Below are 72,012 nucleotides of genomic sequence, written 5' to 3' on the forward strand. Positions count from 1 at the left end.
AAATAATTATACATGCAGAAAATATGTATTTAGATACTAAAAATTGTATATATGTATATATATATATATATAGACAGCAGACATATATATATATATACAGATATCTATATATTTGATAACAATCATCATTAGTTTGGGATAGTTCTCTGATTTATGCATTGAAAGTTTTTAGCCACCTAGGTGTACATATGATTATCATGGCATTCAGTTACATACAGAATATATCTATCGTCATCGTCAGGCAGTTCTGTGCTAATCATACCTTCTTTTTCGGTTAGTTTCTCTGTCAAATATTGCTAAATATTATTGCTTTATACGAGTGTGTATATATATATAATATAGTGAGAAATTAATTAATAATAAAATTAATATAGTGATGCAACTATGTCCATTCTAACTGTACATGACAAATTGCTGGATTCTTTCACATTTCAACTGTTTAATATTTATATATACAATACTAGTGCAATATATATATATATATATGTGTGTGTGTGTGTGCATGTGTATGTGTGTATATGTATCTCATATCACATTATTCATATGAATGCAACTACATATGTTTTTACTCATGTTTTTTTTGTTTTTCATTTCTATCTTTGTGTTCGCATTCGTCACGATAAACTAAATCTATTGTTATCTTACATTCCAAAACGTGGTGTGTCTTCGTCATGGATGAACTACTTACTGCATCTCTTTTGTTAAATAATACTAATTTTCTTATATGTCCTATGCGCTCATTGAATTGTATTATATATTATTATTTTAAAAATTAAATACCATATATCTATATTAGTAGTTTTCTCCAAAAACCACCATAGCAGGAGCTGGGTCCTGTGTCTGGGCTATTCAAACAAAAGAAGAGAGGCTGGGGTTTAATGGATAGTTGGGCTTAATTAAAACAAATTGGATTAAATGGGTTAGACTAGAGGAAAAATTGGATTCGGTTTTCATTCTAATTTTGGGTATAAGATGGGTTAAAACGGGTATTGGCTCTATCTCTTTAATATATATATATATATATATATGTATCTTCCCCCCTTTTTTTTTTTTAACACTCTTTTTTCATTTTCTTAATTTTTCTCCTTTTTCTTTTCTCACATAATACTAATACTAATAATAACAATAATAATAATAGTAATAATAATAATATTAGGGTAACACTGTAACACCTCGGCTTAAGAAAAATAAAATCCAACTCATTTGTTTCTTAGAAACATAAAAAGTCAAAACGACATCATTTTAAAAAACTCCAAAAATGTCGTTTTGATATGAAGAAAAGAAAAGGAGAAGGATGTGAAAATGATGTTGTTTTGAGAACATCAAAAACGACACCGTTTTGATGACAAGAAAAGAAAAAAAAATGGAGGGAATAGAGGCGAACACGCCTCTGCAAGAAGAAGAAGATGAAGATGAAGAGGCTTAAATGCCTCTAAAACTCGGCGGTGAATGAGGAGGCTAGGCATGGAGGAATCTTTTTGTTCCCGCTTATAAAAAGAAGAGAGAGGCAGGAGAGAGAGATGGATTGGGCAGAAAGAGAAAGGTAAAAAAGGAGAGAGAGAGAGAGAGAGAGAGAGAGAGAGAGAGAGAGAGAGAGAGAGAGAAATAAGGAAGAATAAGAAGAAGAATGAGAAGATGTTAGCGGCGACGGCACGCCCACATCGTTCCTGATCTGTGGCAAAGCAAGAATAGGCATAGAAGAAGAGGAGCTGCGCGCAGCGGAGTAATGTCGGAAAAGAATATCGGAGCACGGTGGCCAAAACTTGGATATGGGGGTGCGAAGCATTTCACGATGAGTTCTGGTCGATTCACAGCAATTCGTAGCAGCACGCGGTGGTCCAGCGGCAGCATGTGACAATTTCTAACGACGACATGTGTACGCTCCAGTGACATTGTGTGGAGGTGTGCAACAACGCATCTTTTTGGTGTTATGCAGGATTGTATTATACATTCGGGAAGTCTTATGCGAAGTAGATCTGCGAATGAAAATCAGGTAAGTGCGTAAATGGTTATAAATATAGTTTAATCTTTCTAAGATATTAAAACTACGACGTTTAATAATTGATAATTAGGCGCAAGATTCGGACGAAATTTTACAATTGATTATTGTATTCTTATTTGTGTTTAGTACTGAAATTGCTGATGAATTGTTTTGTTATATTTTGTAACCGAATTCGTATATGTATTGGTTGATATATAATTGAGAGTATATTAAGGATATGTAGAAGAGTCCAAGGTGATGAATAGTTATAGTATGTGTGTTATAGGTATAAAATATATTAAATAATAAAATGAGAAGATTTATTAGTGAGTTGAAATAAATAGATAAACATTAAAAGATTTAGAAAAATCATTTAACTCGTATCACCGATGGGTGGGTGTGTGTGTAGTCTTTTGGCGTGTGACTGTGGTGAACCCTACCCATGGGTATGGCTTTAGCCAGACGTGGTGAAACGATAAGAACTATGAACTGTATACTGTGTACTGTGTACTGTAAACTGTGAACTGAATTATAACGTATTCACGTGGTAAAAATGATTCTTATTGTTCTTGTTTATACCGGCGGAAATAACATCGTGCGTTAATAAGATATAAACTTATAGGAATGAAAATAAAGTCATGAATAGAGTTTACGATACTGAAATACTGAATTAAAATCTACTGAACTGCTTACTGTTTAAATTGTGACATTGAATATTAAATTATACTATTTATTGAACTGTTTATGCCTTGGGTCATAATACTAAAATAAGAAATTTTGAATGTTTAATAAATAAATTGATTTATAAGGTGTGGTTAATGAATTATGGTGTACATACCACGTGTTTTTTGAATTAAAGATAAAAGTGTTTTGAACTCTCTCCTTCGGTAGTTTTATATTTTCTACCAATTTGGACAAATTATCCTATTATTTGTTAGTACTTACATGCTTACTAAGTATATTAAATTCATCTTATTATTATTCATTTCTTCCATATCAGAATCCTCAAAACTCCACTCATGAATAGTGAAAGACTTGTTAGGACATCATTTAATTTTTATTTTAATTTGAACAATACTTAATGTTATTTATTTCATTTTTAGTGGATATTTATTTTGGAGTTTAGACATGTCTCATGGATATTGAGTATTTTGAGCTAAGTATGTAAGGGATATACTTTTTATTATTTTAGAATTTACTGCGTAAAGTAATCCTATAGATTGTTTTATCATGACATTGTGGGAATTCGGTCAAGACTCTGGATGAGAGTTCGAGCTGTTACAATTGGTATCAAAGCCCACGTTCCTCGGAACTATCCCTTATATCATGAGGCTTAGAACTCTTATGAGATTTAGAGTTAAAAAGAATTAGATAATACACACCTTAGGAGATGTTTTAGAACTTCTTCCAAAACATCTGCCAATATAAAGAAGTAGGATCATAGTTCTAAAGTTCGAAAAAGTAGAAGTTAAGAGGGTTGGAATGTAATAAATCTAGAAATCAAATAATTAGGGCTTCACTCTGATGCCAACTGGAGATGGTGAATAAATAAAACTATACAAAGTTTTAACTTCTACTGACAAGTTGATCCAATAAAAGTAAGAGAACAAAATAAGAATATAGAGTGTCACTTATTTCTAGAATTTACCTGCTGAAATTCATTAATAAGTTAACAAAATGACTTATACTATTAAGAGACTTATACACGAGTTCAATTCAACAGGAAAATTCTTGTTACCCACTTTAGTTTTTGTTTTCCCAAAATTCTGCATGCTTTGTTTAGTTTTCTTGTAATGGTCCATGTGGTTTGTGTATGTTGTTGAATGTAATGGATACATGAAGCTGTAAATATGAATATAGACATCTGTATGTAGATAAATATATATATATATAAGTATGTGGGTAGGTATGAGTATCGGTGACCATATATATGTACACATGAAAAACTTGTATGAGAAATGGTATAATTACATATTTATGAGAGTCTGTATGAGTCTCGATATGTAAATATAAATCTAGAATTAGGTATATTGATATGCGTATAAAGTGTGCTTTTTTAAGAATATAGGTATACTGAGTGCATTGTGTACCACATATATATATTATGTGTATTGGGCATAATATATGTAAGTATATTTGTATATGAGTCGATATATCTATATATATATATATATATGAATAAATGTCAGAGACATTGAATAAAAGTTGGAATGTTACTGAAGGAATTATGTTTAAATAGCAGAAACCAAAAACAATAATAAGAATTAGATTAGTGTTCATATGGATATTGAACATGTATTCTCTAAGTTTTATTTTTATATAAGATCTTCGAGAAATATATTTAAAAAAAATTTATATAAATATTAGTGGAGCCATATCCCATAAGAAAATATGCATGTTTGTATGTACATAAGTATATAGTTAAGGATTTATGTGTATAACTGCATGTATATGTATATAAAATTAAGGCTGTGTGGATATGGTTATATGTGTGTATATATGATTATGTGTGTGAATTGTTTGGTATGAGTTATGTGTAATTGTATTTAAGTATGTGTAAATTAGGTGCATGAATTATATTTATACATATATATGATGTGTATACATGTAGTATATACATGTATATATGACTGTATGTCGATATGTACATATATGTGCGATATAAGTTCATATATGTCACATATATTTAGTATGAATATAGGTATGTGCGATGGTATATGTGTAAACTGAGGGTATATGCATCTACATTCGTGTAAATGCATAATATGTGTATCATTATGAGTATGTATATTTATCAATGATGTTTAAGTATGTTGTATAATATCAAAGTGCATAAGAAAGTCCAAGCATGTGAAAAGATGGTGAAAAGAAATAACACGACTAACATCAAGTTTTATAGAACATTTTTGCTAAAAAATTCTGGTTATTCCTAAATAAATTTCTATAGGTGAAAAAAAAGACCATTATAAACCTCCTAAGTATACAAGTATTAGTGTAGCGCAGCGGAAGCATGGTGAATCATAACTACATACCTAAAAGGTTTCTCCCTCCGAACCAATAAGAATATAGAGTGTCACTAAACCAAGCAGCCCAGGATGGTTCGCTTCAGGAAGACGTTGACAGAATATTTGAGATGCTGGAGAGACTCATTGATGCCCAGCAGGGTCGAAAGGAGAGAAGGGAGCTACCCGACCCTCCTGCATTGCCACAGATTGAGCCACCATTGCAGCGAGAGAATCCCGAGCTACCCTGGTACGAGCCTGCTCCTCCATAGTACCACCCGGTGCCACCACCGCAGTATAATCCGGTGCCCCAGCCGCAGTACTACCCGGCACCGCCACAGTATAATCCGGTGCCCCCACAATGTCAGCAAGTACCACCACAGGGCCCCCCCAGTCTATCCTCAGCCTGACCCAGTCCCTCTTCTACGGGACACAGTTCCTTCCATGATTGACCCAGGTTACGTAGAGAGGTAGAGAAACTGAACCCATCCACCTTTGCAAGGGAATCCTCCTTTGAAGATGCCCAGTATTTGTTGGCGGAGACGGAGAAGCCCTTCAAGACCCTAAGAGTGACTCCCGAGCAGAGGGTCACCCTTGCTACGTACTGGTGGGAGAAACAAACCGTTGGTGGGAACTCAAACAAACCACCTTGTCTGTTCCAGTCACTTAGGAACAGTTCTTAGCAGCCTTCCATACAGAGTACCTCCTGGAGCACATCCGACATCTTAAGGAGATGGAGTTTGTCCAGTTGGTCCAGGGGAACATGACGGTGTCAGAATATGCCCATAAGTTCTTGGAGTTGGGTCGATATTCCCTGAGACGTTGATGGATGAGGGCAGGAAGACTAGGAGGTTTCAGTGGGGCCTCCGCCCAGAGATCAAGCAGCACCTATTTGTATTGGAGCTCAAGACATACTCAGTCGTTCTGGCCAAGGCACAGTTAGTGGAGAGGAGCCTCCACACCCTCCCTCAGTCAGCAGGGAACCACAGACCCTCAGCTCCACTCTGCAGAGCAGCACTTACTGCGTCTGTCCAACAGAACAAGAGGCCCAGACCGGTGATCCATACTCCTCCTCAGGCTCCAGTGGCAGGACGTGGTAAGATTTGTCAGCATTGCGGCAGGGATCACTGGGACCGACTATGTTACTGCCTCAACAACATTTGTCGCATATGTGGTAGTGTCCAACATTATGCGAGAGAGTGCCCAAGGAACCAGAATCAAGGAAGACCTCCTATTCAAGGCAGGGCTTACAACCTCACCCAGCAGGATGCCGACGCCGACCCAAACATAGTACAGGATATGTACACTATCTGTGTAAGGACTAGAAAGAAAAGAAAAAATAATAATAATAATAAATAAATAAATAAATTTCTAATAGGTAGGAAACGACGTCGTTTTAAAGAGGGAAAAAACGACGTTGTTTTCAAAAAAAAAAAACGACATCGTTTTGGGATGAAGAAAAACGACGTTGTTTTGGGTAGGCTGGCAGGGTATAAAGGGAGGTCGGGAAAAGGAGAAGAAAAGGAAAAAGAAAAAGGAAAAAGAGAGAAAAGAGAGAAAAGGAGGGAAAGAGGGGAGCGGAGAAGAAGAGGGAAGGAAAGTTCCAGAAGGAGAGAGGAGAGAGTCGGGGCGGAAGGAGCGAGAAGGGAGAGGGAAGGAGGCCGTGGACGGACGACGCGACCGGCAGGAAGAAGGAAGATGGAAACGGGATGTACGGTGAAAATTTGAGTTGTTTGGTGTGGTGTGTGTGTGGTGAGTTTCGTTTGCAGGTTGCAGCGTCGGCAATGGCGCGACGGAGTTGAGCGGTGAAGGTAGGTCGTAAAGCGTGGGGTTATTCCGCACGCTCACGGAGGAGACCGAGGGAGGAAATGGAAGTGTGGCGGTGTTGGAGGCATGCGGGGAGCCATGGAGAATGATGGGGGTGGTACGGGTAGAACAGAGTGAGGAAGATGTGAGAGGACAAGCTAGGGAGCGCGGGGGATAGAAAAACCCGAGAGAACGGAAAGAGGTGTGTGTGTGGAGTGTGCGTGGGTGGAGGCGTGGAGGGAGTCTCTAATAGGAGGCGACGTATTTTCCCGAAGCACACGGTGGTGAGGGTCTGTGTGTGGAGTGAGGTGCAAGCTGAGAGGTTAACCGCCCTAGGTAGGCAACAGTGTAGAGGAGACGGGAGGAGGCAGAAGGATAGGGGGGTGGTAAGTAGGGGATGGTAGGAAAGGGAAGGGGGGCTGGAAGGTACGGTAGAGGGGACCAGGAATCAGGATTTGAGGGGGTTCGGATGAGAGAAGAGGAGTAATATGAACAGTGTAGGAGTTAGTAAGTTAGAGAAAAAAGGGGGGGGGGGGGGGGCGAATAGTGTAGAGCACTTGGGATTAGCATGGTGTAAGGGTATATGGGAGCGTGCGGTTTGGGATGGGCGATTTGGAGCCCGTTGGTGGGGGTGGTTTGAGCCGCCGATGTTGGTGACGTGAGGAGGTGATATGTGTGTGTGTGTGGCCTAACAAGGTCGAGAGGGGTAGGAGAGTGTATGAGTCACGGGTGTTGGTGACGGGAGGTGGAAACGCTTGTGTGTGTGCATGGCCCACGAGGTCGAGAGTTGGAGGAGTGAGTATGAGTCACCGATGTTGGTGACGCGAGATGATGGTGTTTGTGTGTGTGTGTGGCCTTTCTAGGTCGAGAGTTGGAGGAGTGAGTATGAGTCGCCGATGTTGGGGACGCAAGATGATGGTGTTTGTGTGTGTGTGTGGCCTATTTAGGTCGAGAGGTGGAGGAGTGGATATGAGTCGCCGATATTGGTGACGTGGAACGAAGGTGCTTATGTGTGTGTGTGGCCTCATGAGGTCGGGAGATGGGGGAGAGAGTATGAGTCGCCGATGTTGGTGACGTGAGTTACTGGATGGTTGTTGGGTGGGTGTGGTTGCCTTGCCGTACCGTTTACTTGGAATAGGACCTTGACGATTAGTGTAGGGGGGGGGGGGGGGGGGGTTATGAGTTGTTTTGGGGTTGGATAGAATAAATGCATATAGACATTTCTGGAAATTCTTGTCACTGCATACTGCACTTACAACTTGGTTTTTATCGTATTGAGTTATGTGAACTCACTTCTCATCATTCACAGGTGGAGTAAGAACGGAGTCGGGATCCGAGCGGCTGGTAACGGAGCCCCGTCGGTAGTGCCATAGGGCACAAGTTTTGTTTGTGATTTAAAGTTGTTTTGAAAGGGTGTTTTAGTTTGGGTATTGAATTTCTAGAAATGTTTAATAATGTGTTACTATGTGTTGTAGAGGTAGATATGTATGTACAATTGATTTGGAGCAATGAATGTGGACAAGTTTCTCTTATGCATGGTTGGAATGATATGGGATTTGTATGTTGAGTCGTATGAGTGCTTTATCTTATACCGTTAGAAAAAAAAAACGGGGTGTTACAATCTGTAACCATCTTGCTCATGTTTTGTTTGACACTGATGCATCGCATTCTTTTATTTCACCTGTTTTTGCATCCAAATATAATGTATTACCTGATAAACTTAATTTAATGTTATTTGTATCTACTATTGGGAGTGCAACATTACTAAGAGAAGTTGTCTACAAGGCTTATGCCTTAGAGATAACAAATAAGAAACTGAGTGTAGACTTGATAGAATTAGACACGGGAGATTTTGATGTAATTTTAGGGATGAATTGGCTAGCGGCGTATCACGCCCCCATAGATTACTTTAACAATAAGGTTGTATTCACTCCTCCTAATGGGGAGCCATTTACAAAAGAATAAAATCATTTAGTACTTATTTCTTGATGGCAAATTTTCTTAATTGTCGAGTGCCTTAACCTGGCTATTTTCTCTAACTAGGCAAACCCAAAAAAAATTATATTCAAGAGATTTCAGTAGTCCGAGACTTTCTAGATGTGTTTCTGGATGAACTACTCGGGCTACCAGTAGACAGGGAAGTCGAGTTCACCATAGATCTATAGCCTAACACCTAACCTATTTCGGCTGCTCCTTACCGTATGAGCCGCGTTGAGATGGAGGAGCTGAGGAAACAGATCACTAAATTGCAAGACAGTGGCTTTATTAGACACAGTGTGTCCCCTTGGGGTGCCAGAGTCACTTTTGCCAGGAAGGGTGATGGAACGTTGAGGCTATATATTGATTACAAAGGATTGAACAGGGTCACCATCAAGAACAAGTATCCCATTCCCAGAATTGATGACCTCTTTGATCAGTTGCAGGGTGCGCAGGTCTACTCCAAAATAGACATGCGATCAGGTTATCATCAGGTGAAAATAAAAACAGAAGACTTCCCCAAGACGCCCTTTTGAACCAGGTATGGACACTATGAGTTCCTGGTCATGCCATTTGGGCTAACCTACGCCCCAGCCATCTTCATGGATATGATGAACAGGGTTTTTAGAGAACCCTAGATTAATTTGTTATCATGTTCATCAATGACATCCTGGTTTACTCAAAAAGCAGAGAAGAACATGTGCACCATCTAGCCAAGGTTTTGCAGGTTCTCAGAAGAAAGAAGTTGTATGCAAAGTTGAGTAAGTGTAGATTCTGACTTGAGTAGACCGTCTTCCTAGGACACATCATATCAAAGGATGGAATATCAGTGAATCCTAAAAAGGTTGAAGCACTGCTCAGCTGGGAGAAATTGACATCAGTTAAAGAAATCCGTAGCTTTCTAGGAATGGCAGGCTATTACTGTAGGTTCGTTAAAGGATTTTCTAGCCTAGCGGCTCCCCTAACCCGACTCACAAAGAAGAATGCCAAGTTTGAGTGAAATGAGGACTGTGAAAGAAGTTTTTCAGAACTAAAGAAGTGGATAACTATTACACCTGTGCTGGCCTTACCGAGTGGATCAGGGGGGATATACGGTTTATAGTGATGCCTCATATTTAGACCTGGGTTGTTGTCTAATACAGCATGGGAAGGTCATAACTTATGGGTCCAGACAGTTAAAGAGCCACAAAAAAAGAATCCCACCCATGACTTAGAGCTTGCCGCAATCATACACGCCTTGAAGACCTGGCGCCATTATTTATACGGAGAGACCTTTCAGATCTATACTGATCACAAGAGTTTGAAACATATATTCACTCATAATGATCTCAACATGCGTCATAGAAGGTGGATAGAACTTCTTAAAGACTATGATTATGATATCTTGTACCACCCGGGTAAGGGTAACGTGGTAGCCGATGTACTCAGCAGGAAAAGTGCAGGTATCTTAGCCCATTTGGTGGTCTCAGAATGCAAGCAAATTGGGGCTACACAACAGGTTCCACTTCAAGACTTGAGGAGAGCCACATGTTTGAGCCATTTGACCGTCCAGCCTAAGCTGATCCAGAGAATAAGGGAAACTCAGTCAGCTGATCCTGCCTTAGTAGCCCTCGAGAACAATGCAGAACAGGGAGTTAGTTCAGAATTTCGAGTCTTTGTCGATGGGTTACTCCAATTTCAGGACAGGGTGTGCGTTCCGAATGACAGTGAGTTAAAGAGAGACATTATGACTGAGGTCCATAGCTCAAAGTTTGCCATGCATCCCAGACGCACCAAAATGTACCAAAGCATGCGACCCCGATTTTAATGGAATGTGATGAAAAGAGACATAGCTGACTTTGTGTCTAAGTGCTTGATATGTCAGCAGGTCAAGGTAGAGTATCAGCGCTCAGGCGGGCTACTTCAACCTTTACCGATTCCGAAATTGAAGTGGGAACATATCGCCATGGACTTCGTGACAGGGTTACCTAAGGCACGTGTAGGACATGACGCCATTTGGGTAATTGTTGACCGACTCACCAAGTCTTCTCACTTCTTAGCCATCAGAATGACCAATCCTTTGGACAAGTTGTCAAGAATGTATATCTGAAAAATAGTCAGATTACATGGAGTTCCAGTGACAGTGGAGTTCGATAGGGACCCTAGGTTAATTTCTCGATTTTGAAGTAACTTTCAGCAAACCATGGGAACGAAGCTGTCCTTCAGTACTGCCTTCCATCCTCAGACTGACGGATAATTAGAAAGGACAATTCGTACACTTAAAGATATGCTTCGAGCTTGTGTCCTTGACTCTAGAGGCCATTGGGATGACCATTTGCCCCTTATAGAATTTGCCTACAACAACAGCTACCAAGAGAGCATTGGCATGGCTCTGTATGAGGTATTATATGGGCGTCCATGTAGATCGTTGATTTGTTTGGAAGAAGTAGGCGATAGAAAATTATTCGTCCCGGAACTAGTAGAGGAGACCACATCTAAGATAGTTAAGATCAGAAGGAACATTCAAATGGCTCAGAGCAGGCAGAAGAGTTACGCGGATACCCAGAGGAGAGATTTAGTGTTTGAAAAAGGCGATCAGGTGTTCCTCAATGTTACTCCTTTCAAGGAAATTAGTAGGTTTGGTAGGAGGAAAAAACTGAACCCCCGATTTGTTGGACCATTCGAAGTCTTAAACAGGATTGGTACTGCTGCCTACAGACTAGTACTACCTCCAGAGCTTTTCAAGATCAACAATGTATTTCATGTGTCCATATTATGCAAGAACAACCCGAACCCCTCTCATGTCGTGGCCCACGAACCCCTCCAACTCTAAGAGAACTTATCCTACGAGGAAGTACCAGTCAGCATTACGGATCGAATGAGTAGATTGCTCCGCAACGGAAAATATCCTTTGTAAAGGTTGTATGGCAGAACCACACACCAATGGAGGCTACATGGGAGCTAGAATCAGACTTTAGAGCCCAGTACCCCCATTTGTTCGATGAAGAGTGAGAGACAAATTTGAGAGACCAAATTTCTTTAACGGGGGGAGAGTTGTAATACTCAACCCTTTTCTTTTCTTTTATTATTATTATTATTTTATTTTAATTTTTTGAAATTATTATATGAAAATAATGATTTATTATGTAATAATACATGGTTTGAATTTAATTTAATTTATTTAAATAGAAATAATAATAAAAATAATAATAATAATGGGTAAAATTATTTAAGAATTTAGTTGAAAATAATTGTGGAAAAAAGGGATGAAAATTTGGGTTCTGGAGGTATTTTTGAAAAGAAAATTGAAAATCGGGGGTCAAAAAATAATTTAAAAAAATTACATCACGTCAGAAGCCTGGTCAGCAGCCCTCGTCAACCAGGACACACCGTGTGGCAGAGACGCTGATCGAAAGGCTACGCAGAAGGGAGCCACGTGGGCGATCCGCGTGCGCGCGATCGAACGGCTGAGATTCATTCCCGCGCGCACGGACAACCCAGATAAAAAACGCACACGGACGGCCCAGAATGCACGCGCACGGACGGTCCAGATTGAATTGCTCACGAACGGCCCAGATTGCATCGCAATGAACGGTCCAAATTTATTTCCTATTTAATCACGATCGGACGGTACAGATTGAATCGTGTTGGACGGCTCAGATTAAAAGTGAATGGTTATAAATAATCTCATCCGCACGCAAACCCTAACCCTAGCCGCAAGAGCCCCTCGCCGGAGATGACAGCCCAACCGTCGGGAAGCTGACCGCCGCCACCCACCGCCGCACCAGAGCAATTTTTGGCTGCTAAACGAAGTAAATATTCTCTCATTGTCTCAGAATTCGATGTTGAAACCACCTATGGCCAAATCAGAGCAAAAATACTGGCCAATTGGCCGAAAAACACCGCCGAAGACCAGCGGCGCCGCCGCGGATTTTCTCAATTTTTACCTCCGATGAGGCCCTTCTCGATTCCCGTTCGATGTAATTTTTCCACCATTGTGACCACCGTTCCCTCCTCTACAGATTTATCATAGTAAAATACCAAATCGCGACTCGAGCCGGAGGAGCCGCCGCATCGGAGAGCCCCGCCGCTGGTATGTTTCAATTTTTAGAATTTTTTCAGTCCACCAAGAGCCCTAGGGGTATTTTCTCACAGGAAATAATGCAAGTTTGGCTGAATTCGGCCGAAAACAACCAACCCGAGGCGAATTGTCGCCGTGTCAGAATTCTGAAATTGGTCGAATAGGCCTTGTGTCTGATTTTTTGAGTTATTTGGGACATGTGTAGGTACCGTAAGTGCGTTTTAGTTCCCAAAAAAAAATTAGGGAATCCTTGGACTGCCCATAGGCGCAGTAAAAATCCAATTTTCGACGTCGAGTTAAATAAGGAAACCTCACTCTATTTTCTATCACGGGATTAAAGTCTAATAAATAATAAAACTGTATTTGTATAAATTAAATAGATATGCATAATTTATTACGATTGCTAATGGATCCCAAACCGGACATATTTCTCTGTCAGTTCCTGTTTGATTTTCTTTACAGTTTAAATGCAGTATGGTTTCTGATTTAATTATTATATAGTTTTTTAAATGCATGAATCATTGCTTACTTCATTTCGGCCTGACTTTGTGAATCTAATTATATGCTTGCCTTGTTGGATGCTCGTTAATTGCTTTACTATTCATGTTTATGTGGGAAACAGAAAACTAAGAAAAAAATAGGAAAGAGGTGTGAATTGATGAATGGATAAGTTGACAGCCTCATTAGATATCCTGAGAGATAGTGGACGGACCGGGTCTATAGGGAACCCTACCGGGAATGTTGTCTCATACCGGACGGGGTATGAAGACTTTAAATGTTTTGGCACTCATACCGGTCAGGGTATGGGGACGGTCCGCTTCACTCTCATACTGGACGGGGTATTGAGATTTATTGTTCGACGCCCATACCAAACAGGGTATGGGGACGACCCTGAAAATTAAGTTTCTTAAGGGAAGGGTTCATGTGTAGTGGGGACCCCTATGGATCCCCATGGATACTAGTAGGCTGATGAAAAGGGACAACTGTTGTTTGATGATTAAAATATAAAAGTATGACATGTGCTATGTTACAGATTATGTATGAATTCATGATATCTATGATGTTGTTGTTTCCATTGGTTGTCTTTATAAATTCCACTGAGGTAAGTGGACGGTAAATGGTTTGATTATTGATAAATGAATCTATTCAAAATTTGTACTACATTGGTTATTTTTTGTTTTCTACCAGCCTTTACTTCTATGACAGTGATATAGTGTGATGTCTTTACTGGGCTAGTGTACCTCATTCCTTACTTAACCATTTCATATCAGGATGACTTAGTTCCCGAGCCCAATCCACAAGAAGACGGTGAGTAGATGCCTAGATGTTTATTAGTTTTATTATAGTCTTTCATTTCTAGTATTTTCTTTAGAGAACCTATTTTTTAATATTGTTAGTACGTTTAAGTTATTGTGTAAGGGATATTAATTAGAACCTTTTATTCCACTTCCGCACTCATATTCTTTATATACATTTCCTTTTAAATTTCTAGGGTCGTTACAAAGCATGTTAAGCTCACCTTTTTTATTATTCATTTCTTCCATATCATGATACTTAGAACTCCTCCCCTGAACAGTGAAATACTTGCTATGAGATTGTTTAATTTTTATTTTACTTCGAACAATACTTAATGTTAATTATTTCGTTTTTAGTGGGTATTTATTTTAGAGTTTAGATATATCTAATGGATATTGGATATTTTGAGCTAAGTATGCAAGATATATATTTTTTATTTTTAAAAAAATTTACTGCACGAAGTATTACTATACATTATTTTATCATGACACTGTGGACATTCAGTCAGGACTCTAGATGAGAGTTCGAGCTGTTACAAATATAAGCCCTTAATTTCTTTATATTTGTTTGTTTCCCCTTCGTGCATTTGATGCATAATTGAAAGTTTATCATATCAAGTGAATCAAGAACTTCATCTGATATATGTCTCTTTATTCTTTATTTAGATATATGACCAAAACACTTACACCCAATATAGTGGCATTATCATGGGCTAATTTGTTGTTTTGTACCAACTGAACTTAAATAAAAGGTTTTTTTAAACAAGATAATTGCATCAAGAAAATACATGTTATTAAAAAAAGATAAAGAACTAGTATTAATAATATTTGAATTTTAAAAAGATTAAATATTTTATTTTTAAATAAATAAGAATAACCAAATTTGTCATAAATAGAAACAAAAAATAATTTTTTTCTTAAGTAACAGTATAACATGTCTTTTATAAGTTCAAATAATGTACATTCTATAACAATCGCCTAAAAGCCCCAATAGCCTCAACTATGGCTATTTTATCATCAACCTTATAGATATACTTTGCAATATTATTTAGTATTAAGGAACTCATGCAATCCTATATTTGACATATTTATGTGAGGAATAGAACCATAATATATACATCAAATATGTATGGGTACAGAAGTTAAATTAATCTTACAATAAACCACAGTAAAAAGTGTACATTTATTTGCATGTCATACGTTTTAGTTAGTACAAACTTTACTCATGTGTTCACCATTTTACAAAAGAAACATGACAATTCATCATCATACTGCTTTTGTTTCCTTTTTTTAAGGTGGTGCACTTATAACTTCCTTATTTATGTACTTTTTCTTATTTTTGTTATCAGAGATTGATGTTAGGTGGACACTTTCAATATTTTCTTGTTAAAGTTTTTTTTCTTATTGTACACTATAAGCAATGAGATCATTTACAAGTCATTTATCCATTTGACAATCATAACTAACCTTAAACTAACTTTATTGTACAAGAAGAGATATCAAAACTAATCACACAAGAAAATCCTTAAAATAACTTTAACTTTAGTGCTTTTAATTCTGAAGTAAGATGCGACATCCTCATGTTGTACTCTTTTATATGTTCTCATTTTCTTTATACCTCATTGAGACAACAATAGCAAAAAATATATCTTTTTCTTAGCTTTTTTTGTTTTTGGCAAAATGTTTTTCAATTTTCTTAAGAAATAATTTTCCGTCAGCCTACTTGGATTTAGTGTCCCAAAAGGCTTTTGTAATTGTGCACTTAATGATCATGAGATTGTGCATTTACTTTGTTATATTTGTTTGTTTTTCCTTTATGCATTTATTACAGATTTTAAAGTTTATCAAATCAAATAAATCAAGAATCTCATCTGACATAAGTCTCTTTATTCTTTACTTAGATAAATGACCTAATTACACTTAATGTAGTGACATTATCGACCTTCATTTGAGTTCATTGATATACGTATGAAACATATGCATAATCATCTTAATATTCTAAACAAATTCATTTACATAAGAGATATTACTTTAGCAACATGTTGTTTGAATCAATTTATTCATTCCATAATTATACCAAAAATTTAAGTATAAGTTATTATCAATCAATGTGAGACATGAACTTCTCATGTTCTCTAATAGCATAATATATATTCGTCTTATTCTATCAAGTCAATATTTAGTCTTTGTAAATAAAATTTTTGAAGAACAAACTATAAGTTCCTATTTTTATATATCTTAACCAAAATCTTTCCTATGACAATAAATATAATCAATTAATCAACTTTTTAATATTTTTCAATCAGATGACATATGCATCGAAAGTAAACAAATGTAAGCCATATATTAAGGGCATTTTTCAAAAGCAATAAGCAATATTAGAATGACCAATAACATTTGGAGATAACAAAGAAAATAAATAAATAAAACTAATGCACCTTAAAAAAAATCTAATTATATACTTAAACGGGTACTTTATGAACACACAGATATATTGAACTATTTAACCAATATTTTCTTATCATTAATCGAGCATAAAATAAAAGTCTTAAAATAAGGAGCCTAACAATCAAGTGTTCAAATATGTACTCACCCAGTTCTTGCTCGGTATATTATTACCAAGATAGTATTAAACAAGGAATAATTAAAAAAAAAAGAGAGGGAGATGTAAAGAGTCAAATATTTACCCTTAAACTTCTCATAGTCATTCAACAACTACCTATAATCTTCATATTTTTTTTTTGCAAACTTTAAATCATGGCTTTTTTATAAAATTGACCACGAGCCTCTCTATTTTTTGTTGGTTTCAATTTAGCATTATAGAAATAGAGAAGAAAAAGACCTTACACCTTGAACTAATATGTAAGGTTGAAAGATTAAGAAAGTTCTCTCAATTGCGAGTCTCTTTATTAATTTTTATTTTAAAACTCTCACGTGAAATCTCCTTCTAGTTTCGAAATCCAAAATCCCCCATCCCCATCTTAGAGTATGATGCTCTCTTTTTTCATTTTTAATTTCCTGCCCTTAAAAACTCTTATCCAACCTCATTTTCACTGTAGTTGTTTTGTGTAAATCTTGCCAGTACCATGGAGAAGAAGCTATTGATGCATAAATGTATAGTATAATTTTAGAGAAAAAAGAAAAAAAAAAGAAAAACCCTAATTGGTAGTGTCTATATTTCTTCATTTATTATTTTTTTTTAAAAAAAATAGAGTTAAATTGGCCATGCTTTTTTCATTTAGAAGGAAATAATGTATGCGGAAATATTGTTCTCGAATAGCATTAAAATTAAAAAATTAAATTATAATAAAAATATATTTTTGAGATTAAATTACAATAAGGACAAAATTTATAGATTGAAATAATAAATTACTTATAATATTTTTGTTACATTGTGACATAAAATTAACATATTGGTTTCGTACAACAAAATTAACTTATAAGAATGAAATTTCTTAATCAAGATTAAAATGATTTAACTGGAATAATTTTTGGTAATTCCAGATTTTGATTGTAACAAAAAATTAAATTAAATCATAAAAGTGTAATAATTTTTTAGAATAAAATAGTAATGTGTAAGCGAATTTGAAAAAACTATACAAAATCGAAATAATGAAATTCTTGACCAATGAAAGAGAGCCTGTGGCCTTATGATTTGATATTCCTGAAGAACTACAAGGAGAAGAGCTGACGATTTGATTGGGGCCCGCCCCGGTGTTTGAAGCACGCGCTTTCATCATTCAGTTACCACCACGTGGCAAATCTAGGTCCCGGGAAGCTAAAATACAAATATGACGTGGCGGGAACATACCATTTGACAACTGTCTGAGATAACAGATTGGTGGGTCCAGGCTGGTGATGATGTAAGCAAAACCTGCGACCTGAACCGTCGTGTCCCATAACGATGTGAGGAGAGTGGATAAGGGGACCCACATGCCACGTCTCGACCGTTGAGGCCAGAAAGCGGGACCCACCTCCTGCCTAACTCTCCTGACCTGTGGCCCACGGACTCTTGTCTCAGCAGCCAATTCCTTTTTTGGGAATAAAATTTTAAATTTTCACATGATTTCAATGCAAAATTCATTGGCGTGGGTTTATTAGTAATTTTGCTCTTTTCTCGAAAGCAGTAATTAAAAAATAAAAAGGTAATTTTTTTCTTGATTTAATAAATAATTAAGTGAGTAAAAAATTCAAACCTTACGAGAATGATGTTAGTGGGGAATGGTATGAGTAAGATTAGAAGCTTGTAGGTGTTGGTAGGCTTATTCACGTGTAAAGCTCTAATCACTTGTTTATTATTATTATTATTATTTTTTTTTTAAAATGAGATTAAAAAATAAAGATATGATTTTCACTAATCCTATTTTAACTATTAATTAAGTAAATGTGGAAGGAATTAGTTCCAAGTATTTGTGTCTTATTAGAAAGATTCTACTAATAAGAATAATATACAAACATGACCGCTTTATAATAAAAAAAAAGAGTCAGGATCTCCAAGAAGTTTTTAAATAATTGTAAATTTGTTTTAAATTATTCAAGAAGATTTACTTAACTTTAAGTATATTTATATTCGATGCAAATAAAATATATAATCCTTTAATTAGGGACACATGGCAAAAAAAAAAAAAAAAAAAAAGAGACATGTCTTCCATTTGGGCCTTAAAATTAAAGAAAAGTTTTATTAACAATGAAATTATAATAGCAGCTTGGAAGAGAGAAAATGAGAGAAGAAGAGAGCTTATGATATTTAAATTATTAGAATTTAGGTGATGATTCTTAAGTAATTTGTGTACATTTTATATGGTTAAAAATGTACCTTTGATATTAAAATTTCATAAAACAAACAATATTTAGAATTGAATTTTCATGCTTTTTTTTTATTATTATTTGGATCTAAATTTTACAAAATTAATGCATGCTCAAAATTTAAATTATATTATAGAAATTTAACTACTCAATAATTAAGAAATGAAATTTGGACTACTTTAATACTTTAAGCATTAAAACTGATACTTTAATTGAGTATTTGTCTCACGTGTTTGGAACATCTCATTAGCTAATTATAGGAGAAGAGGCCAAATTTAAAGAATTTTTTTTTTTTTTTGGTAAGAAATTACTAATTAATATTATTACATACCCCAAAAAAAATAATAATTAAAATAAACTAAATCACAAATTTGAATTGAATTGGCACTAAAAGACAAGAAAATAATAAAATATTTGTAGATATGGTAAGAATGGATTACGTGCAAGGATTAGACAATTGGGTAATTTTACTCATAAATGATAATGTCAAGTCCACAGATTACTGGAGTGTTTTTTTTTTTTTTTTAATAAATTTTCAAATTTGTTGACTTGATTCCATCAAGAGGGAATAAGTGCTTTTAGGCTTTGGACAAAGAAGAGAGTTGTTATTAGGTTAGCAGCTGTTATAAAATTCCTTTAACCTATTTATGATGATTTAATATTATATATATACAAGATAAACAGAGTATTGAAAGTTAGGTGTACATTAAATAACCACAGTACTCTGCATCATAGAAAAATGCCCTAATCCACACACACCTCTTCAATTTTGATTATTAAATTTTGTCAATTAATTTTTCCCTTTTTATTGTAGTGAATCAAAATCAGTTTTTACTTGAAAAAACTAATCGTTATTATGGTGTAATCAAGATACACTGACTCTAATGATGTTGTTAATTGCATTAATTCATACAACATAATGTTGACAAATTTATAATTAATTACTCTATTAAATTAACTCAGTTGATTTCAGATCTGAGTTAGGCTACAAAATGATTCTGCCCAAAAAAAAAAAGAGGGGATGTAACTGGACTAAAACAATTTTCTTTCTTTTTTTCCTTCTCCATATATTTTTGGATTAATTTTTAATACAAAGAAATTTGATTACTAATAAATTATTTATAAAAATTAAAGAATTAAAAAATCAATCTGCATCAACATCTTATCAATCAAAAACTTGCCATGTAAAAAAATATCCTGTTTAAGTCAAAACTTTTTGTTAAAATCCAATAATGATATCACGTGTGCCTCCTCCTTACCATCTCCATTGACGACTTCTCTCCCTTGTACTTGTCTCTCCTCTCAATAATTCATTACCCTGCAAATTCTTCTTCAAGAAATTACATCTATGGCGGCCATTGAAACAACTACAATATATATTATGTAAAGCTTTTGAAAAGACAAACTAGATCCATTTTTTTATTAAAAAAAAGAAAATTAATATTTTACTTTTAATTATATGATAATACGATACGTTAATTTTCTTTTTTTTTTTTTTTTTTTTTACACAAAGAAAAACACTCGTAAAACTCTTGGTTGGTGGCCTAACATACGATATTACTCCTCTGCACGCATACAGACAAAAAAAAAAAAAAAAAAAACCCAGATATCACTGCTAATAAATCTACCAGAAAAACCAAGCTGCGGTATTGATTCTCAGAATTTTACAAATAAAGAAAGTTTTAAACAAGTGAATTTTACTATCACCAACTAATCTCTTCGTTGAACTTGTCTAATTTGCATCAATCAAAGTCTTTTTTCTTCTTTAAAACTATAAATTAAAAAGAATGTAGAAATTTGGAACTGACAAGTACAATAAACCCACAAGGCTGGTAGCTTATATTACTTAAAAGGCATAGTCAAAAATGTTTGTATACAAGCAATTTTTGACAATTAATTTTCAATGAGTAAAAACAAAATACAGGAGAAGGAAACTGTAGAAATATTCCACTTAACTTACTTTACATGCTTAACCTTTTCACCTTTTTTTTTTTTTCTCTCTCTCTCTCTATATTATTCGGATTTAACTTACACAATCTATTCACACACCATAATTTTGTATACCAAACAATAAATCCACATCTTTGAAATTCAATAGTTCCAGAGGCAATATAAATCTACTGGTCCTGCTGGAGTGGAAGGATCTTCAAGGGAGCTCTGAATGAGTTCATGGCTAGACACCATGGAATCTTGAGACAACTCTGATTTGGGATTTCTCCTGCTGTTTACTCCTTGATTTTCAATTAACATTTTCAAAATGGACTGCTCCTGGTTCATGACCGAATCTGGGTAGTGGGTTTGAAGAATCTGATTGCAGTAAAATGAGTTTGGGTGTAAAGTTTTGGAGATGAGGAGTGAAGCAGGGAGTGTAGCAGAGTTGGGATTTGAGGAAGATGAAGAAGGTAAGAAAGAAGTATTGAAAGTATCAATCGTGTCTTCTTGAACTTTCCTCTGAGTTTCCATGCCGTCGGAGAAGCAGGTCACGTGAGATGACTCACCAACAGTTGTTGTTCTTGTATCGCTGTTGTATGGAGAAGAATCCATTAATGGAGGAAGTAGGGAAGGGCTGAAGTTGTTTTCATAAGAACTCAATCGCACCATCCCCGACACATGTGTTTTCTTGTTTCCACAACTCTTTTGGAAGACTCTGCAAATGACCCATTCGTTCTGCAAAAACAAAACAAGAAAAAGAAGCAAAGAAATCTCAAAATAATATTCAAAACTAAAAAGGTGTTTGGAAACAAAGAAAGAGATAGAAATAAATTTTACTTTCGCTCTCTGTGGAAAATTATACATAGAATATTTGCCTTCTAATCGAAATTCATGCATCACCCAATTGGTTTTTTCTCCTTTGGGAGCTCTGCCTTTGTAGAAAACCAACGTTTTCTTCATACCCACAAGAGTTTTACCCTTGTAAATCTCTCTATCTTTCCCTGTTGCTTTCCAATAACCGGCTTCTGTAGCTCTGTTTGTTCTCAAACCAGTTGGATATTTTCTATCTCTAACACAGAAAAAGTACCATTCCTTTTCCCCCATTTTAGCTCTCCCTTCATTCAACAAAACCCAAAAAATTGTTACTTACATATATATTTGTTCTGGGTGTAAAAGAGATTTGAATTCAGACAAAACTTACAAGGCAAATCCCAAGGCTCGCACTTGTTCAAATCAACCTCACCAATAGCTCTGGCACAGAAGCAGCTATCAAGAGCCTTTTGAGATAAGTAGTGACTTATCAACTCCTCATCTGTTGGGTGGAATCTGAAACCAGGAGGCAATTCCATCTGCTCATCTTCTGTATTACCCTTTGAAACATTATCCATTTCTTAAAACCCACTAACCAAATCAATCTCTAAAAATCTTTCCTGGGTTTTCGGCAAAAAAAAAAGCCAAATTCACCTGAAAATCAAATGGGTTCCTTAAAAACAAACAAACCCAGTCCCTCAGAGAAACCAACAATTAAGTTTAAATAGAAGAAAAATATTTTTTTTAAAAAAAAAAAAAAAAAAAAAAGAAGGAGAGAGAAGTTGAAACTGAGATCTTTCTTGAAAAGTGGTGTTAAGAGAAAAAGGAGTGTTGTGAGGAACAGAAGGGTCTAAATACTGGTTTTTGGAGAGAAAGAAGCGTGGATTATAAGGAAACTTGGTGGGTTGTTTCAATCTTCCAGCTCTCCACTCTGTTTTTAACTTTTTTTTTTTTTTTTTTCATTCTTCTAATTTGACCAGAACCAATTCACCTCAATCCACTGCATATAAATGTGAAAACAACATCTTTATAATTGCAATTAAATTAATAAATTTATTCTTAAAATTGTGTGCTATTATTATTAGGTATAAGGTACGGATATTCAAAGTCTCTTATATTATTTGCCATCTGTTTAATTACTGTGCAACTACGAACCTGCATGTATGGACGGTGAAACTGTAATTTCAAATACATCAATTATTATGTACCTACATTTATATATTTATCTTAAAGTTTTCGTAAACATTATCAATTCAGTAAAACTATATTTAATGGTAATTAGATCTCACAAGATTATATATATTCACCACGTATGGAAAATTAAAAGTAAGCTGTATCTACCCAATTCTTTATTTAAGAACAAAGAAGTGACCATCAAGAATCTAATATCATTGTATAGTCGTAAAGGTAAAGGTGCTACAGTATTTGTTTTCAAAAGCCCTGTGCTTCCATATAATTCAAATTTATTCAATTAATTATATATATATATATGTAAAATTGATAAAACTAGGTCTTTGATTAACCTTTAAAGATTAAATTGTATTTTAATGTATCTCAAACAATTATGTTGTGTCATAATACATTATTTTTTTTTTGTAAATTAAAATTTAATCATATATCATAGAATATTAGAATTTGAGATATGGTACTTTAATATAAATATTTAGCAACTCAGATGATTTATTTATTTTTTAATTTTTTTTTTAAATAGTAACACAATATATATAGATACCTGATAATACCCACATAATCAAAACACACAGACAACAAATTCTTACTGAAAGACGGGTACATACATATCTTGTAATTATAGAGATCCACTACTTTAAACCAACTATTCAAAAATTAACAAAAAGATTCATTATTCAAATTGATAGAGAGATTCCACTAAGTTTAATGTTTACAAGCTCTTATTACCAAGTGGTTATAAGAAGTAATATACATCTATACCTTATAAATCATTAACATAAAATAGAGATATTACTTATACTCTAAATATATTTCTTAGTTCTATATTTTTTTTACATTCTCTCACATTGCTCTCGTATCACTTAAGTATTGAAGTGTCTTTTTACAATATAACTTATATAGGGAATGAAATCCAATGTTAGTTATTTTGTTCATTATAACTTTTTTTTTAAAAAAAAAAAAACTTCATAACAACTTATTAGTCTATCTGCCAGCTTATCAACAATATTACTAGTCACTTATAAATTTTTCTAGTTGAAATTGACTTCAACAATCTTTATCGACTTCTTTTAAGAATTAAATTTATTACATAGAAATACTCGTTATTAATCAAATTTTTAGAGAAACAGTTGGTCATAACTACTTTTAATAGAAACTTAACATAGTTAGATAATCCAAATTTTCTTCTAAAATTAAGATATAAATTGTTAAAAATAACTATTACTGATAAAGAAAACATAATGGATTATCAACAATCGAGTTAGAGATTGTGAAAGTAAGTTGTATAATACGATATAAATAATATATAATTATTTCTCAAATATTAAGAACTTCAAATTAGTTAACTAGTTTAGAAATATGTTTACTGTTTTTTCTTGAGAAAAAAAATTAAAATATAAAAAATTTCCACGTGGAGAATCCAGTTTGCAAAGGCTGCTCATATGTGAAAACATTGCATTATCTTTAGAAATTATAATTTTGCTGATATACATGGTAGGGTACTACTGTATATATGGTGTCTCAGTCAAAGTTAAAAAAAAAAAAAAAAAAAAGGTTAGGTTAATTTTCTTTGTAGTAGTAATGATTGGAAGGTATGGAACCATGCATTTGCTCTAGCCATAATTAAAAATAAAATAATAATAATAATAATAATAACAATAATATCAAAGTTTTAGTCCAAATACACTAGCTTTATTGAGGTTGTATTGACCATTCTTTTCTGGCAATGGAGATATATGTACATTACTATATGTATGAGAGATAAATGATAGCCACAATTAACTGCGTAATAATATTTTGAGCAGGACCAAACAGTGTCATGTGATTCTTTCTCTTTATGTTTTCAACCATCATGACACCTAATGTATGATTATCATGTACTTTACATTTGACCAGAGGAAGTTTATTCTATATTTTTATGCATATTTATTAACCACAAACATAAAAATTATATGTGTTCTATAAATATATGTGTGTGCATAATTTTAAGACTCTTTAATTTTACGTGTTATGTAAAAAAAATTATTGTCATCGAAAGGAATAAGTCGTATATTACTAATTCTTTTCTTATAAGTTTTATGTTTAATGAAGCACATGAAAAATTTTATATTACCCCACAAGCTAGATGAAAACTAGTTTGAGACATTTCAATTGCAAATTTACAAAACTCTTACTGAATTACAAAATATGCAAGTGCAACTTTAACCCATGTACGTGTTTCTTAAAAAATTTAATTGGCAAATTGCAATTTTATGACTTTCTTAATTTTTTTTTTTATTTTTGAATTTTTTTTAATGGGTGTATGAGAATAATATAATATATTTTTAGCTTAAGAAATGAAATTGAGGAAATGGAATAAAGCATACCAACTATATAAACATTATGTGACCATTAGTTTAACTAATGTTTTTATTTTTATTTTTAATATTCATATTATATATTAATTAATTTCTAAATATTTTTAAAGTCAGATAAAAACGAGTGTTAATTATAATAAATGAAAGAACGTTTACAAACTTTAATTGAATAATCGGGTTTATGAAAAATATTCATGTCAATTGCCAAATTTCTCTCATTCAACAATGTCATTCTACCTAGGCATATAAACAACTAATTTTTCTAGTCTCTACCTCATTTAGGCTCCTCTCTTATTCTTCTTCTTTGTCTTTTTCTCTGTATTTTCACAAAAGTTCTTGTAGAGAATTTCAAATTGTTAGCAAAAAATGATTAGTGGGTAGAACTTCTAGTTTACTACTTGTATAAGTTAGTAAAATGTATAGTATGAGACCAAATTTTTTATATTGTTTTTATAATTATTAAAGTCATTGAAATAACATGTATTGAATGAATATAGTAATATAATATATGATTATTTTTTTAATTTATTATTTATGTTTATGTACAAAAACAAAAGTTAATTTTTCCTATATTTTTCCACTATTTATCATAAACTTACAAATAATTTAAAAAATAATTATTCTTATGTATGAAACTTAACTAATCCTGCTAAAATCAAATTTTCTTTTCTCCACTCTTTTTCCAACTTTTTTATTTTTTTATTTATTTTATTATTTTAAATTTTGTGTTGTTTCATTTTTACTTTTTAATTTTATTTAAAAATTTTTTCTTTCTTCAATAAAGCTTAGAAAATTACTTTCCACCCTATATGTCTTATTTTTTTAGCTATTCAATAAATCTTATAGCCATATAATTTTTTCAATATAAAAATATAATTCTAATTAAAAAAATATATATATATATATATATTAATCTGTATAAGCAACTAGCAAATCTTGGAGTGGAGCTCATTTTAATACTGTTCAATGTGGATGACAGTTGCAAGGGCATAATAGTAATTTTGTAAAGAGTCATCGTTTGTCCGGTTGATATTGTTAAAGAAACTGCTTTCCTCTTTTTTGTTCAAAAAATTCCTTTCCCTTTTTAGAAAACAAAATTTTAATTCATTGATGGAGGACGCGTGGCGACTTTTAGCTCTATCTAGGAATTTCAATCGTTCGGGCAACCTTTGAAATCCGACGGATGGGATTCGATCCCACTGTCAACGTTAAAATATCGCCTACAGTGCGACGTATGACACGGGACTGCCGCCAGCCACTGGCCAATAGAAAGGCTACCGGACAAGCCAGAATACGTGGAAGATTTTGATTGGTTGCGTGGAAGCGCGTGCGCCAAACTCAATTTTTTAGTGTGTTTGACGGTTTGACCGCGGGCTGAGCTGGCAGTGTATGGGCCCCTGCTTCTTATGATCCGACATGAAGCCACGTTTGGGGACAGGACACGCGGCGTCATATGATTAGTCGGAAAGTATAAGAAAGTAATCCAAGGTTCAGTTTTGATTAGAGTTAGGCTGCCCAATTATGTAATAAATCTAAGGGTTAGCTTGTTTGAAGTTTGATCTTACCTTCAAACAGTGTCATTACCCTTAATTATGGACTATAATACCCATTTATGTAATAAGCTTATTATAAAATATAATATATATTTCTACTTTGACGGATAAATATTATTAAATATTACAGCTTCTCTCTCCTCCTACCAAGCTCTCATCTGATAAAACATATGTTTACTGCAAATACACACACACACACACACACACACACACGTGTGTTTGTGTTTTTATACATATATTTAACACGGGGATATTAATTAGAGTTAGCTACTTATTCTTGTTGTTTAAAAAATATATATATTTTTTCATGACAATCGTGGATTAATTAGCATGTGTTCGGTAATTAATTAAAAATGTGTAGATACTCAAAAAGTGAGAGCATTTAATCCAATTCAACTTGTTTGGATCCTTAGTACTATTTTTTTAAAAAATATATATCCCAAGATATTAAGATAGTTTAAGGCCTAATTAAAACGACAAATCATTAGGGAGAAATTGTAAGAGAAATTAATTTGAAACGACCCAAAATTTTTGGATAAAATAAATTTGAATTAAAGATGCGGAAGCGTATACTAACATTATGGTTTACATTCTTTATATATAAATTTAAATGTCCAATAAGAATACAAAAATGTCTCATTCATAGCGGTTCATAAAAAAAATAAAATAAATATATAAAAATAGTAAATAAATATTGTAGGGGGGTTACTTTCACTAACTCTTGATAGACCGGAAGACATTTACACACAGCCCTCCTGCTAATTAGAATCTGGATATTTATTTTCTTGATCAGAAATGATTAATAGGGGTGAGCTACACTAGTTCAATAAAAACATAACACTACTCACCGATACGGAAACTAAAAGTTAGTAAAAAAAACATAAAACGATTAATAGAACTCCTAATTTAAGTAAGTTAATTTATCACAAGTAAAACTATTTATTGTATACTTATTGTTATGAGATTTTCAAAATCAACCTATAAAGACAATAACTCAAATAACATTATGATTTCTTATACAAGTGAGCAATAATAACAACTTTCCTTTTTTATCTACTTATTGGTACCTCTGAGGGTCCATAGGGATGTCCCCCGACGCGTAAACCCAATATTTAAACTTATCAATTAACCAGCTGTCCTCATATCCCGTCCGGTATGAGTGCAAAAAATGTCATCTTTCGATACCCTATCCAATATGAGGGTAAACCGGGCAATCTCCATACCATGTCCGGTATGAGCGCGTAAAATGTTATCCCACGATACCTCGTCCGATATGAAGGTGAATCGAGCCATCTCCATATCATGTCCGGTATGAGCACTAAAAATACCATCATTCGATACCCGTCTAGTATGAAGTAACGTTCACGGTAGGGTTCCCTATCTACCCAAGGACCGTCCACTATCTCTCATGATATCTAGTAAGACAACCATTTATTAATTTACATCATCAAGCAATTTTTCATTTGTATATTAATTTTACGTTTCACAATCAACCGAAAATCACGCAAAACAAGCGATGTATATGTTAAAAAAATACAACTAAATCACTTAACTATTTCAATATATTATCATGTATTTAAAGCTGTACAAGCAAATAATCAGTTAAACATGACAAATAAATAACTAACCGGTTCCGGCTCTATTAGTAACATATAATTATTTTTAAAGTTTTTTAAATTTCACAAAATACCATATTATTGATTATTAAACTTCAATTCCATAATAGAGAATAGGTGAGGGATTCTTACCCGAATCGGTATCAGAAATACCGTACTTTCTACTACCTCCTGGTGGTCCCCAGATTTTCTAAATTTTCCTATTGGAGATTAAACACGCTTCACGCACCAAAAATAAATACCCCAAAAATTCAAAATCGGTGTTAAAAATTCATTCCAGTCACTTTAGGGATTCTGGCGATGGCACCACCGCTCGCAGCGGCAGTTGCCCAAGCCTGGCCATTTACAGCCAGTTTAGGCTGGTTTTGGCCGACTTTACATATATCTCTATTAAAAAACACATTAGGGAGCCTCGATTGGCCCAAAAAAATCAAGAAACTAAAACATACCAGTTGTGGGATTTTCGGGTGCGGCGGCTCTGCCGGCTCTCCTTCGCAGCTGAGATTCCTCCTTCGGTCAACCTATAAAAAATAGAACGGTGAATAAAACAGTGAAAAAATCGCATAAAGCGAGAATAAAAAAGGAACTCATCGGAGGAGGTTATGGGTTTTGGGCCGCCGCGGTCCTACCAGGCTTTGGTCACGATTTTCAGCTCACCCACTCTTCGTTTTGCTCTGATATGGCCATAGGGGTTCTCAAAATCAAATTCTGAGTGAGTAAGAGAATTTTTACCTTTTTTAGAGATCGAATGTGGCTCTGGTGCAGCGTCAGTCGGCTTCATTCTCTGATGTCTGGTCCTTTTTCTCTGATAAGGGGGATGATAGCTAGGGTTCGGGTTTTGTTTGATGCGAAATATTTATACCTATCTCGTGTTAATCTGGGTCGTTCATCATAATCGATCTATCTGTCCAATCGCGCCTAAAGAAGAAATAAATCTGGACCGTTCATGCAATTAATCTCGATCGTCCGGTCGCACCTAAGGTGGAAACAGATCTAGGCCATCCACGCACACGAGATCGATCCTGGGTCGTCCGATCGCGGGGCACACAGATCGCCAGCGTGGCGTCGATGTTAGCGCACTTGACCATACAATGCGCTCATGTTCGTCGAGACTGTTGACTGGGCGAACTACGTAGTAGAACATTCTCTAATTGTACTTTGACCCCTTGTTTTTAATTTTTCTTTCAAAAACACACCCGAACTCAAATTTTCACACATTCTTCCTAAAATTATTTTCAATTTCGTCCATAATTTATTTTTTTAAAAAAATTTAATCAAATTTAAAATAAATAAATTTTTTTCAATTATTATATATATTCATAGTCCGTAAAATTATCTCGGGTTAATTTCTGGGTCTGAGTGTTACAACTCTTCCCCTCTTAAAAGAAATTTGATCTCTCAAATTTGTTACATTTTTACTAGTCAAATAGCTGGGGATACTGGGCCCTGAAGCTTGATTCTAGTTCCCAAGTGGTCTCTTCATGCGTATGGTTCTGTCATAAGACCTTGATGAATGGTATTTCTCGGTTGCGAAGTACTCTACTCTTTCAGTCTATAATGTCTACCGGTATCTCCTCATAGGATTAATCCTCCTGGAGTAAAAAGGACTCGTAGGACATGATGTGTAGGGAGTCTAGGTTGTACTTACGTAGCATAGATACGTGGAATATATTATGAACCCTGGATAGCTCTGGAGGTAGTCTCAGTCTGTAGGCAGTCATATCAATCCAGTTTAAAATCTCAAATGGTCCAATAAAGCGGAGATTTAATTTTTTTCTCTTGTCAAACCTACTGATCCCTTTGAAAGGAGTGACCTTAAGAAACGTTCAGTCATTTTTTCTAAATTCTAAATCCCTCCTTCGAGAGTTTGTAGAACTTTTCTACCTACTCTGAGTTGTCTGAACATTCTTTTTGATTTTAACTATCTTGACTGTAGTCTCATCTACAAGATCTGGACCGAATAATTTTCTATCACCCACCTCTTCCCAACAGATCGACAATCTGTATGGTCAGTCATACAATGTCTTGTACGGAGCCATACTGATACTTGTCTTGTAACTGTTATTGTAAGCGAACTCTATCAGAGGTAGGTGATCATCTCAATGGCCCCCGAAGTCTAAAACATAAGCTCGGAGCATATTCTCCAGTATGCGAATCGTTCTCTTTGATTGTCCATCGGCTTGAGGGTGCAATGCAGTACTAAGGGACAGTTTTTTTTCCATTGCTTGCTAAAAACTTGACCAAAATTGACAAGTGAATTTGGGGTCTTTGTCGGATACCACTGACACTTGAACTCTATGTAACTTGATTATCTCTCAGATATATATTTTTGTAAATTTATCCAAAGGGTTAATTATCTTGATAGCCAAAAAGTAAGAAGACTTGGTGAGCTGGTCGATAATTACCCAAATAACATCGTGTCATGGGCATGCTTTAGGAAACCCTATTATGAAATCCATTGTGATATGTTCCTACTTCTACTTCGGGATCGGTAGTGGCTGAAGTAGTCTGCATGGGCGTATCTTTGGTGTTTTTAAGTCTTTGTGTAATGAATGGTTCCAAGAAATGCAGCTCTGATACCAACTGAAACGACTCAAACACTGGGGTAAAATAAATTTGAATTAAAGATGCGGAAACGTATAATAACATTAGTATTTAAATTCCTTACACATAAATTTAAATAGATAATAGGGTTACGAAAATGTAGCGGTTCATAAAAAAGACGAAATAAACATATGAAAATAGTAAATAAATGTTGTAGCGAAGTTAACATCCAGTAGCTCTTGATAGGATCCAAGGGACACCTACTCACAGCTCTCCTGCTTATTAGGATCTGGATCTTGATCTTCTTGATCTAAAATAGTTAATAAGATGAGGTACACTAGTCCAATAAGAATATCACACTACTCACTGATATGAAAACTGAAGGTTGGTAAAAAAATATAAAATGACTAATTGAGCTCTTAATTTAAGTAAGTTCATTTATCATAAAGAAAACTATTTATTGCATACTTACTGTTATGAGATTTCCAAAATCAACCTATAAAGACAATAATATTATAATTTTTTAAACAAGTGAGTAAGAACAATAACTTTCATTTTTATCTACTTATTGGCACCTTTAGGAGTCCATAAGGATGTCCCCCTACACGTGAACCCAATATCTAAACTTGTCAATTAACCGGCCATCCCCATACCCCCTCCGGTATGAGCGCCAAAAATATCATCCCTTGATATCTCGTCCAGTATAATGGTGAACCGGACCGTCTCTATATCCTGTCTGGTATGAGTGCCAAAAATATCATCATTCGATATCCCGTCCGGAATAAGATAACGTTCACAGTAGGGTTCCCTATGTACCCGTTATGTCTACCATCTCTCATGATATCTAGTAAGACAACCATTTATTACTTCACATCATCAAACAATTCTCCATTTGTATATTAATTTCACGTTTCACAATCAACCGAAAATTACGCAAAACAAGCAATATATATATCAAGAAAACACACTGAATCATTTAACTATTTCAATATATTATCATGTATTTAAAGTTGTACAAGCAAATAATCAGTTAAACATGGTAAATAAATAATTAATCGGTTCTGGTTCCATTAGTGACATGTAATTATTCTCAAAGTTTTTTGAATTTCACAAAATACCATATTATTGATTATTAAGCTTCAATTCCATAATGGGGAATAGGGTGAGGCATTCTTACCTAAATCGGTATTTGAAACACCGTACTTTCTACCGCGTCTTCTAGCGGTCCCTAAATTTTCCTGCGGAGATTAAACACATTTCACATAACAAAATAAAAATTCAAAATTGGTGTTAAAAATCTCTTATGGTCAATTTTAGGATTCTGGCACGGCGGCACCGCCGCCACCTCGGTCTCGTTGTTTTCAACTAATTTAGGTCGGTTTTGGCCAACTTTACACATATCCCTGTGAAAAAACACTTTAGGGAGTATCAGTTGGCCAAAAAAATCAAGAAAATAAGACCTACCGATGATGGGGTTGCCGAGTGTGGTGGCTCTGCCGGCTCTCCTTCACGACTGGGATTCCTCCTTCAGTCAATTTGTAGAAAACAGAACGGTGAACACAAAAGTGAAAAAATTGCACAAAACGGGAACTAAAAAGGGGCTCATCGAAGGAGGTTGTTAGTTTTGCATCGCGACAGCTTTGTCGGGCTTTGCCCGCGATTTTCGACTCACTCGTCGTTTGTTTTACTCCGATATGGCAATAGGGGTGCTTGGTAGGAGAATCTTTATCTTTTTTGGCAGTCGAAGGTGGCTCTGGTGTGGCGGCGATTGGCGGTTGGCTTTCTTCTCTAGTGTCTAGTCCTTCTTCTCCGGCAGGAGGGTTGGCACCTAGGGTTCGGGTTCCGTGTGATACGAAATATTTATACCCATCCCATGTTAATCTGAACCATCCATTACGATCGATCTCATTCGTCCGATCGCACCTAAGAAGAAAACGAATCCGAACCGTTCATCGCAATTAATCTCGACCATCCAATTGCACCTAAAGTAAAAACGGATCCAAGCCATCCACACGCGCGAGATCGATTCTGAGCCGTTCGATCACAGGGCATGCGGGTCGCCAGCGTAGCCTCCCGCGTGGCGCTATGTCAACACGCTTGGTTACACAGCGCGCTCCGATTCGTCGAGGCTGTTGACCGGGCAGTCCTACATGGCCGAACTTTCTTTAATTCACCTTCTGTTTTCAATTTTTCTTTCAAAAACACCACCCGAACTCAAATTTTCACTATTTCTTCTCAAAATTATTTTCAATTTCGTCCATAATTCGTTTTTTCTAAAAAATTCAATCAAATTAAAATAAGATAAAAAATTTTCAATTATTTTATATATATATATTCATAATCCGTACCGGACCAATTTTTGGGCCCGGGTGTTACATAATTAGTCTAATCACCTTTATTTATATATATATATTTACTACTCTAATTAATTACGATGATATGATTATATATACATATATATATAAACTAATGAACTATTCATTGTTTCTCACTAATATGTACATAATTTCAATAAAAAAAAATATTATTGCAATAGATCACTTGAAGATGAGTGCTAATTAATTTGGTCTTACAAAGAATATGCTCTAGTACTTGTGTGTTGCTTAAGTCAATGACAACAGTATACAAAGATTTTTATACAGGAAAGATAATATTAATTATTGTAGTTGAATAAATTTAGCATATCTAACTCGTGAGGCTGCTTTCTTAGTCAATTAATTATATATTAATAACTATTAGCACATATATATATATATATATATATATATGAATACGAAGAGATGTAAAGGGAGTTGCAACCAACTAAATCTTATTATGAGAAAATATATAAGAAAGTTGGAAGGTAGATCCTGGTTGGTTTATTTTATAACAACCTAAAACAGCAGTACATGACCCAATTCCTTTTTAATATGATTAAACATATTGAACTTAAATTTTCAGACTTGTGTGCTATCAACTGATGAAGTTAAAAGTAATTAGACAATTGAAATGATGTTACATCAAAATCTGATTATCTCTTAATCTTTTACAGTAAACAACTTTAGGGACTAAATTTAATCAATTTTTCTACATGTAGATAGTATACCATATTGAGTTACTATATCTAAACATCATCCTTTATGCATACATATATGAAGACAAGATTAAGATTTGTATAATGAGATGTTTAACCTGTTGAGATTCATAAGGGATATTGGAGCAAGTTTACTGTAATAGACCAAAGAAGAGGATTTTTGGGCCCTGAACTCAGACAAAACTTGAAGAAGGTTTTTAATTTCTTATTTTGACTTGCTCGATCTACAACTCTCCACAATAAAATAGGCCCAAAACAAAACCGCTTGAGGGTCTCGTTTAGAAAAAGGAAGAAGAGAGCTTGCATAACAAAACCATGTGATGATAAGAAGGAGAACAATCGACCGGAGCACCAATCGTCACCAGCGGTCAAGTCTATGGCGAACCTGCACGAACATCCATTCTCTGAAGCAAATCCAAGCAGCACTCGTTGTCCATGGTTTCAATTCAAACAAATCAGCCTTGAGAGAGCTCGTTTTTTGCGCCGCCATGTCTATTCCAGGCGCTATAAACTATGCCCACCAACTGTTCGCTCAAATCGCTGAACCGGACACCTTCATTTGGAATACCATGATAAGAGGCTCAGCTCAGAGCCTGAACCCACTAGACGCTGTCGTTCTCTTTGCCCAGATGGAGAATCAGAATGTAAACCCCGACTGCTTCACTTTTCCGTTTGTTCTCAAGGCCTGTACGAAGCTTTCGTGGAGGAATATGGGGTTTGGGATTCATGGAAAGGTGGTGAAACATGGGCTTGAAATGAATAGTTTTGTAAGAAACACTCTGATTTACTTTCACGGGAACTGTGGGGATTTGAGGGTGGCAAGTGAGCTCTTTGATGCTTCTGCAAAGAAGGATGTTGTTGCATGCTCTGCTTTGACGGCCGGATATGCAAGAAGAGGAGAGTTGACTGCTGCAAGGCGTCTGTTTGATCAAATGCCAGTTAAAGATTTGGTTTCTTGGAATGTGATGATTACTGGGTATGCCAAACGTGGGGAGATGGTTAATGCAAGGAAGCTTTTTGATGAAGTTCCTAGAAGAGATGTAGTGAGCTGGAACGCAATGATTGCAGGGTATGTTCTATGTGGTTCTCATAGACAGGCCTTGGAAATGTTTGAGGAGATGAGAAGCATGAGTGAAGAGCCTGATGAGGTGACATTGTTGAGTTTGTTATCTGCTTGTGCAGATTTAGGAGATATGGAAGTTGGGAAAAGGTTCCATCACTCTCTTTTGGAGATGACGTCAGGGAATTTAACAATTTTGCTTGGGAATGCACTTATAGACATGTATGCCAAGTGTGGAAGCATTGGAAGTGCAATGGAAGTGTTCAGAGGGATGAAAGAAAAAGATGTATCAACATGGAATTCTGTGATAGGAGGATTGGCCTTTCATGGGCATGCGAAGGAATCAATATCTCTGTTTACTGAAATGCAGTCCTCAAAAGTGAGGCCAAATGAGATCACTTTTGTTGGAGTTTTAGTTGCTTGCAGTCATGCTGGGAGAGTTGAAGAGGGTCGTCAGTATTTCAACCTTCTTAGAAAGGTGTATGACATTGAGCCAAATATAAAGCATTATGGTTGTATGGTGGACTTGCTAGGGCGTGCTGGCTTATTGATGGAAGCATTTAAATTTGTAGAATCGATGGAGGTTGAACCCAATGCCATTATATGGAGGACTCTGCTTGGAGCTTGTAGAATTCATGGAAATGTTGAGTTAGGGAAGCGTGCAAATCAGAGATTACTTGAGATGAGAAGGGATGAGAGTGGGGACTATGTATTACTCTCTAACATATATGCTTCACAGAGTGAGTGGGACAGGGTTGAGAAAGTAAGAAAATTGATGGATGACACTGGGGTGAGGAAAGAGCCTGGCTTCAGCCTTGTTGAAGGATATGACAAAGTGCTCATGCAGTATTTACTTGACCCAAAGCCAAATTTGAAATCAAGGTATCTACAATCTTGAGCTGGACAGTAGTGACGTACCATTCTTTTAAGTACAACATAATATATATGAAAAATTTCAGAAGACAATAGTCCAAACTGACTTCCTAACATAAAAAAGAATAGAAATAATCATTGACTTAAAACATAAAAAATGAGGTACTAATTCATTGGAGCTTTCTTTTTATCCTTGAGAAAGGCTTGTTTACTCTCATCTTCATGAATTTGTGGTGTACCAAAATTTAGCTGTAAACCCAATTTAGATTAGGTTTCATATTTAAACATGCTTGCGTTGTGTAGTACCTCACTTAATCAACAGAGGTATGTGATAAATTTTGGTGGTATGGTATATATTTGCACCAAAACTTTGTAAGGGATGCTAAGACTTGATTAAATCTAAGAAAAATTTCAGATTTCATTATCCCTTAATCTTATTCATGCACATAAACTTGTATATTATGTGCATCTCTGCATGCCCAAAGATGATAATTCAATCAAAGTTTGGCACGGAAATCTTGAAAATTACTAGTCAATATATGGAAGGATTAAGTACCGTTTTTCTGGTTATCTCAGTATCTGCTATGTAATACTAATTAAACTTAGGGAAATTCAAATATAGAGTTAAAAGAGAATAAAGATAAGAAAGGAAGAATCAAAGACAACAAACCCATTTCATTACAACATTAGAAATGAAATGTAAAAGCATATAAAGGGGAAAGCAACAACTGAGTTGACTTAAATAGTGATATAAGTCAAACTCTTTCACACTGATAAATTACACATGTAGAAATGAAGTGAATTAACGTCGAGAAAGGGCAAATGCAGAGAAGAAGATAAGAAAGATGAATAAAATGACTGCTCCAAATGATCCAATCAAAGAGCCAGACACGCGCTCGCAAAAAGAGTTGAATTGTTGGCAGATAGCAAACCAGTTTGTCTTTGTATTCCCTTTGTGTGCTAAGTACACTATTGCTGCTGCGGCCGATGCTGCCGCTGTTAAAAGAGCGAGCATTATCTGCAGATTAAGTAAATTTAATGTATTAAAACTTTGATGAAATTAAAACTAGATAATTAATTAAAATTATAATCTGTAAATAATACAGGATTGAGTTTGGCATCTAACCTTAATTAATGGTAAAAACTAGAACTTACCATGTCAAAGAAAATCAACACAATTCTAGTGTTTTGTGCTTTTCTTCTTACAATGTGAAAAATGGACAAAGGGAGAGACAGGAGGAGATAGGAAGCAACAATCCCATTTGCCACCAAGAAAAACCTGTTTTAGTTAACATACGTAAATTATCAGCATGCATATACACAAACCATATATATATATATATATGTGTGTGTGCATGTGTATGATATCTCTTCTAATGGATGATATATTAACCTTAAGTATTACATGTAATGAAAAAAGAATAATTAACGTACGTGAATGTTGGAAGATCATCATACTCAGCTCTGAACCGAATAAACTGAGTGAAGAAAGGGAGGGTCTCATCACTGGTCGCCATTGCAATTGCACTGCCTAGAGTAGCAATGAATGCAAGCAATCTCAAAACAAAATCAAATATAGAAATTCCTCTATTTCTCTCACCTCCAAACTCAATAGCACCACCTCCTTTCATTCTCTTTTTCTTTTCTTGATCACGTACGTAGTTGGTCTTGCTGTCAATTTGCTTCAAGCTTCAGCGTTGAGATTTGAATTTGCATGGAAGCAAATTTTGATGGGTATATATATATATGTGTGTATGAGAGTAGTATCCATGAAAATTTAAAGATAAGTAGTTTTGGTATGTGGCAATAACATGACCGTACTGACTAAAGCTGGGAGAATGCCTTATTTTATTACCAATTAGCATCATATGTTACCTGCCGTACTTGCTCTATCATTGGTTTCTTTTAAATTTAATATTCACAGAAAGTTGACAACATTGTGTGTTTATATATGTATTGGTATGAAAGATAATATATATATGTGTGTGTATAAGGTCATCGACATACTCCAACTCCACCAAAGGACGTACAATATGCCCAATCTAGTAAAAAAGGATTTAGAATCATAACACTCTTATTTGGAAATTCCAGAATATCCATTTATCATGGTTTGAATGTTTATATTATTTTGTGGAAGAGAGAGAATATGCGGGCAGTTGAAATAGATTTTTCAGCCCCAATGTTAGGGAGGTTTTGTTGGAGAATGACTGGTGCATAATTGAACGAACCCACTTGATAATCAAACACTGCTAGCTGATTAAAACTTACACACACGACTTGAGAAAAGCTTCCTTCTCCTTATTTTTTTTAATGGTGGATTTTATTGCTATATACATATAGATATATATATATATATATATGGCAAGAAGCTACTGCATTTACAAGTGGCAGTCACGCGGTTTGATTTTTCTAATTTTCTGTATACTAAACCCGGTAACCACAAAGAAAAAGTATATCTATACGCACGCACACACACACACATTATATATAATACTGGTATACAAATGTTGTCAGTTACCAGGAGTATTTGAATGTTTGAGATAGTTGAAATCCTTAAATAGTGGGATTGACGTTTGTAAACAGTAGATTTATTATAGTGTTTAGAAATGGAGAGAGCTTTATGCTCGAAGTTATTTATGCAAGGCCAAAACATAATTGTAAAAGGAAACTTCAAAGCTAGCTAAACTAAATAGGAGATAGCGTCAAGGGGACTCCTGTAAGGGGAATTTGCCATATTTATAAATAGAACATTCTCAACTAGGTTCACTGGCAATAGGATTATGTGGACCAAAAATATGTATTTCTAATATTGGATGGATAGAGCTTTACTCTAATGTAGAGAGTTGTCTTTTATTTTCCCAAGGATGCGTGTGAAACCTTCCCAAGCTTTACTCCGGCCGAAGCCCTTTTAAATATGAGTTGGCTTAGGAAAGTTGCAGGAATTTCTCCATCACAATAGCTACCCGGTGGTTGAAGAATAAGGATGCTATTGCGAAGTCGATGCTTGCTTTGTGCCAGGATACTTTTTGGAGATTTTTCATATGTACGAGAAATTTTTTTTTGCATGCATCAAGAACATCAAAATGAGCTTATAAGTTTTACTTTGATTCGAAATAAAAAAAAAAAAAAAAAAAAAGGAAACCGAGAAATCCTTTATCTACAAAGGGCTTTTTTCAGGTAAAAGAACATCTTACCAAGACTTTGATTCGAAATAATAATTTTAAAAAATAAAAATAAAAAAATCTAATACTTCTATGCATTCAAAGAATGAAAAACTATTTTTCAAGAGTTAAAAATAATGATGGATAATTGCAGAGACTAAAAAAAATTATAATAGATTTTATAGTTCTTTTTTAATTCTGTTTTAACTTAGATATTTTAAATATTATTTTTATTTATTTTATCCTAAATTCTTAATCTTAAAAATATTTAATTAATTTAACATCAGTAATTTTATTATAATGTTATTATCAAGTTCTTAAAAAATCGTATTAAGAATGTGTTTTGGTATGTATAGATAATTTTTAGATAGTACTGTTATAATTTATAAAATCTTTCACTCTGTGCACTCTAAGAAGTAAAAAGAAAATGTGGATGATGACAATCAAAACTGATTTGGTAAGAGTGATTTGAGCTGGGCATTTATTAAAAAAAAAACTCTTAAATCAATGGACTTTAATAAAAAGTTTTTTGCATAATGTGATTAATTATACCTCATCCTTTAGCACACAAGTCCTTGTAAATGGCTCTTGTCAGTATAATTAATTATATCTCATCCTTTAGCACACCAGTCCTTGTAAATGGCTCTTGTCAGTATAATTAATTATATCTCATACCTCGCCGCACAGGTCGTTGTAAATGACTCTAAACATGAGAGCTTTAAGCCCTTCAGGTGTATTAATTTGATCTCCCCTTGTACTCGTATATACTGTGTGGAGAGAATGACTTATTTTATTTAAGCTGAAATGAAGAAAATTTCTCCAAACCCAATAAGTTATGCAGTCTTGGTCCTCCCCTAACTCATCTTCTTTGGCTTTTTTTTTGTTTTTTTCACAAACGATTTCGTTTCATTTGTTAAAGCTGCTGCCAATTAGATTAGTCATGAGCTGAGTTTATTGAAGTCACCTCACTTTTGACTTGAGAACGTATTTAAATCTGCCTGTCCTTCATAAAATTGAGTTCAAAGGAAATTTGATGGTTAAGTTTATGGCAAGAACTTTACAATGGCTAAATTGATTTTATGGTTCATCTATTTGCACACAACATAATCTGCTTTCACAAAAAAATTACTATAAAGCTTGACAAGCTCAATTATAGCTTTGTTTAGGGGTCTTCTAATGAAAAAATTATATTTATTTCTTCTTAGAAATATTCTTTTTCTACCACATGATTAATTGTTGTTTGAGTTTTTAAAATGTGACTCATTGTAATGAATTATTTCTCAGTAAATTTATGTGATGGATGCTTACGGGTCTAGAAGAAAAATAATAATTCATATTCAAAGGAAAAATTATAGTTCTACCCAGAAGGCTTGCTCTCAGTTTTAAATGGGTAATTGTAAATATCTTCGTATATTGGAAGGGTGGCTTCATCTACAACCTCAGTGCATGTTAAATTAAGGGCTATTGTTGAGGAATTAGAGTTTAACTTAGGTAACAAATTCTCAAAATTGTTCTGGAAGTCAACTCCTAGGCAATTATGAGCCTTATTCGCATGTATGATATAAGAGATTTCAGGGGCTATAATTTAGTTGTGTTGAAGTTGTTATTAGCGAGGAATTAGTTTTGTTGTATGTCTGAATTCATTTTGCTAAGGTAACTAGTTTGCTTCTTACATGTGGAATGCATAATCAAATGCTAGGTACTTGTACTCTTGATCATCTTCAGGCATACCTCAACTTGATTATTGGCTTATGATCATTTAACATCTTCTTGCGCGCTAGGTTTATTAAATGTTAACCTTGTGTTTTAACTTTATTACTAAAAAAATATGATAAAATGGTTATTGATATGGTAAAGGGCTTTTGAATCAATTAGAAACTATAAGAGATAAATTTTTTAAAAGAGAGACTAGTGTTTATCAAACATAAAAAGATGAACATTTCTTCCTTTTCTTTTCTTTTCCCCTCGTCCTCTCAATCCAAAAATGGTTTAAGACTCAAATTCCTGAGATGTCACAATGAAAACTTTCACACATTGACTCACAGAGAGAACTTAAATTGGAGATTACTAGCAGGCGAAATCAAGAATTTTTTATTCAAATTTTATCAAGAACGGCCAAATTGATTTGGTAGTAGTGCTTTGCAACTGGAGGTCCAACTTCCTTTTCACTGAAAATAATGTTCACTACAGCAGTTTGCCATTGGAGTTTTTTTTCTCTTTAGCATACCCTCTTCCAGAAAGAAGCCTTGATAGAAATCCCCGGTTATTGTTATTGCTGATTTTATCTTTGCCGTTGGCATTGCTCAAATTGCTTATAAGAGACCAATGTGTTTCAAAGTCTGGTTCATAACCACTCTGCTGCATTAATTGCATGAGCTCTGATGCCTTTCTGAGATTATTTTCTGCGTGATGTTTATTAATGACAGAGGAATACATCTCTCTTGTTGGAGTTTCTCCTAACCGAACCATTGAAACCAAAAGCTTTTCCGCTTCTGCAGTTTCTCCTTCCTTGCATAACTTATTCACAAGGATATTCCATGTGCTTATACTAGGCTTAAGATCCCTGTCCAACATATCAGTGAGGAAATTCATAGCTTGGTCCAACCTATTACATGTACAGAAACCACAGATTACTGAATCATAACTGGTAAAATCTGGGATTTGTTCTTTCTTCAACATTATGTCGAGAAGACTAACAGCTGTGCTCATTCTTCCAAAGTGGCAAAACCTCTTAATAAGATTGTCGTAATTGATAGAATTAAGAATAAGACCTTTATCAACTAGTCGAGCCAAAAACTGCTCTGCTTCGTGAAACCTACCATGAGAAAGAAGACCCTCAACTATTGCATTCTGAGCAACTGAACCATGATGCCAGCCTCTCAATTCCATTTCTTGACTCAACTCCAGTGCCTTCTCTAGTTCTCCAATCTCACACAAGAAACTTATTGCAATTCGTAAGCTGCGGTTGTTTGGCTTAAGTCCCTTGGAAATCATAGACCAAAAATATTGCATTGAACTTGACCTGTAAAGACACAGAGAAAACCCATATACAAGAAAATTATAAGTGACTTCATCAGGAAGCAACCCCTTCTCTCCTAAGTCATCTAAAGCTTTGTTCACATGTAAACTATTCTTAGCTGAGAGGAGATAGAAAATCAGAACGTTATAAATGATGAGATTGTGGGACTTGCTCTGTCCAAGCATGAACTCCTTGAGACTTGAAGCCTGAAGGAACCTGCCTTCCATGCACATCATGCGTATACAGCTCCCATAGCTTGAGATCGAGAGGCTTATATTTCGCCTTATCATAACTCCAAGTGCTTCCCCAACTTTCCATCTGTTGCTAGCTTGGCAATAACCTCTAACCATCATATTATAGATATCAGCAGCCAGGAAAAGACCATTTGACCATATTTCCTGGAAGATCCTTTCTGCCTCTGAAAGCTTTTTTGTCAAACAAAATCCCTTTATCATAGCACTCTGGATAGGAAATGAACCTGTTGGTTGATCTTTCAAGCTAATCTCTCTTAAAGCAACAGCTTTCTCAAATTTTGCTACACTACACAGCTGAGGAATTAATATCACTGATATATCAATGCTTGGTGTCAAGTTCTTTGCCAGCATATTGTCCAATATTGTAAAGGCAGCTGAAATGTTTTTCTCCTCGCACAATCCTCTTAAAAGATGGATGTGAACATCCTGACCCAAGAAGCAGCCCTGCTTCTGAAGTTCTTCTACTAACACTTGTGCAACGCAAGAAAAGCCTGTGCCACAAAGCTTTTCTATGAACATATGATAGATTTCTGACGTTAATTGAGGATAGGATACTAGCATACTCTCGAGAAGGTCCAATGCTTCCTCCAGCAGTTTCTGTTGGCAAAGATATTCCCAAAGAGCCTTACAGTCATCCAATCCTGGTACCCACTTGTTACTTCGAGCAATAATCCAGCAACTAAGAAGGTCCCTCAGTATTCCTTTTTGACATAAACCCTTCAATAGAGCAGTATATGACTTGCTACTGACTGCTAGATCCCTTTGCAGCATTCCATTGAAAAGAAGCCTTGCCTGGTATATGAATCCCTTTTTGCAGCCTTCTTGGACAAGAAAATTGAGAGTCTCTTCATCTAGCTGATTAACCAACTTTGGCCAACTTTGCAAGAGAATGGCACTTGTCCTGATTTGGGAGCGAGATGTACAAAGCTTCTTCAGTAAAGTCGAGAAGACTGACAAAGACGGTTCCTGCCCCCAGCAAACCATTTCATCCACCAACTTAAATGCAGTTCTTAAGTTTCCGTTACTACATTCTCTCATTACAAGAAAATTAAAATCATGTAGCATGGAATTTTCAAGAACATTATTTATTCTTTCTTCGTACTCGTCAAGGTCTGTATCTAAATATAGCCCATTCCCAATATTATCAAAGAACTCACTCCTAGAAAGTTCAGCATCATTGTCCCTTTTCAACTTCACAGTCTCAGGATTGAACCCTAAGATGATAAATGCTTCGGAAAGTGGATCACTTAGTGAAGAAAATTCAATTAAACCACATCTGACCATATTGCATACCACCATCTTAGCTTCTTCAAATTGCCTCGCTTTACAGTAACCAGCTAATAAAATTGTAAATGTTGATAAATTGGGTATTATCCCACTATCAACCATTTCATCAAGGAAATGACGAGCCAACTCCCACAAATTCTCCCTAAACACGCTGCCTATAAGAGCATTATAGGTACATACATCAGGTTTCAGGCCCCTCGACAAAATCTCAGATAAATAAATAAAGGCACTTCTTAATTCTCCTCTGTGACAACTCCAGCTAATCAAGATCCCAAAAGTTACTTCATTGGACCTAAAACCCAAATGCTCAAGTTCTTGCCTGAACACATCTGCTCTCCCCACATCGAATTTGCTACAAAGCGTATATATGATTTTATTGCCAACAATTACATCTACTGCACGCTTCATTTCAACAAGGAAACTCAGTGAATCTTCAAAGTCATTCTTTTCACAATACCCATAAGCAATCTCATTAACAGCAGAATCACTGGGTTCAAATCCCAAAGCCACGACCTCCCTTAGGAGATTTCTAGCTTCTTGAATCTTCCCTTCTCCACATAGTAGTCTGATGACCTTATCAATAGTAGCTATTTCTGAATCACTCAACTTGATCCCCAACCACACTCTATACAAACAAACTTGGAACGCCAATGGGTTTCTCTTCATTTTAGCCAAAAGGTCTATAAAAGCACAGAAGCACGACAAGGATGGAACCAAACCAAGATTTTTCCTCATTAGATCATAAACAAAAACAGCGCTCTCCACATCACCATGAACTACATAACCATGAATCAAATTACTGAATATTTCATGACAATCCAACAAAATTCCCCGACTCTCCACTTCGACAAGCAACAATTCAACTTCTCTAAGCATCCCTGCATTAATAAGCACCGAAGCCATGATTTCACATGACTTGGGAAGATGCTTGAAACCCTTATCCTGCCTGCTAGCCCAACTGAAAACCCCCCATAAAGATCCAACCTTTGTAGTTCTAACTGCAACTTTTCCATATTCAGACTCAAAACCCAGTAATATTTCAAGGACGTTTTCAGGCTTCAAGTGACAAAATCTCCTAAACCTACGACTAATATCCGGTACTACATCAGATATATCCAAAAGAAGGTCTTTGAGAGAAGCGTTGCCATATAATTTCTCTTTTGCGTCAAACAAATGAGAACACCTCAAAATAACAGCTTTTGAAATACCAGAGCAGTCAAAAGTAGATAAATCTACCTGGGTTTCTGTTGTTTGGTCTCCTGAAGAAGACGAGAATGAACTACTTGCGAAGAAACGATAATTTGTTGGGTTATAAGAGAAGTAAAATAACAGAGAGCGAACTTGCTTAACTGGGAGCTTGTTGGGGTTGACAACGGAGAGAATCTGGGGCATGTGATTACGGAGAATTTCGCAGGGGACGGCGGCAATTGTGGTTCTTATTCTCATGAATGTCTACATTGCTGGATTGAGTAAGGTTTTGAGATGGCAGAAAGTGTACTTTCTAGGAAAAATGCGAATGGAAAATGGAAATCGAAGAAAAAATTAAATAAAAATAAGTTAAAATTTTTAGTTAAAAATAAGAACAACATGATAACTTTGTTAAGAGAAAAAAAAAAATAGAGAGAAATACTAATTACATACAGATAAATATATAACTAATAAAATGTTAAAAAATAAATTTAGTTATTTTACTTAAATATTGAAAAAGCAAAAGCATTGAATCTAAATAAGTATATACAAATAAATATATATGACTAATAAAAATATTTTTAAAAAATTTTTTTACTTACATATTAAAAAAAAGCAAAAGCATTGAATCTAAATAACCTTATTATTGTATTTTAATTAAATAGTAATACAAATGTTAAAAACTAGATTGTTATTTGAAAGAAATAGTAATTTAAAATATTTTATTTCATAAAAATCAGTAATATAACCAAATATTTAAAAAAAAAATACAAAATTAACTATCAACAAAAACACAGAAAATAATAAGGTTAAAAAGAAACTATATAGCTATATTTTGTTAGAGAAACAAATTCATATATTTGATTTTATATATATGTGTGTGTGTGCACGCGCGCGCATACATTTAAGAATGAAAAAAATGATTTTTTAGAGGATTCGAAATTGAATGTCGAATTTAAAGATATAGAATGTGTATTTATAGTGTAAATATTTAGAAAAAAAAAATTGTTCATAGTTGTTGGTTGTGAGCAAGTGAGCGACTAGAAGCGCCTTTGAACTTTTATTTGTTTCGTTATAATATGACTCCGTCGCTATTGAGGTTAGAGAAATTTAAAATGATCTTGCCTAAGAGTGTGGGGTTTTGATCACTTGTTGTTTGATTCGAGTTCTTATTTTTTATTTTTAACTATGCTCTATACTGTGTAACAAAAAAATATTACTTGGATGTATATTATTGCTAATAATTAAGATGTATCAAGAAAATTAAGAGAAAATATTTTAAAACATAAAGAGAAAGATAAGTGGAACACCATTACTTAAAAGACAAAATTATATTTAAAGTTTTGTATTCAGCCACTCGAAATGAAACCTTCAAGAGAATACCAAATCTTTATACCTCAGTTAAATTTGAGTGCATGTACAATACACATGCACCTTATCATTGTCTTCGTGCCAGTTTAATGGAAATGCCTCTATGTTGCCTTGATTACATTTCATATAATATTATATTTTATACATCACATTAAATTTGTAAATAGAGACAAATGAAGAAATAAAGAATCCCAGATCTATTCCTGTGATTCTAAGATCCAAGTAAGAGTTGACTTTGAATCACTTGTATGTTAACAAACAAAGAGATGATACATAATATAAATACAATTTATAACATGTAGTGTAACAATAACTCCTTGGAGATCAAATTGAAGAAACCAGAAAAGAAATTAGAGAGAAATAATTTTAGAGGAAGAATGAACGAGAAGAAGACCGCAATGTTGATAGGATTTGCAGGTGCAGCAATCACTTTATGTGCATACTCACAGACCTTCATCTCCCCAACTCAGTGCATCACACTCGGCCTCCTTGTTCTCATCTTCGGCTTGCTCGTAGGAGAAGGTTTCATCCCTCTTTGATTTGATTCCTTTCAATCTCTATCTCTATCTATAACTATAACTATATATATATAAATATATGGTTTTGTATTCGAACTGAATTGGATTCTGTCCGTTGACTTTTTTGAGATCAATATGATGTTTGGATTAATTTTGATCTCTTGTTCAATAAAACATTAATTTTCAAATCTTAATTTGGAGAAGTTGCAATCAATATTTAGTTTCCATTAACGTCTGTGTGATAAGTATCGAAGCAATTAAATAGAGCCCAGCAAAGTACATACATATTCATCATCTTTAGTTGTACAGGTTGATACATATCTCATTTTCTTGGAGATTGATCATGAAAATTCTTATTTAAAAAATAATATAAGTTATACTTCAGAATATAGTTATTATACAAAATAAAGTTCTCACTGAAACTTGATTCTGGATTCACTCGAAGGCTAACGGGTATGTATAATATATATACTGCTGTGGAGAGAAATCACATATGTGGCTCCTTTTCCTTAAACCCAAAAAAAAAAAAAAAGAAAAAAGAATTTATAGGAAAAGCTACAAGGTGAAGCCCTGCAGTTGTTAGTGGCATGCTATTTCAATTAAGCAAGCTTCAGTGAAGGATATACATATATATATACATGGAGGTCCAAAATACATATATATTGATTAACCCAATTTCATGTATACCTTTCAGTACCCTGTATAAAAACTCTGCAAGAAGATCAGAAATTAACTAGATTTAAAAAAGAAAAAAGAAAAAAGACATGACTACTCTATCGTACAGACACAAAAATACTTGAACAAACAGAAAGGCAAATTAATAATAATGGAAAATATGACTTCATTAATGTTTATTATTATTACCATTGTTATTATTATTATTATTGCTCAGATGAATGTTGACCATTAAGCACCATCATCTTTAAGCTTCATCCTCATAGTCTTGATCACCAGCATCATCATCATCACAAGCCTAGCATGAGAGAAGGAGGCAGTAGTGTAGCCAGAGACGACTTGCCGACGAACCTTTCTTAGTAAAGCTAACATCACATTACTAATTAACACTAAACAATAATGGGCATACATAGACAAAAGAATGAATACATATGCATATGTATGTGTGTTTGTCTGATTGTGTGTGTTTGACATATAAATATCGTGGTTTTGCAAGATATATATTATTAACTAAGCTTGCCGGCAAGTCATCCTTGGCTGCACCCCATAACCTCATACACCCATGCAAGACCACAGATGAAGAATATGTCCATAATAGTAATATATTCTAATACTGTTTTCTTATTGATCTCCACACACCCACAAAAGATACCCAACCAATCACTCATGTGAATGGAGAGAGAGAGAGAGAGAGAGAGGGAAATTTTCCCAAAGCAGAAAGATTACATTCTGTGCAAAATAACAGAATAAAGAGACAGCAGACAACACCTCTCTATATTTTTGCAAGAAAGTAAACACAGCATGTGTTTGTTTCCATAGCTTATGGAGACTGTGGAAACTAGTAGAGAAGAAGAAAGGCGATTGGACAGCGAAAACATCCATGGCAGGCCACGGACGAATAGGGTTTTTCTTGGTTTTAATTGGGGAGAAAGAACAAGGCTGTTGCTTTGATTATATAGACATATATAATCAATGATGCATAATATTTTTTACTTTTATTTCTTTAACGGGTAGTAAGTAAATAAGAGAATTAATGCATGGTCGCTTTTTGTACAACGAAGACAGCTCTAGAACTGTCCCAATTGATGTCCTTATCTCCATAGGGGTAAGTAAAGCTTAACAGTAAAAGTTTGAGTGACTTACAGGCTTGTTTTAGAGGGAGATGTGACCTTGCAGAGGTGAGACTACCAAGGACATTAAACCCATCTCAAGGATCTATTGCCATCTCCCAAAAAGGGACTGGAGTAAAATTTCTCCACTTATTTAAGAGCAAAGAAAACTCTAGGGTTTGGTTGGAGTAAATGGAGTATCTGCACAGAATCCGTACCAGTTGGCTATGGGGTGAGTCGAGTTAGGTGAGTCAATTTACTTCATTTGGCTCTTCGACAACACCAACAGCAACCACTTCAAAAATTTTGTTCTTTCTTCAAATTGGTATTCAAAATCTGATAATCTTGAAGATGGATGCCTAAAACTCAAACCAACCCCAGTCTCATTTTTTCCCACTTAGATATCCAATCCGATTTAAGACATCTTCTTTAAAATATTCAACCCAATCTAACAATTATAATGTAATAAAAACTAATTTTCAAAATAAAACACACAGAATCTCAAAACTAATAATATCTCACAGAAGAATAGATGTACTAATTCACACGTGTGATTGGAAGTGGTCGCCTAGCTTTTTATTTTGACCATTAATCCGGACAACCAGGTTTTTACTGATTTCAAAATCATAAAATACTTAATTATACATTAAGAAAAAACAAACCTCATAAATCTTAAATTCAAAAACTTCAAATTACCTTAAGCTTTATTATTTATTTCACTATTTTTATTACTTTTATTATTTTCTATTATTTATTATTTGATCTCACCAAAACAAAACCTGGCAATAAATTCCAGTATGAAGCAAGATCAAAGCCCTTGGTTGTCCACGTTTAAAATGAAAATAAAGAAAATTTCTAACCGGAGTAATGATTAGCACCTCCACATCATTTAGGGAGTAACTTCTTAATATGTATGAACTATTAAATATGTATGTCAAAATTAGCAAAATCATGCTGAAGATTAGTTAATTACTCACATATTCAAACAAACTCTGAGAAGATTATACATATATATTCTAAGACATACTACTACTACTTTTCCATAATTATATATGGGCTACACATCGAGGGTAACCCTCCCCGTCCAACATTGTTTGTTTTCGCTAACTTAAAAATGGTTCTAACCTGTTGCTGCCTGCCCTACCTTTTCAATACTCTTTCCCCCATCAACTTGAGAAACAGATGATTGTGATTATTGTTACCAACTAACACATAAAACTTGCATACAGACGAACAGCTAAATAATTACAGAAACTGCAGATTCAAAGCAGATAACACCTGCCAACAGTTGCATTAGACATTCAAATCCAATTCAATAAAAAGATACCATTTAAGAACGTTTCAATCACCCATAGTCATTGCAGCTAACATTTTGTTCCAACGTACCTTTCAGATCCTGATACTGCAACCCCAGATACTTCACACAGATGACAACCTCCCTAATGCAAACTAGCAAGAATATCTCAAGAATATTTGCACATTTATGACTCCCTTTATTACAAAATCAAACAGTCTAAGAACAACAATGCAAAATAAAGCACATAATTTCTTCTATAATACAACAATCAGTTAGACTATACTAAACCATAGAAGTGAAATTTCATAAATAAATTGGTAACTCAAGTAATTAAACTAGCACAAAACCCACTTCTAAATTGCCTCTAAACTAACCCAATTTTTTTTTGAAATAACTAAACTAAAACCCAAATTGAAGTAATAATCTCAAACTTCAATTGTAAGATTCAGACAAACCAGAATTGAAGTATACTTTGATTGTTTGATAACAAATCTTGACAACCCTTCCACCTTAATTACTACTTCATAAATCAGCCCTAATATTGATTTCACAGCTAAGAAGGTGTTAAGATCAGGACAGTCTATGCTTGTCATTGCTGGTAAAAAAGCTCAATACACACGATATGAAATGTACGAATGCTTCATCATATGAGGAAAGAGGTTCAGTGTTGAACAATCAAACCAACACTCACAAAAAACAACCATATCGAGATAAACAATTTTAGAGAGGCCAGATGAATAAAGCCCAACACTCTTCATACATGTTAAGGTAGGCAACTTGGTTTCCTAAGAAATTTGGACTAGAAAAATAAATTGAAAAAGCAACAACATAGGCAGCTAAAAAGGTTCTTGGGAACATGATACGATAGAACTTGGTAGTTGGTGTCAATGGACATGGCAAATTTCAACAGTGATAACAAGATCTCCACATGTATTTGGTTCTTCTAAGTAGAAGCATCAGGGTGGGCCATGAGTGTGTCAAGTCCTTGGTTCATCTGGTCGTCCAGTTTAGGCAGAGGCTTCATCAAAAGGCAGTAGGCTGGCTTCAGGCTTCACAGATCTCAGCTGTTTTAATGGAGAGGGAAAGGCAACAAAGGGAAAACAAGAACATCAGATTCCTACATAGGATAGATTGGTAGGTACCGTTATCAAACTGTCCTACTCAACTACTGGCAATCGCCAAAGGTAACTGGCAATTAATTGGTAGGCAGAAAAGTAAGGAATCTAAATCTACCTGTGCATACCCATCAACAAATTCTAGTAACCATAGCTTTTGCGCCGTGAAACAGGGTTATGACTGGATAACCTGATAACAGAAGCTCATAATAAGGATATTAGCAAATTCTAATTCACCGAGCATAAAATTGTAGAATCAAACAGAATCAATTGTAGCAACCTAAAAAGAACACAAAATGTCAGTATACTGACATCGAACAAAATTAAAGATAGCAACCTAAAGAGCAAATAACACAGTCTATATAGTGACAAGATTTAAATGTTTAAGTTACTCCAACAGAGGGTTCCTGTCCTCTATTCAAGAGAATCCTCGGGTTATATTGAGGGTTAGGACCACTTTCATGGTAATTAAGAATCACTATGAGGATGCAGAGAATTATTTCAAAAAAAACTATGATGCAGAGAAAATAAAAAGAAAAACAAATTACCAATTGTCCCCAAACTATGTTGCAATTGAGACCCAAAACCTTTTTTTTGTTAGAAGTAGCCCCTGGACTAATAAATTTGTTTTAAAACGTACTTTTAAGAACTTTTTTTGAAATAGCATATGTTCTTCAGTTTGCTCAGGTAACCAAAAAAAATGACAAAATATATAGTACTTCTATTGACATGAATTAGCACTGAATTTTTTAAAAAAAAAGCCACAAAAAAGGGTTATTGCAAGTGCAGTTTTCTTGTCCCACATCTGTTATTACTATTACTATTTTTTAATCAACCGTTCTCACTAAATTTATTAAGGCTACACCTCAATTAGTTATTTTCAAAACTACAGAAAATAAAACATAAACAAAACCAAAACAATTGCCAGTATCCGTCAAAATTTTTCAGTTACAGAAAAAAAAATCAAACAATTTTATAAGCTTTAAGGACCCAACTGTAACCAAAAAAGAATTTTTAAAACCTAATTGTAACACGGGCAATGATCCAAAGAATAGAATAGTAATTTGCCCCAAAAGAATGAAGAAAAGAGTATGTCTTACCCAGAAGTACCACTCCTTCCCGAGGAATAACCTCCATAAGCTCCATAAGCACTGCTACTGCCACTTCCACCAATCTACAGATAAAACAGTTGATTAATAACTTACAAAAAACAAATCCAAGAGAACTGCATATCACGACAAATGCACATGGCACTAACTTCAACAAATGCATAAATTAACCATGTAGTCTCTTTTTTCATTTTCAAAAGTCTTTGAAAGATAACCTTGTATAAAGCATGTACACCATCTCTGCAAAATCATTAATGCATACCTGCGAACTACCATAAGCTCCATAGCCATCACCAACAGGCAAATCACTGGAGTTATAACCACCAGAATATGAATGCCCGCGCCCAAGCCTTTTGCTCTCTCTGCCTTCATAACTTACGCTTTCAGGAGCATCTGGGGCAACAGGAAGATATGGCAAGACTGGCAGAAATGTAGAAACAGCACCCTCTCTATCAAAAAGATTTGCCCTTAACCTTGTTGTTACTTGTACTAGAGCATCCTTAGCAACATCCATTTCCCCAGAAATCTTAAAGACAAAATACAGAAAATTTAAAGATTTATTGGAAATAACAGTTAAAAAAACAACAAAATGTTATCTCAGAATGATAACAAATCTGAACGCCGAGAATGGCCCTACCTGTACCATCTCATCATCATCAGAGGCAATCTTGGGAAGATTTTCCTTCGAAAGTATGCGGATATTAGCTTTTGTGACTCTCCGCATCTCAGTTATAATTGCTCCTCCTTTGCCAATAAGGCAGCCAATTCGTGAAGTGGGCACAAGAAGACGGGTCGTATGTGAGATAATTCCTGAATCTCTTTCCACTCTCTCACTACACTTTGGCTGCAGACGAACAGCCGCTTCTATTGTTGGAGAAAAAGTATCCTCAAAGAACTGAAGAAATGCAAGATTATAATATCATTAAAAGGAATAACAGGATCTTAGTCCCCAAAGCAGACTAACACAAAGAAGTAAAGTTTCACCTCCTTTGCTGAAATGGTGATTAAACAATCATCTCCTTCACTTGTTGAGCTATCAACTTTGATAGCTGCCCCAGAGTCCTGCCGTATCTGATTGATTATGGCACCACCCCTGCCTATCACACCTCCAATGTTCCCAATTGGACAAATCAAACGAAGAGAAAACTCTTTCGACGATGTATCATCTCTTGGAGCCGAATATAAAGAGCGTGGCCAATCTCCAGCATCACCTTTATATCCTCCATAGGGACCCATCAAAGGAGCTATTCCAACAATTGGGGCACCACCAGTTGGGCCAATGAGCGAACCAGACGGATAAACAGTTGCAGATGCAAGTAAGTGTTGGGATCGTGATGGATTTTCATGAAGACGAGAAGCAATTTTATATAATGCCTTTTTGACAACTGCAGCTTCACCAGATATCTAAAAACCAAGAAAATGTAAATTTTTGAATAAACAAACAAATTTGTGAGTTTCAATCAACTAAAAAGCAAAATAAGAAATCAACAAAATATTCCAACGAGATCCACTCTCAACAAAGGGCAATCATATCAAGCTTGTTTACTCCTAAAATAACAACAGTAATAACATCAAAAGGCAAAGAAAAAAACAGTGACACAGGAAAAAGTTGGAGAATTCTCAACTATTTAGAACTACCCCTTTTTATAAATGTTCTAAGATTTTATACTGAATAATGGTTAATCAGTCAGATTTTCTATTGGGATCGATGTTAGTGGTCAAACTCCTGAGATGACTTTAATTAGCAGGAGCCAATAAATACTTACTTGACCTCTTACGGCTATTTTTCTGGCATTGGATCCAGAATTTTTATCAGCCTATCAGCAACTTGACAAGAAGTGTAACTTGCATAGCCATTGTGAAGATGCTCTAATAGAGGTACAAGAAGGCACCCACAATCTCTTGAACACACCGGAAGGGACTGTTTAAAGAAGATGTTGACTTTGCTGAACTAGATAGGTTTGAGCAGAGACTTGCTGGAGGGAGAAGGGGCTTATTCTCAAGAGGACGAAGACTCACTCTCATCAAAAGCACTTTGCGTAATTTACCCATTTACTATCTATTTATTCTAGCCATTGCAGTTAGTGTTGCAAGAAATTGGAGTCAAGTCAATGTAGGTTCCTATGGGGTGACTTGGAAGATAGAAGAAAATACCATTTGGTTGCATGGAATGAACTTAAGAAACCAATTCCCATTGGTGGGTTGGGCATTTGGTCCTAGTTGAAATGACTGTGGCATGGCGGTTAATGAATGAGGAGGGAGCTCTATGGAGACAGATCATCGCTGTGAAATTTGGGGTGGATAAGAGGGGCTGGTTCACTTGTATGGCTCTGTGGTCTCATGGGAAAAGCTTATGGAAAAAGATAGGGGCTGGTAAGGAAAGGTTTCTGAATTGTATCAGATGGAATGTCGGTAGGAGTGATAGAATCAGATTTTGGGAGGATTAGTGGTAGAATCAGATTTTAGGATATCAGTGGCTTGAAGGTGGCATGCTCATAGATCAATTTCCCCAGATCTTTAATATTGCCAGGATAAAAGGGCAAAGACTTGTGACTGTTTTATGGGGCTTTAGGAGGAGAGAGGGTGTGGCAGGTCTTGGCATCAATAACCTAAATGACTGGAAAATAGGCGAATATGAGAAGTTGTTGAGATCTCTTTCGTTTGTGTCCCTAGATGGTAACAATGATAGTCCTCATTGGAGGGTCACCAATAATAGTTCCTTCATGGTAAAATTGCGGTACAAGTGGTTGCGAAAGTGTGATGACAATGCTGTTAGTTTACCACATAAACAGATTTGAAGGCATGTAGAGAGTGCATTCTAACAATATACCAGCTGAGGAGGGGAAAGGTCCTGGTAAATGCGTGTTATTTGTGTAAGCAAGCTGAGGAGAGTTGTAATCATTTGTTGCCGTGGTGCCCTATGGCATGAGTTATAGATTGCTTGGAATCAACTAGGTGATGGCTGGTTCAGTTAGGGAAGATTTGTGGGCTTGGGAGAATCTGAGGAGCAGGTGTATGTTTGCTGACTTGATTCCACTTACCATTTTGTGGACTGTGTGGAAAGAAAGGAATGAGAGAGCTTTCGATGGAATAGATGATGTGAAGGGTTTTGATGTTTAAGAATAGATGGTTTAGGACCTTAGATTTTTTCTTCATGGGTCATCCTCCAATGGTAATGGAGGCCTTTAGAAACTTTTTTGTCGTGATGACTGATTTGTAAATTTTGTACATGGGTTGCACCCCGTTGGTGCTCATAGTAACATACTTTTGCACTTTTTATTTAAATAAAAATGAACAGAGCTAGTCAGAGCCTATAAATATCAACGTAACTTCTGCTTACTAACATGAGATTCAAATATATATTGATTTGTTAGTCCAGATTTTATCAGCCTATTTTCTGAATTATTTTTTAGTCCTTCTTAATCACCCTCTGCATTAAAAAATATGGAGGCATTAAAAAAATTATATGCACAAAAATTGACCATCTAAAACACACCCGAGAAAACAGGGGCCACAAGATCACAAGCGAAATGAGAGAAGCAGAAGCAATGCACATGAGCTAACAGACTAAGGCAACCAATCATAACAGTTTACTCTAATACCTGAATAAGCTCATCTGAGTTTAAGGCACATGACGGCAAATGATCATCCTTGAGAATGCGAATTTGAGCTCCTGTTTCACTACGAATATTCTGAACTATCTGTCCCCCTTTACCAATAACACATCCAATCTGATCAGATGGTACAAGAAGTCTTGCAGTAATTTGGCGACCTCCTTCAGAGTCTTCTTCACCATGCAAGTCTTCTGCCACAACCCTGTCATGCACTTTGAACAATGCATCTTGAGCAGGGGAAATAAAATTTCCATTGCCTTCAAAGGCATTGGTCTCATCACTTGGGCTATAGATAGTAACAACACGTTCATCACAGCCTGGAACTGTCTCACCAATTCTAATCTTTGATTTAGTGTCTGCTCTTAGTTGCTTAACAATCTCTCCTCCCCTCCCAATAACGCTCCCAATCTTTTTCACAGGGCACAGATACCGGTATACAGTATCTTCAGAATCAATAACAAATTGATCTCGATCATCTCCTGGATTTCTCCTTTTATTTCCACCATTTTCAGAGTAATCAGAGTGAGAATGAGATCTCTTTCCGTAACTATTCCTCTGACCAGCCATTGTTATCAAGGAATCTAAATCTGTTTCCAGATCAAAGGGTAGCAAATATGAAAACATAAAAGACAATAAGTAATAGCACTGCAGAGAACCCATCAAAATCAAGAATACCTCATTTGGAAGTTATATTGTCCATTAAATTAACACCCTTTTCTCAAAACAAACAAAATGGAACATATAATCATCACTCTATGAACTTTGAGAATCCTAAAACAAAATTCCAGAGAAAAATTAAATAAAAGGCAAACCCACTAAAAATTTTCCATTGATACACTGGCAACAAGAATATATATGGGAAACAAAAACCAGACACATCATGAACCTTGGAACCACTAACTTGACTAACATCACGATTCAAACCGCCAAACATAAATACAGATAGTACTTAAAACTCATCAACAAACAAACAAAAGCTACTAATATATCTAGGTATCGAACATTAAGTAAACCCATATTCATGCACTAAAATTTCCAACAACTTAAAGCGCACACATATACATATAACCCACGTATATTCCTGCCAAAATAATACTTAGGAAAAAAGATAGATCTGAGCTTCAAACAGGTTGGGAATCCTATAAGAAGATAAAGTAAATAGTGAAATTGCAAGATAAGAAAAATATTGGAAGAGATCAAATAACTGTATGGTAAATACGCGAAAACGAAGGCGTAACTAATACCTCGAATCTAACTCGTTAAATATAAACTGGTAATGTCCAGATACAAACAGAGCAAAAGTATTACGATTTCGCGTCTCCTTCTCCCTCCTTCCAAAAGTCTCTGTGGCTTCTTTTCGATTTCTAGGGTTTCAAGAACGCGCTACATTTATTTATGGGACTTGTGAGGAGAAGATATTATTGTGGTACAAACACGTGCTCCGTGTGGAGGTAATTAGTAAAACTTTTAGGGTTTTTTTTACGTTATAATATCATTTTGTTCTTTGTGGTTAAAAAAGTTAATCACATATGAAGCGGTTTAGTACTAAAATGCTTGAAGTGAAAAATTATTAGTGCGTTAAATATAATTATAAAAATTATTATTATTTTTTAAAAAAATAAAATTGTGTATTTTACAAAGCTAATTTTTTAAATTTTATATGTAAACTTTGATTAAAAGTAAAAATTTTTTTTAAAAATCTAAAATTTATATATTTTAAGTTTAAACTTATTAAAAAATATATTTTAATTTTAAATTTAATTAAAAATACTTTTTTAATTAAACAAAAGTTGATTCAATTATTCATTTAATAGATATTTAGAGTAATTATATTTTATTTTACGAATTTTAAAAATATTATTAAAATAATTATTTATTAAAAATATTTTTTTTCAATAATTATTTACTATTTTGTAAAAATAATTATATAAAATATTGTAACTTTAAAAAAATTATATTTTTTTAAAAATAATTTTTGAAATTTTAAATTTAAATTTTTAATAACATCCTAAATATTTTTAAAATTTTATGCATCATAATTTTTATATTTAAATATATTAAAAGTAAATTTTTGGTTCTTGTTTTTTTTTAAAATATTAATGTTTTTAATCGTTTTGTTTAAAAAATATTTTTAAAACATAAATACAAAAACCAAAAACTTAGCTGAATATACCCTTAGTGTCACAACCCCGGAATGTCCAAAGAAAATAAATTATAAATTAACCACGAAAGCAAAATGAATGGTTAAGGTTTACATTCCTTACACAATAACTTAAAGTACCGAATATTGATACGGGAATTACATTTTTAAAATAAATACAAAAAAATAAGGAAATAAGCGAAAAATAAATAAAACTAACATCCTACTAGTAACCCTTTTGTGAATCGGATTCTGAATCTTGATTATCTTGATTTGAAATGGTTAAATAAAAAATGAGCTACACTAACCTAGTACGAATATCACGCTACTCACCGACACATAAATGAAGGTTGGTACAAAATCAAAACAATTAATGGAGCACTTAATTAAACAAATGCATTTATTAATAATAAAACTATTTACCGTCCACTTACCGCAGCGAAATTTATAAAAACAACTTATAAAAATAATAACATATCACTTATCATGATTTCATATGCAATCGGTAACATGCACACATTATAAATCTATATTCAATAAGTCAAACAACAACTACCCCTTTCCAATCAGCCTACTGGTATCCATTGAGATTCATAGGGATGTTCCCGCTACGCGTGAACCCTTTCATTTAACATTCTCAATTAACAGGTTGTCTTCATACCCCATCTGGTATGAGCACCAAATTACTAAACCTCAATACCTCATCCGGTATGAGGGTTAAACGGGTCGTCCCCATACCTCGTCCGGTATGAGCACCAAATTACCAAGTCTCGATACTCCATTCGGTATGAGACAATGTTCACGGTAGGATTCTCTATTATACCCGGTCCGTCAACCATCTTCTAAGATATCCAGTAAGACTTTCATTTCATATATTCACTTAATCACACAATTTTTTATTTTTCTTTAGTCTCCATTTTTCAATTCAATGATAATCACATAAATCAAATAATACATGCATTCAAAACTATAAAATCAATCATGAAATACTATCATGTAATTAACTATAAAATAATTCAACAGAATCAACAATAGATAATTTTCGGTTCTGGCTCCATTACTAACCTGTAATTAATTATAAATATTTTTTAAATTATAAAAAATATTGTATTGTTATTTATTTAAACACCAATTCCATAACAGAGAATAGAGTGAGGAATTCTTACATAATTTGATGCTCGAAAAGCTAAGTTATTGATTGCGCCTACTAGCAGTCTTCGGGGTCCCTAAATTTTTCTTTGAGAATTAAAACGTGCTATAAATACCTACAAATATCCCAAAAATCCAAAATCAGTCTCATGACCCATTTTTGGCCAATTTTGGAATTCCGACACGGCGGCTCCGCCGTGCTCTAGCGACAGGACCACCACCCATGGTGATGGTCCACCTTGGGTCGACTATTATCAGCTAATTTTCTATCAATCTCTGCGAAAAAATACGTTAAGGGGCCTCAGTTGGCGGCAAAAATACAAAAAACTGAAACTCACCGACGGCGAGGGCTCTCCGGTGCAATGGCTCCTCCGTCTCACGTTGCGGTTGGGTGCTTTGCTCTAGTCAACCTATAGAGAAAGAAACGGTGATCACAATGGAAGAAAAATTATGCAGAACGGGAATCAGGAAGGGCCTAATCGGAGGCATTTTGTGAAATTTTCCGCAGCGGCACCGCCGGACTTTGCCCATAGTTGTCAGCCAATCTGCCGGTCTTTTTGCTCCGATTTGACAACGAAGGTGTTTAAAATTGAATTCTGAGCAAAGAAAATTTTTTTTTACCTTTTTTTACAGTCGAAAAGGCCTCTAGCATGGCGGCGGCCTCCTTCCCAGCGACTGGATCTTCTTCTCCGGTGAGGGGGGTCTAGCGGTTAGAGTTAGGATTTAGTGTGAAAGGAGTTATTTATACTCGTCCCTTTTTTATTTGGACCGTCCGATTGCGATTAAATAGTGAATGAATTTGGGTCGTTTATCGCGTTTAAATAAGGAACGGATTTGGGCTATCCATGCGCGCGAGGGCGAATCTGGTCATTCGATCGCGGGCATGTGGATCGCCCGCGTGGCACCGTGTCAGCGTCCGTTGCCACGCGACGCGTCCGGGTTCGTCGCAGCTACTAACTAGGCATCCCACGTGGCATAATTTTTCTGAATTGTATTTTGACTATAGTTTTCGATTTTTCTTTTAAAAATACTCCTAAAACCCAAATTTTCATCTCTTTTTCCCAAAATTATTTTCAATTTCATCATCCATCAAATTTCTTTCATTTTTACGCTAAATTTAAATTTAAAATTTTAAAAATTTGAAAATTATATTTATAAATTAATTTAATTTACATTAAATTAAATTTGACCATTACAACTCTCCCCCACTTAAAAGAAATTTGGTCCCTCAAGTTTGCCTCTGTCACTTTCAATCAAACTGTCGCACACTACTGTCATTGGCACTCTATATAATCTGATTATTTTTCAGATGTACATTCTTGCCAACTTGTATAAGAAATCGGTCATCCTGATGATTAAGAAGTGGGAAGACTTGATAAGTCGGTCAACAATTACCCAAATGACATCATATCCTGAGCGTATCTTAGACAATTCTGTCACAAAATCCATGGTGATATGTTTCTACTTCCACTCCGTAATTGGTAATGGCTGAAGCAGCCCACCTGGGTATTGATGCTCTGTCTTGACCTGCTGACATACTAAACACTTAAAAACAAAGTCAGCTATATCTCTTTTCATCCCGTTCCACCAAAATTGGGGTTGCATACTTTGATACATCTTAGTGCTTATGGGGTGCATGGCAAACTTTGAGCTATGAGCCTCTATTATGATGTCCATTTTCAACTCATTGTCACCTAAAACACACACTCTGTCTTGAAATCTGAGCAACTCATTGGCAGAGACTCAGAATTCTAAGTTAATTTCCTGTTCTGCATCTTTATTGAGGGCTGCTAGGGTGGAATCGGTGGACTGAGCTTCCTTTATTCTCTAGATTAACTCCAGCTGAACAGTCAGGTATCCCAAATATGTGACTCTCTTCAAATCTTGAAACTGTACCTGTTGTGCTGCCACTATCTGCTTGTATTCTGAAACCATCATATAAAATAATGTACCTGCTCTTTTCCTGCTAAGTGTGTCGGCTACCACGTTGCCCTTATTCGGGTGATACATGATGCCAAAATCATAATCTTTGAGAAGTTCTATCCAACTTCTCTGATGCATGTTGAGATCCTTTTGAGTGAATATATGTTTCAAGCTCTTATGATCGATATAGATCTGAAAGGACTTCCCATACAAATAATGATGCAAAGTCTTCAAGGCGTGGATAATTGCAGTAAGTTTTAAGTCATGGGTTGGGTAGTTTTTCTCATGACTCTTCAACTTCCTGGATTCATAAGCTATGACCTTCTAATACTGTATCAAAATACAACCGAACCCTAGGTAGGAGGCATCACTGTAAACTGTATATCCACTTGATCCGCTCGGCAAGGCCAACACAGGTGCGGTTGTTAACCGTCTCTTTAGTTCTAAAAAGCTTCTCTCACAGTTCTCATTCCACTCAAACTTGACGTTCTTCTTTGTGAGCTGAGTTGGAGGAGTAGCTAGACTAAAAAACCCTTCCACAAACCTGCGATAATAACCTGCCATCCCTAGAAAGCTACGGATCTCCTTAACTGATGTCAATTTTTTCCAGTCGAACACTACTTCAACTTTTTCAGAGTTCACTGACTCTATCTTTTGATATGATGTGTCCTAGGAAGGTAGTCTGCTCAAGGTAGAACTCATACTTACTCAACTTTGCATATAGCTTATTCTCCATGAGAATCTACAAAACCTGAGTCAGATGGTGAACGTGTTCGTTTCTAGTTTTTGAATAAATCAATATATCATCGATGAACACAATTACAAACTAATCCAAAAATTGTCTAAAAACCTGGTTCATTAAATCCATGAAGATGGTTGGAGCGTTGGTTAATCAAAATGGCATGACCGGGAACTCATGGTATCCGTACCTAGTTCGAAAGGCTGTTTTAAAAATGTCTTATGCCCTAATTTTTATCTGATTGTAATCTGAACGCAGGTTTATTTTGGAGAAGATTTGGGCACCCTGCAACTGATCAAAGAGGCCATCAATCCTAGGGAGAGGATACTTATTCTTGATCATGATTCTATTTAGACCTTTGTAATCAATACATAACATCAACGTCTCATCTCCCTTTATTGCAAATGTGACTCCGGCACCCCAAGGGGACATACTATGTTAGATGAATCCACTGTCCTGCAATTCAGTGATCTATTTTCTTAATTCCTCCATCTCAACTCGGCTCATACGGTAAAAAACAACCGAAATAGGCTGGGTGCCTGACTGAAAGTTTATGGTGAATTCGACTTCTCTGTCCACTAGCAGTTCAGGTAGTTCATTTGGAAATACATCTGGAATGTCTCGGACTACTGAAATCTCTTGAATACAAATTTCTTTCTTTAGTTTGTCCTATACCACGTCCGGGTTGGCTTATGCATCCTGCTGAGTGAGATTGTAAGTCTTGCTCTGAATAGGAGGTCTGGCCTGATTCTGGTTCCTCAGGCACTCCCTTGTATAATGTTGGGTGCTATCACATATACAACAGGTGTTATTGAGGCGATAGCAGTGTCAGTCCCCATGATCTTTGCCACACTACTAACAGATCTTGTCGCGGCCTACTGCTGAAACTTGAGGGGGAGCCTGAGTCATCGGTTTGGGTCTCTTGTTTTGTTGAACATGTGCAGTAGGTGGTGGTCTGCGGTGTGAGGCTAAGGACCTGAGGTTCCCTACTACTTGAGAGAAGGTGCGAATGCTCTTCTCCACTAACTTTTCCTTGGCCAGAACAACCGAATAAGTACTGAGCTCGAGCATAAATAACTGCTGTCTGATTTCAAGACGAAAACCCCACTCGAACATTCTAGCATTTATGCCTTTATCCATCATGCTCTCAGGAGAATATTAACCTAACTTTAGGAACTTGCGAGCATATTATGACACAGTTATGTTCCCTTGGACCAAGTGTGCAAACTCCATCTCCTTTAGATGCCGAAAATGCTCTGGGAGGTACTCTGATGAAAGACCGTCAGGAACTGTTCCCAAGTGACTGGAAAAGACAGGGTGGTCTGCTTGAGTTGCCATCAACGGTCTGTTTCTCCCACTAGCATATAGGTAGTAAGGATGACCTTCTGTTCGGGAATCACTCCAAGAGTCTTGAAAGCCTTCTTTATCTCAGCTAATCATAACTCGGTCTTTTCAAATGAGGATCCCCCTGTAAAAGTAGATGAATTTAGTCTTTTATACCTTTCTATGTACTTTAGGTCCATCATGAGAGGAGCTGGGTCCTGTGCATGAGGGACTGGACGGTTCTGAGGATGGACTGGATGGCCCTGCAGTGGTACTTGGTGATACGATGGAGGCATCATATTGTACTGTGGTGGTGTCGAGTGATGCAGTGGCGCAGCAGAAGCGTGGTGGGCCCATAACCCACAGGTCTCAAGATCGAAACCTGGCTCTGATACCAATTGTAACGATTACGGAATGTTCAAAGGAAATAAATTATAAATTAAGCGCGGAAGCAAAATGAATTGTTAAGGTTTACATTCCTTACACAATAACTTAAAATACCGAATAGTGCTACGGGAATTACTTTTTTGAAAGAAATACAAAAAAATAAGGAAATAAGCGAAAAATAAATAAACTAGCATCCTACTCACAATCCTCTTATGGATCGGGTTTTGGATCATGATCCTCTTGATCTAAAATGGTTAAATAAGAAATGAAGTATACTAATCTAGTAAGAATATCACACTACTCACCGACACATAAATGAAGGTTGATAAAAAATCAAAACAACTAATGGAGCACTTAATTAAACAAATGCATTTATTAATAATAAAACTATTTACCGTCCACTTACTGCAGCGAGATTTATAAAAATAACATAGAGAGACAATAACATACCATTTATCATGATTTCATATGCAATCGGTAATATGCACACATTATAAATCTATATTCAATAAATCAAACAACAACTACCCCTTTCTATCAACCTGTTGGTATCCATAGGGGTTTATATGGATGTCATCGCTACGCGTGAACCCTTTCCTTTAACATTCTCAATTAACGGATAGTCTCTATACCCCATCTGGTATGAGCACTAAATTACTAAATCTCAATACACCGGCCGGTATGAGGGTGAAACAGGTCATTTCCATACTCCGTCCGGTATGAGCGCTAAATTATCAAGTCTCGATACCCCGTCCGGTATGAGACAACGTTCACGGTAGGGTTCCCTATTATACTCGGTCCGGCCACCATTTTCTAAGATATCCAGTAAGGCTGTCATTTCATCCATTCACTTAATCACATAATTTTTCTTTTTTTTTTCTCCATTTTTCAATTCAATAGTAATCACATAAATCAAATAATGCATGCATTCAAAACTATAAAATCGATCATGAAAAACTATCATGTAATTAACTGTAAAATAATTCAACAGAATCAACAATAGATAATTTTCGGTTCTGACTCAATTAGTAACACGTAATTAATTATGAATATTTTTTAAATTACACAAAATACTGTATTATTATTTATTTAAACTTCAATTCCATAATAGAGAATATGGTGAAGAATTCTTACACAATTTGATGCCTAAAAAGCTAAGCTCTTAACTGCGCCTATTGGCAGTCCTTGGATTTTCTGAATTTTTTTTCGGAAATTAAAATGCACTATAAGTACCTACAAATGTCCCAAAAACCCAAAATAAATCTCAGGACCCATTTTTGGCCAATTCCGAAATTCCGGCACTGCAGCTCCATCGTGCTCTGGCGACAGCGCCGCCCGCGGTGGTGGTCCACATCGGGCCGGTTATTTTCGGTCGTTTTTGACCGATTTTGCATCAATCCCTATGAGAAAACATGTTAAGAGGCCTCGATTGGCCAAAAAAATACAAAAAACTGAAACCCACGGACGACGGGGCTCTCTAGTGCGACAGCTCCTCCTGCTCATGTTGCGATTGAATGTTTTACTCTGGTCAATCTGTAGGTAAGGAAATGGTGATCACAATGGAGAAAAAATTAAATAGAACGAGAATTGGGAAGGGCCTCATCGGAGGCATTTTGTAAAATTCCCCGCAGCAGCGGCGGCGGGATTTACCCGTGGTTTTCGGCTTATCCATCGGTCTTTTTGCTCCGATTTGGCAATGGGGGTGTTTAAAATTGAATTCTGAGCAAAAGAAAAATATTTTTCCTCTTTTGGCGGTCGAAAAGGGCTCTAGTGCGGGGGCGGGTGACGGCGGCCTCCTTCCCGATGGTTGGGTCTTCTTCTCTAGCGTGCGCGGGGGGGTGGGGGTGGGGGGGTCTGGCGGCTAGGGTTAGGGTTTGGTGTGAAGGAAATTATTTATACTCGTCTCTTTTTGATCTGGACCGTCCATCGCGTTTTATCTGGACCGTCCGATCACGATTAAATAGGGAGTGAATATGAACCGTTCATCGCGATTTAATCTGAACCATCCGATCGTGTTTAAATAGGAAACAGATCTGAACCAATTGTGCGCGCGAGGGCGAATATGGGCCGTTCAATTGCAGGCACGCGGATCGCCCGTGTGGCCTCCCATATGGCACCGCATCAGCGCCCTTTGCCACGCGGCGCGTCCTGATTCAACGGGGCTGCTGACCGGACATCCCACGTGGCACAACTTCTCTATAAGTTGAATTATGGTTCTCAAAACCACAATTTTTTTCATTTTTTTAAACCACCAATTTGGTAGTTTTATGACCGTTCGATTATTTATTCTCATTATATCTTTAAATTTTTTTATTTACTAATTTACCCTTCATTTTATCATTCTTCTTCTTTAACATATCTAGGGTTTATTATTCTTCTTCTTCTAAACCCGACGCAGAGCCACACATCGTAAACCATTTTCATCTCCAGCTTCTCTTGTTCAATTTTATTGTATCTATATATATTTATATATTTAATTATATATAAAAATATATATTTATATATTCAATTAAATTCATGTAATTATATTTATATATATATAATTTATTTAATTATATCGATTTTATTGTATCTATATATATTTAATTATATATATTTATTATATATATACATAAATTTATATATTTATGTATGTGTTTATATATTTAATTACATATAAATATATATGTTTATAATATCTTAATTATAAATATACATATATGTAGTATTTTAATTATATATATATATGTATATAATATATTTAATTGTATATATATTATATATCTTTAGTTATATATTTATTAAATGTATATATTTAACTAAATATATTTATATATTTAACACTATTTTTTTAATTTTTCTCTTTTTATTTTTTATTTATTACTATGGACAATAAAATATTAACAAAATAGATAATTTACTCAAATATACAATTATATCATATTGTCAATCCAAACAAAAATAGCTGTTATTATAACACATTAATAGATCATCATCCAAACATGGTTAAATTTGAATATTGATGAATTTTACACAACCGTACCTAACATTAATAAACTATTATATAATTCATTCAATCAGACATTTAATCAATAACTATTAGATAATTTAGTTATGAAAATTTTTAGCATAATTTAATTTTAAAAATTATAAAATCATTTTGAATGTTGTAATTTTTGTAAAAATATCAAAATTTATTTTTTTATTATTTGAATAACATAAATATATTTTAGAAATACATTATTTTTATTTAAAACCACTAGTTATAAAAAATAAAAAATAGTTGTACATAGTTTTTTTCTTAATTTATGTTACTATTGCATGTATCATTTAGATAGAACAAACTAATTATTTTTGTAAAGTTTATAAATTTTAAATTATATTGAAAATATAATATAATTAAAAACACAAAGAGTTCATACTTTTTGTAAGATAAAAAATGTAATTGTTATATGATAACATTATAGTTTTTTAAAAAAGTAAAAACAATGTCAATTAAAATAATGTTCCAACTTCAAACGATTAAATCGTAACAGAAAAAAGAATTTAACATGATAAATAGTAATTTGTTCTTGTTCTAATTATAAGTCAACTATTTTATTTATAAACTAAAATATATTGGAAGCTCCTATAATTTATTTACTTTTTCTAAATTAGTTTCTATCATAATTTTGTGTTAAAATAAGACATGTATTTTCAAAATTTATTCAAATTCATCCTTATCATACATGTCTAAAACTCTCATTGTAACACCCGAGCCCAGAATTTGGCCCGGGATAAATTTTTTTCCAACTTATAAATATATATAAATATTAAAATTTTTATTATAATTTAATTTTATTTAAATTATTAAAAAAATAAATTATGGACGAAATTGAAAACAATTATAAAAAAAATAAGTGAAATTGTGAATAAAGAGGGTATTTTTGAAAAAAAATTAAAAATAGAGCTGAAATGTAAAAGAAAAAATAGGACCACGTAGGACGGCCACGTCAGTATCCACGACGAACTAGAAAACGTTGCGTGTTAGAGACATTGACACAGGAGGCCACGCAGGCGATCAGTGTGCCTAGGCGATCCGACGGTCCAAATCGCATCCCGCGTGCACAGATGGCTCATATACGTTTCCCTGTCAGGCGCAATCAAACAGTTAGATTGAATCCGGTCGTGCGGCCCAGATTCATTTCCCGAATAAGAGGGATCCAACATGTAAAGACCTGGAACTTAAAAAAAAAAATTATGAATTAAATGTGGAAGCAAAACAATAGAGTTTAAGGTTTACATTCCTTATATAATAATTTATAATGTCCAATAGAATTACGGGAATATCCATTCTAAAAGAAATTATGAAAATTAAGGAAATAAAGAAAAAGCCAATAAATGAATATTTTAGGATGACATTCACTAACTTTTGAAGGAAGTCCAAGTGGTGAACTTATTCACGACCCTCTTGTTGATCGGGGTCTGGATCTTAGTTCTCTTGATCTGAAATAGTTAATGAAATGGCGAGCTATACTAACATTGTAAGAATATCACACTACTCACCGATACAGAAACTGAAGCTTGGTAAGAATCGTAAAAATAACCAATGGAGCTCTTGATTTAAGTAAATTCATTTATTATAAGGAAAAACCATTTATTGCATATATTTACTGTTGCGAGGTTTCTAAAATCGACATATAGAAATACAATAATTCAAATAACATTCTAATATCATTTTTAAGTAAACAATAACAACTATTTTCCCTTTTTATTTACCTATTGGTATCCTTGGGGGTCCATAAGGATATCCCACTATACGTGAACTAATATTCAACATAGTCAACTAACTGGCCGTCCCCATACTCTGTTAGGTATAAGCACCAAAAATACCATCTTTCAATACCACGTTCAGTATGAGGGTGAATCAGACCGTCTCCACAAACCGTCTGGTATGAGCGCCAAAAATATCATCCCTCAATACCTCGTCCGGTATGAGGGTGAATTGAGCCGTCCTCATACATCATCTGGTATGAGCGCCAAAAATACCATTTCTCGATACCCCGTCCAGTATGAGACAATGTTCATGGTAGGGTTCCCTATGTACCCGATCCGTCCACCATCTTTCAGGATATTCAGTAAGGCTACCATTCATTAATTTACATGACCAAATAATTTTATGTTTGCATATTAATTTTCAATTTCATAAATCAACCGTAAATCATGTAACACAAATAATATACATATCAAGTAACCACAATTGAATCATTCAACTATTCCGGTATATTATCATATATTTAAAGCTATAAATTCAACAATCAGTTACACAAGACAATAAATAAATAACTAACCGATTCTGGCTTTATTGGTAACTTATAATTACTCTAATTTTTTTTAAAAAATTATACAAAATACCACATTACCGATTATTAAGCGTCAATTCTATAACAGAGAATAAGGTGAGGGATTCTTACCCGAATTGGTATCCGAAATACTGAACTTTCTACTGCACCTACTGGCGGTCCCCGAGTTTTCTGAATTTTTCTATGGAGATTAAAACATACTTCACGCAGCTAAAAATACCTCAGAAAATCCAAAATCAGTGTTAAAAACCTTTTTTGGCCAATTTTAAAATTCTGGCATGGCATCACCGCTGTGCTCCAGCGACGACATTGTCGTTCGCGGCAGCAGTTTACCTCGGCCTGACCATTTTTGGCCAGTTTTGGTCAGTTTCGGCCAATTTTATACTCATTCATACGAGAAAACACATTAGGAGGCCTCGGTTGGCCGAAAAAAGTTAAAAATCGAAAATCTACTGGCGGTGGAATTTTTTAGTACGGTGACTTCGCTGACTCACCTTTGCGGCTGAGTATCTTTTTAACAACATGTAGAAAATAGAACGGTGAACACAATGGTGGAAAAATCGCACGAACTGAGAAACAGGAAGAGGTCATTGGAGACAGTTTTGGGTTTTACTTGCGGTGATGGCACCGGACTTTACCCGTAGTTTTTAGCTCATCCGCCATTTCTTTTGCTCCGATTTGGCCATGGAGGTGCTCAAAATCAAATTTCGAGTGGATAGAATAATTTTTACCTTTTTTGGCAGTTAGAGGTGGCTCTAGCGCGACAGCACGCGACGATTGGCTCCCTTCTCCAGCGACTGGTTCTTCTTCTCCGATGGAAGGCTGACAGTTAGGGGTTGGGTTCGATGTGATACAAAATATTTATACCCGTCTCGCATTAATTTAGACTATTTATCGCGTTTGATTTTGACCGTCCAATTGCATTTAAAGAGGGAACGAATTTGGGCTGTTCATCATATTTAATAGCGACCGTCCGATCGCGCTTGAGGAGGGAATGAATTTAAACTGTTTGCGTGCGCAGGAATACTTCCGGGCTGTCCGATCGCGGGGCACGCAGATCGCTAGCGTGGCCTCCCGCGTGGCACCGAGTCAACGGGCCTTGCCTCGCAGCCCGCTTCGATTCATCGAGGCTGTTGACTAGGCAGTCCTATATGGCATAATTTTTTTTAAATTGCGTTCTGATATCCAGTTTTTGAATTTTCTTTCAAAAATATCATTCAAACCCAAATTTTCACTTTTTTTATCCAAAATTATTTTCAATTTCATTCTCAACCTATTTTTTCTATAATTTCACATTAAATTGAAATTTATAAATTTTAAAAATAGATTTTTATACATTTTTTATGTTAAAATTAATCTTGCACCAAATTTCGAGCTCGAATATTACACAACCGACAGGAGAGGGCCACGTGTCCTCGCACGGACGGTCCAAATCGACACATAGAGGATATTTAAACATCATGTTCTAAAGAACCCTAACCATAGCTGCACTAGTTCTCACCGAAGAAAAAGAAGAAGAGCAACCAAAAAAGAAATCGACCATCGTCATCGCCGCACCAGAGTCACCGTTGATGCCAAAACAGGTAATTTTTCTTCATTCTCACTTAGAATTCGATCCTGAGTCTTCCTATGCCCAAATCGGAGTCAAATGGTCGATGGGTGAGCCAAAAACTAGAGGCATTGGTCGAACTACCGCGACCAAAACCCAAAACCCTCTCTGATGACTCTCTTCCCATTTTCTGTTTCACGTAATTTTTTGACCACCATGTTCACCTTCCTTTTCTAGTGCAAGTTAGTCGAAGAGGGACCTCAGCCGCGAAGGAAGACCGGTGGAGCCGTAGCATCCGGAGACCCCTCCGCCGGTAAGTTTAAATTTTTTGTCTTTTCCAGCTAACCGAGGCCTCCTAACTCATTTTACGTGTAAAATCGACCAAAATCAGCTTAAATTGGCTGAAACCAATCAGACCGAGGCGAACCACCGTCATGGGCTGCGAAGCCGTCGCTGGAGTCAGAGTCGCAGTGCCAAAATCCTAAAATTGGCCGAAAAGGTTTTTCAACTCCTATTTTGGCTTTTTGGGATATTTTTGGATACGTGACATGTATTTTAATTTTCACATAAAAAATTCGAAAAACTCGGGTGCTGCCAGGAAGCATAGTAGAAAATACGATATTTCGGACACCGATCAAAGATAAGAATCCCTCACCCTTTTTTCTGTTATGGTAAATTGAAACTTAATAATCGATAATACTGTGTTTTGTAAAAATTATAAAACTTTAAGAATAATTATAAGTAATTAATGGAGGCAGAACTGGTCAGTTCGTATTTGCCTTATTTTACTATCTATTTTTCTGCACTACTTAAAATGTTTATTATTATATTGTATGCATTAAATTATTAGTCTTAATTACTTTCTCGGTTATTTGGTAAACTTCACTGCATATCTCTCATTTGTTGGTTGATTTTTGCAATAAATGTGTCAATTATGTTTCTTGATATACGTATCGCCTATTGCATGACTTACTATTGATCTGTAAATGTAAGATATTAGTATGTAACTGGTAATCGATTTATGGTATGAATCTATGTAAGAAATGCTTACTAGGTACCTCAGAAAATGGTAGACCCGGTACATAGGAAACCCTACTGTGGACATCACTTTAGTCAGACGGAGCTGAGAAGTCCCATACCAAAAAAGTTTAGAACATTTGTTTCACTTTCATACCGGACGGAATATCGAGACATTGGTGTGTATGGCACCTATTACCAGACAGGGCATGGGGATGACCAGGTTAATGGACAAAATCTGAATATTTGGTTCACAAGTAGAAGAATATCCTTATGATCCTCAGAGGTTCCAGTAAGCAGGTAAATAAGAAAATTGTTGTTATTGTCCACTTGTATATGAAATCATAATGTTATTTGAGTTATTATCTTCATAGGTTGATTTTGAAAAACTCATGACGATAAGTATGGAATAAACGGTTTGATGTTAAATGAATTTACTTAAATTAAGGGCTCTATTAGTTATTTTGTGATTTTTATCAATATTCGATTTTCGTATCAGTGATTAGTGTGATATTCTTATTGAAATAGTATAATTTATCATTTTATTAATTATTTTAGATAAAGAAAATCAAGATTTAGATCTTGATTAATTTGAGGCTTGTGAGTCGATTACCTCCCAGACTCCATCAAATGTTAGTGAAGGTTAAATCCGTAGGATATTTATTTACTTGTTTTCGATCATTTATTTTATTTTATTTTTTATGAATCATTGTAAAATAAACATTCTCATATCTTTATTATGCATTTTAATTTAATGTGTAAAAAATAAAAACCCTAAATTTATTATTTCCTTCCGCATTTAAAATATATATTC

At 35.0% G+C, this 72,012-nt stretch overlaps 6 protein-coding genes across 7 annotated transcripts; 2 read left to right on the plus strand and 4 right to left on the minus strand.

Annotated features, from left to right (window-relative positions):
• Positions 1 to 20,738: 20,738 nt before the first annotated feature.
• On the minus strand, positions 20,739 to 22,384 carry LOC110820288 (NAC domain-containing protein 100). Its single transcript, XM_022049733.2, has 3 exons — positions 22,061 to 22,384; positions 21,697 to 21,974; positions 20,739 to 21,594 (listed from the first exon to the last, which is right to left on the minus strand). Exons 1-3 carry the CDS (start codon positions 22,245 to 22,247, stop codon positions 21,019 to 21,021), a joined length of 1,041 nt encoding a protein of 346 aa, XP_021905425.2. The 5' UTR covers positions 22,248 to 22,384; the 3' UTR covers positions 20,739 to 21,018.
• An 11,634-nt stretch (positions 22,385 to 34,018) lies between these two features.
• Positions 34,019 to 36,026, plus strand: LOC110820097 (Pentatricopeptide repeat (PPR) superfamily protein). The gene has a single exon (XM_022049481.2). The coding sequence runs from the start codon at positions 34,321 to 34,323 to the stop codon at positions 35,956 to 35,958; it is 1,638 nt and encodes a 545-aa protein (XP_021905173.2). The 5' UTR covers positions 34,019 to 34,320; the 3' UTR covers positions 35,959 to 36,026.
• A 562-nt stretch (positions 36,027 to 36,588) lies between these two features.
• Positions 36,589 to 37,669, minus strand: CASP5 (casparian strip membrane protein 3). Of its 2 annotated transcripts, XM_088221606.1 has the most exons (4): positions 37,534 to 37,669; positions 37,368 to 37,464; positions 37,089 to 37,212; positions 36,589 to 36,951 (listed from the first exon to the last, which is right to left on the minus strand). In XM_088221606.1, exons 1-4 carry the CDS (start codon positions 37,562 to 37,564, stop codon positions 36,736 to 36,738), a joined length of 468 nt encoding a protein of 155 aa, XP_088077732.1. In that variant the 5' UTR covers positions 37,565 to 37,669; the 3' UTR covers positions 36,589 to 36,735. The 2 variants fall into 2 exon arrangements, with proteins under 2 accessions (XP_088077732.1, XP_021905334.1); XM_022049642.2 differs by having other exon boundaries at positions 37,368 to 37,661.
• A 3,493-nt stretch (positions 37,670 to 41,162) lies between these two features.
• Positions 41,163 to 45,177, minus strand: LOC110820213 (Pentatricopeptide repeat (PPR) superfamily protein). Its single transcript, XM_022049641.2, has one exon. It carries the CDS (start codon positions 45,098 to 45,100, stop codon positions 41,279 to 41,281), a length of 3,822 nt encoding a protein of 1,273 aa, XP_021905333.2. The 5' UTR covers positions 45,101 to 45,177; the 3' UTR covers positions 41,163 to 41,278.
• A 1,434-nt stretch (positions 45,178 to 46,611) lies between these two features.
• On the plus strand, positions 46,612 to 46,752 carry LOC110820301 (uncharacterized). Its single transcript, XM_022049750.2, has one exon. The coding sequence runs from the start codon at positions 46,612 to 46,614 to the stop codon at positions 46,750 to 46,752; it is 141 nt and encodes a 46-aa protein (XP_021905442.2).
• A 3,683-nt stretch (positions 46,753 to 50,435) lies between these two features.
• LOC110820099 (RNA-binding KH domain-containing protein) lies at positions 50,436 to 57,053 on the minus strand. Its single transcript, XM_088217447.1, has 8 exons — positions 56,895 to 57,053; positions 55,639 to 56,237; positions 53,021 to 53,440; positions 52,674 to 52,931; positions 52,299 to 52,562; positions 52,028 to 52,101; positions 51,046 to 51,117; positions 50,436 to 50,876 (listed from the first exon to the last, which is right to left on the minus strand). The coding sequence occupies exons 2-7, from the start codon at positions 56,215 to 56,217 to the stop codon at positions 51,069 to 51,071; spliced, it is 1,644 nt and encodes a 547-aa protein (XP_088073573.1). The 5' UTR covers positions 56,218 to 56,237; positions 56,895 to 57,053; the 3' UTR covers positions 50,436 to 50,876; positions 51,046 to 51,068.
• Between the last annotated feature and the right edge of the window lie 14,959 nt (positions 57,054 to 72,012).

This window comes from Carica papaya, chromosome 1, assembly GCF_054855325.1.
Source record: "Carica papaya isolate Zhongbai chromosome 1, ASM5485532v1, whole genome shotgun sequence".
Taxonomy (NCBI): Eukaryota; Viridiplantae; Streptophyta; class Magnoliopsida; order Brassicales; family Caricaceae; genus Carica; species Carica papaya.

Excerpts from the sequence above, each read along its gene's own strand:
- LOC110820288 (XM_022049733.2), bottom strand. The coding sequence starts at position 22,247 with ATGGATAATGTTTCAAAGGGTAATACAGAAGATGAGCAGATGGAATTG. Across the intron at positions 21,975-22,060 it reads CGAGCCTTGGGATTTGCCTT|GGAGAGCTAAAATGGGGGAA; the intron begins GTAAGTTTTGTC and ends TGTTGAATGAAG. Across the intron at positions 21,595-21,696 it reads ATTTTCCACAGAGAGCGAAA|AACGAATGGGTCATTTGCAG; the intron begins GTAAAATTTATT and ends TTGTTTTTGCAG.
- LOC110820097 (XM_022049481.2), top strand. The coding sequence starts at position 34,321 with ATGATAAGAAGGAGAACAATCGACCGGAGCACCAATCGTCACCAGCGG.
- CASP5 (XM_022049642.2), bottom strand. The coding sequence starts at position 37,564 with ATGAAAGGAGGTGGTGCTATTGAGTTTGGAGGTGAGAGAAATAGAGGA. Across the intron at positions 37,213-37,367 it reads GATGATCTTCCAACATTCAC|GTTTTTCTTGGTGGCAAATG; the intron begins GTACGTTAATTA and ends TAACTAAAACAG. Across the intron at positions 36,952-37,088 it reads TGTTGATTTTCTTTGACATG|ATAATGCTCGCTCTTTTAAC; the intron begins GTAAGTTCTAGT and ends CTTAATCTGCAG.
- LOC110820213 (XM_022049641.2), bottom strand. The coding sequence starts at position 45,100 with ATGAGAATAAGAACCACAATTGCCGCCGTCCCCTGCGAAATTCTCCGT.
- LOC110820301 (XM_022049750.2), top strand. The coding sequence starts at position 46,612 with ATGTTGATAGGATTTGCAGGTGCAGCAATCACTTTATGTGCATACTCA.
- LOC110820099 (XM_088217447.1), bottom strand. The coding sequence starts at position 56,217 with ATGGCTGGTCAGAGGAATAGTTACGGAAAGAGATCTCATTCTCACTCT. Across the intron at positions 53,441-55,638 it reads ACTCAGATGAGCTTATTCAG|ATATCTGGTGAAGCTGCAGT; the intron begins GTATTAGAGTAA and ends CTTGGTTTTTAG. Across the intron at positions 52,932-53,020 it reads TCACCATTTCAGCAAAGGAG|TTCTTTGAGGATACTTTTTC; the intron begins GTGAAACTTTAC and ends GCATTTCTTCAG.